The sequence below is a fragment of the Muscardinus avellanarius genome, assembly GCF_963383645.1.
Source record: "Muscardinus avellanarius genome assembly, chromosome: 12".
Classification (NCBI taxonomy): Eukaryota; Metazoa; Chordata; class Mammalia; order Rodentia; family Gliridae; genus Muscardinus; species Muscardinus avellanarius.
Genome location: NC_137798.1, coordinates 71,027,714 through 71,099,802, shown reverse-complemented (window position 1 = coordinate 71,099,802; position 72,089 = coordinate 71,027,714).

Below are 72,089 nucleotides of genomic sequence, written 5' to 3'. Positions count from 1 at the left end.
TTCTGGGTTTTATGTCATTTAATTCTCAAAACACCCCCCCAAGGTAAGTATTGTCCTCATTTTTCAGGTGAGAGAATTGAATTACAGTGAGGTTAAGTAACTTTATGAAGATCATATACTTAGTAAATGACAGAGCTAGGATTCACAGGTCCAAGTGACTCAAACTCAAGCTCTGGACCCAAAATAATGGCTACCCTACCTCACAGGACATAATGATTCTTAATGGTTTGTTTTATCACATAGAAAACCCAGAGAGATGCTTTGGGGCCTTTCTTCCCACCTGAAATTAGAAATACAAGAACACGGTGCCTCATGTGACTGCCTTTGGACACAGAGGAGTTAAAGGCAGAGTTCCACTTAGGATTTGCCTGAGGCAGTCAGAGCCTTTGGTAATCGCTGCACAGCTGCTCCTGGGGTAGTGGTAGCCCCTCTCCTTTCAGAATGTTCTTTCTTCCTTGGAAATATTTAGCATGGCTCTATTTGAATTGCTAAAGTTACAGCATCTGGTATTTTGTGTGCACTTTCTCGGAAATTAAAAAAAAAGTCATTATTGTTCTCCCTGAAGCAGAATCAATCTCTCTCTCTCTCTCTCTCTCTCTCTCTCTCTCTCTCTCTCTCTCTCTCTCTCCCTCTCTCTCTCTCCCTCCCTCCCTCCCTCCCTCCCTCCCCCCCTTTTTAATTTTAAAGCATTTCTTTGGTACAGCCTCCTCTCTTCAGACTGTGTGTGCGTTGATGGAATTTGGGTTTCAAGAGTGTCTACTCTGGTTCCAGCAGGATTTTGAAGAGTTTTAAATTTATCTGCCAGTCCCTTCAAGCAACAGGCTACCCTGTCAATAATTAAAGGAAAAACCCCACAGCTACCAACAACCTGCCCTTCCTTCCCTTTTTCTCACTCTGGTTTCAGCATTTTTGGTTAACATTTCTGCTGGAGAAATTAGAAAACAAAATCTCTGTGGGTGACCAGGCAAAACTTATTAATCATACAACCCCAGCAGACAACGTCGCCCTAATACAAATATTTGTGCTTCTGTCACTGGCACTCATCTGATCGCTGCCAAATAGTGACAGATTTTAAAGACAATCACATTAAGTATTAATCAGGCTTGAAAGATGCAGCCACACAGAGGCATACTAACGAGTAGGCATTTCCAGCCTGCTTTCTGCACTAAAAGCATCCTATGCCCATATATTATTGAAACCATTCTTTTCCTTCATAAACCATCACTTTCATTATGCCTAAAGGTCTAAAATGGCATTGGCTGGCTGAGTGACCTTGAGCCAGTAATACAGCCCCTACTTGAGAATGCCCTGGGCTCCAGGCTCCCATTGTGTTCAGAGTCCTTACTCCAGGATCTCTCTCGCTGCTGGGTGAGAGCAAGGGCTGCCCTTCCAGAAGGAGAATTCGTGAGAACTCTTGGGGCAGAAGAGGGAAGCAGAGCTTGGAGAAGGCTGCATGAAGGCAGGGAGATCAGCCTGGGCTTGGGAAGGAAGACGAAGAAAGCTGCAGGAGAATAGCCCAAGTAAGACTGGGAACTTGGGGTGCCCAGATCTGCCTTGCTTGGACTGCAGAATAGCAAGTGATAATGTTCAGTCAGGTGAAGCTGACAAAGATAAGGAATGAAGAAAGCCATTTTTGCTGTTTTAATGAAAATTTCTATTGGCTTCTGAAAGACAGAAAGCACCTTCAAGGGTAAAAGTGTTAATCCATGCACTCTCCAGAGGGCAATCCCACAATGACAGGTCTAATGGTGCTCAGAGAAAGAGGAGAGGAGGAATCGGAGGTCCAGCCCCCCACAGTTCCTCCTTGAACTGTCCAGTCCTCACTCCTGGCAGAGGGGCCCTGGAGGCTCCAGAGCTGATCAGAGTTCTGGGTATCAATGACAATGCAAAAATGGACGGCCTTTCCCAGCTGAGGGAAAGTTACATGGGGGTCAGTGACATGAATTTATTGGTTTGTTCTGAGATGTCCAGACTTAGGGAACTGACTTACCATGACCAAACCCATGTGAGATTATTATATAAGTGGAATAATCCAAGTTTTTAAAGTATAATGAGAAAATATAATTTTTGAGGTGGGGTAGTGTGTGTGTATGTGTGTGTGTGTGTGTGTGTGTATTAGGGGAGAGAGGGAGAAGAAGAAGAAGGAGGAGGAAGAGGAGGAAGAGATGAAAAGAGAAAGAATTAAATTGACTCTCTGGTGCTTTCTTTCATTATAAGAAAATCTACATGTTATAGCTTAAAAGGCTGTTTGTTAAGTACAAGTTTCCCAAAAGGACACATTATCTTGTGGACAGTGCAACAAACATGCCAGCAAATTCTTGCTACTTGGTCTCTAATTTTTAGACTTGTTGAAGGCTACTTCCTCGCATTCTATTTTCATAACCCTTTCTGCATGTTTAATTAGATTCCCAGTCATCTGGTGATGACTTGAATCTCCCCCAGAGATGATGTCTTAGTGGACAGGGAAGGAGTTAGAGGCCTGCAGGTGAAATACGGGAGAGTTCAGGAGATGATGACCTCTTGGCAACTCTTTGTCAAGCAACTGACATATTTAAGCTCTCGATATTCTTTTCTTCCCTTGTAAATGGGAAAAAATCATAAAATCATGAGAGTAGAGGAGCTGGAATAGTCCTCAGACATGATCTAACCCAGCTCCTTGAGGTGTGGTCTTGTCCTTAGGTAAGGCATCTTTTCTCTGCCGTGGGGGAAAAAGTGAAAGAGAGATGGACTGAGAGATGGATGGAAGGGCAGTTTTTTCATGGGGGGGGGTTCAAAGTAAGAATGCTGAGATAGATAGATAGAGAGGAGAGATTCTTTTACGTTTTAATGCTTCTGCTTCTTCACCCTCGACTCACTCCTGCTTCTTAACTCCTGCCCCTGTGCAAGATCTAACCTGACAGTCTCCATCCCTGCTCTCCTCCTCGGCTGAGAGCCAGCCCTCACAGCCACCCCTCTTTCTTGTAAAGCACCTCCTCTGTCTCCAGTGTCAGCATGCTTTCCTGGGAGGCCTTTCTTCAGGTTCCCATGGCACAACCACGAGAACGCAGGGGCCACCTCGCTCCTCTTTGCCCCGCAGATGGCAGAGAGCCCAGCCTAGGGTGATAACTCAATAAATATTTGTTCTTTAGAATTAAAATGTGAACTACAATTGCAACTTTGGGGCTCTGCTTAAAGTCTTCTCTCTTTATTCTCCCCCAGGAAGAATGAATATTTTGGGTATCATCATGTTCCTGGAGGAAGAAACGACTAAAGCACTTTAGAGTCGTTTATCCAAGTAGTAGGAGGGGAATTTTCACCAGCCCACTAACTCCTCCCATTCAGTGCCCCAATGGGAGATAAAGCGGAAATGTCCAGGGGAATTGGGACATCCTGATTTCATAGATTGATGAAATAAAAAGCTAGACCTTAGCTCCTCTCTGCTTTAGAGTTTGAGCCCTTCCTGTCTCTTAAAGGTTAAATGCTACACACAAAGCTCTGTCAATCTAATTATGTGTTTTCTGGGACTGCCCAGTGATCCTTTCGCAGGTGTTGTGGAAGCTGGTTCTGCCTCGCGGGTGTGTAAGAGATATTTTCACTGGGATTATGAAACCTGTCTGGGAGTCAGCTCCTGTGACTTGTCTGTTAGCATGGCTGGCACCAGTTTCCCTTTCCATCTTCTGCCAAAGATTTCCAAAGGTTTGAGAAGAATTGAGTTCATTTCCCCTGAATTGCTTCCTTGTCATTATTTTAATGTCAGCCTCATCTTGGTTTTTCACTCACAGTCTGACTAACAATGAGGAAGAAAATATCGATCACTTCCCAGGAAGCTGCTTTGAGTCTCTCGTGAGGGCATCAGACACTCTTGGTTTTTGAACAGGGTCAATAGATCAGAAAACTCCCCAGGCTTCTAGATATTTCGTTGCATAGAATCTTCTGTCTTGTGGTCTGACACAGTTGATGTCCCTTTAGCTTACTGGCAGATCCAGATCCAGCATCTACTATGTGCCAGGCACGAAGCTACTCTTGACTCCTTTGACATCATGTGACTGTCTCCCAGCTCTGCGCATAGTCCTCCACGGGTCCTCCACGGGCTCTGGAGGACCGCCCAGCCACCAGAGCCCTCTATTCAGACACAGGGACTTGTCAGTGCCTGGGGGCTTATGGCCCTGGGACAACCTTAGCCAATGACTGGCAGGTATGGAATATGAAGGGCCAGTCCCCCTGCCAGGGTTGGGATAAACACAGGCATACTTTATACCCAAGAATTTCCCTATAGGATCAGACAGGGGTAACTCTCCAAGGGGCCTTACCTGAAATTGAACCTTCACTTGGCTTCGTTTTCTTCCCTCTTCTCTACTTCTTACTAATTTCTTTTGGCAGCATGTCTATTTTTCTGGTCCTTTGGATCGAACCCAGGACCTTGTGCATGTTAAGCTTGAGAACACTTTTAAGTTTGTAATTTTTTATTTTGGTAGTACAGGGGATTGAACCCAGGGACATTATACTTCTTAGCTACAGCCACATCCCTAACCTTTTTTATTTTTTATTTTGAAACAGTCTTGATAGGTGCTGAAAGTCTCTCAAAGTTGCTGAATATGGCCTCAAACCTTCAAGCCTCCTGTCTCAACCTCCCATGTACTAAGATTACAGGCATGAACCACCATCTCTGACTTTTGGAGCCCTTATTAATAAATCCCTGTCTGGGAATCCTCATCTTGGGATTTGCTTCTGGGGAACATGACCCAAGGCAATATTATCACAGCCTTATATACGTATCACACATTATTTGTAATATTCTTCTTTACAGATGAAGGCAGTGAGAGCCTAGCATTCAAATTATTGCCTACAGACGACTCCACTACTCAGGTGCAGACTTGGAGATTGAAATCCAGAACCTCTGGCTTCAGATCCTGAACCTCATTACTTTATTATTTTCTACTGTGGAATTCCCTTCAATCTCATATGAAGGATGGTTGTTTAGACAATATTTAGAAAATATCTACTCTGTATCATCACATATTACAGGCAAGATACTAAGCAAAACATCTATGAATTAATTTATAAATATGTAATTATATATCACAATAAAAGCTGTAAAGTATTGCTATGCCAGGTTTATATTGGGTACACAAGGAGATGTGTGTCTATGTGTGTATGTTGAGGGGGAGTTATTTAGAAGAATTTTGGTTTGGGAAAAGACAGTTTTGAGCCGGGTGTGGTGGCACACTCTTGTAATCCCAGCATTCAGGAGGCTGAGACTGGAGGATCACGGTTCATGGACGGCCTCAGCTACTTAGTGAGGCCCTCTGCAACTTAGCAAGACCTTGTTTCAAAATAAAGAATAAAAGCCAGGCTTTTAAAGAAAAAAAGAATAAAAAATAGGGCAGGTGGTAGCATGGAGGTCAAATGCCCCTGGGTTCCACCCCCAAACACGCAAAAAAAAAAAAAAAAAAAAAGACAGTTTTGCATGAAAAGACAAACTCCCTCCTGTCTGCTTCAAATGCAAGGGCATGCAGCTGAATGAAATTAAGTTTAATTTTTTATTTTCTGTTGAGATGAGTTTAATTTTGTAAGCTTCCTGTGGTTTGTAGTTCCATTGTTTTAGCTTGTTCTCACTAGCTGTCAACTACATGTAAGAAGTCTATCCACATGCAGCTTGCTGCTCCCTTGCACAAGCCCCAAGACCTTGGCAAGCCTCCTTGGTGCCAATCAGCAGCCCCTAGTAATGTGAAAAGCGGTGGCAGCTATGGTGTGCCATCACAGAGTCTCTCATTAAAATCCATGCTTGGTGGAGCAGCTGGTCCCAGATCACTGGTTCTGGCTCATAGTGGGGAGCTCGAATGATAGAGACAATGAATGCATGCAGCTCGTTAATGACACTGTCAGGTGGAGTTCCCTTCTAGATATTTCTAGAGAAAGTTGGGCCATTTATCACATACACACAGACATTTATTCACTCATCCCTAAGCTCTCATATTCTTTCTTTGTAATTTTTTATTTTGCAGTACTGAGAATGGAACTCAGGAGCATTCTACCTCCAAGCAATACCCCAACCCTATTTTTTTATTCTTTATTTTGAAACAGGGTCTCACTGAGTTACAAAGGGCCTCACTAATTAGCTGCAGCTGTCCGTGAACCACGATCCTCCTGTCTCACCCTCCCAAATGCTGAGATTACAAATGTATGCCACCACGTCCAGCTTAGAAATGTTATTAATGAACAAAACATTTCAAAGTATTTTTTCCCCAGTTGGTAACTAGAAAAGAAAGAGGTGCTAGAATCTGAGTTGTCATGGAATAAACCCAATTTAGGTGATAAGGGAGAGTCTTAGAAGCATAAGATCATTCTCTGCCTTTAAGAGAATCCCTGTAATTTAATTATTATCAGTGATAACAACAACAGTGATGACAATTGTAATACTCATTCATGAGTTGGCTGCTTGCTGTTTGCAGTTAATAAAGTATTTTCAACTTTATTGACTCATTTCCCCCCATGATCCTTTCCTTGGAGTGGGAACTCAGCAGTTTTGTTCTATATTGATTCATCATCAATAAAGAGAAAACTGGCTCTGCTGCTACTGATCCAATCAAAGTTTTCCAGGGTTGTCACCTGAGAATGACTTAGACCCCAAATTACATTTTAAAAAATCAATCTATCTGTCTATCTTCAGGCATGTGAAGTTGAATTTGGAAAGGCCCAAACAGCATCTTCTCCCATGGTCTACTTTAATGAACACATAGTAGAATTATATTTCTAGCTATCGATATGTCTACTCATGCCCAGAACCTCACAAAACAGGGTTGAGAGCCAGGTGTGGTGGTGCACTCCTCTGATCCTAGTACTTGGATTCCAGGCCAGCCTAGGCAACTTAGAGAGACCCTGTTTCAAAACAAATAAACAAACAAAAATAGGACTGGGGGGGGGTGTAGCTTGGAGGTAAGATACCCCTGGGTTCAATCCCCAGTACTGAAAAACAAAAAAATGGGTTTTGCTTAATAGACACTGGGTAGTGTAAAAATATTTTTAAGGAAAATGTTGTGGTCTAACTGAATTCTAACAATTCTAATTAAATGATTTTGATTTATTGAGTCCTTACTATGTGCTGGGATCTTTGTAAAGCACGAGGGAGCCAAAGAGGTATAGAGTGATATCTAGGCCTTCAAGTAGTTTATATTTAAGTTGGGAAGACCCCCCCCTAGTCTAATTGGTTGATGATTGGTATGGAGAAAATTTTAGTAAACAAAGATAGTGCCGTGGTTTAGTACAGTCAGAGATGACCTAGAGAGGAGATATGATGATTTAAAGACCTTAAACAAGGGGCTTTGTTTGTTTATTTATTTTCATATTTATTTATTTAGTGGCACTGGGTATTGAACCCAGGGGCATTCTACCTCTGAGTTATACCCCCAGCCCTATTTTATTTTTTATTGTGAAAGTGTCTTGCCCGGCTACTGAGGCTGGCCTTGAACCTACAATTCTCCCCTCTCAGCCTCTCCAGTACTGGCCATAGTTAGATATGCAGAGGGAGTATGGGAAGAATGCTACAGGCAGGGTAGCAAGAAAAAACTAGTACCGAGACCTGTGAATGTGTGAATGATATTTAGAAGATAGTGAAGAGAGGAATGTGGCTGGAATGAAGAGTTAGAAGCCAGGACAGGAACATAAGCCTAGAAACCCAGGAAAAACCAAATGCCAAATTAGGATCAGTGGTAATGTCTACCATATGTTGTATAGTAATTAACTATGGCTGATTTAACTGTAATAGAGGTCAATGCCAATATTAAATGTCTAATTTTGACCTGGTCCTGAAGTAGGTATTTAATGAATCACTGAATCACTCTTTAAATAAGTAAGTATTCATTGCCTGCCTTACAGAGATCTAACAGGGTGGTTGTTATTACTTCCATTTTAAAGATGAGAAAACTGAGGCTCAATAGGACTAAATAAACTATGCAAAGTTATACAAGGAATTAATGGAAAAGCCATGATTCAGCAGCATGTCTGTCTCATAAAGCTGGCACATCGTCCACCTGCCCCTGCAGGCCTCTGAGTCTCTGCGGAGGCGGGCATATGTAAGTGTGGGAAGGGGGAGACGTCCCAGCAGAGGGAATCTGGAATTAGGGCCACTGCTGCAATGGGCCGAGCAGTGAGGTGAAGTGGTGACACGTGTTTTCAGGAGGAAAATAAGAAAAGTGTTTGTGGGAAAAGTCAAGGTGAGTGGAAAGGAAAAGATGGGTTCCAAAGATATAACGAGGGAATAAGAATATCCGGACTTTCAGTGGAGATGGAGAAAAAGGAGGAGTCAGATACTTTTAGAGATTCATATCTGGGACTTGATTGTATATGAGATGTGACTACAATAATGGAGACTCTATGATTTTCTAAACATACTAGAATATGTGCACTTAAGGAACAGGGTCCTTCAAAGTGGTTACCTTATGAGACTGTGGCTTTGTTCCAACAATGCTGCCATTGCTCAAAAGTATCTGGACCTCTTCCTGCAGGACTGCCCTCAGCCACACAGGAAAAGGGCTCTCAGACTTAGCTATGATGTCACTTTTCAGCCTGATGGTTCATTTGCTTAAAAAACCAAAACTGAACCAGACATGGTGGTGCATACTTGTAATCCCTGTATGTGGGAGCTGAGATGGGAAGATAACAGATCTGAGACCAGCCTCAGAAACTTAGCAAGACCCTCATCAACCTAGTGAGATGCTGTTTCAAAATAAAAACTGAATCAAGGGCTGGAGGTGTAGCTCAGAGGTGGAATGTACCTAGATCCAGTTCCTAGTACCACAAGACAAAAACAAAAGAACTGTTAAGAGATGAGGCTGGGTCACTCTTGTGGGTGTGCTTAGGCCATTTTCATTCCCAGGGGACACTTTGGACAGTGCAACCCCCAGAAAGTCCTGCGTTTGAACTGAATTGACAGTTCTTTGGCCAAGTTGTATAACCCCACTGTGCTGCAGGTCCTTGGACTATAACTTGTATATTGCAATTCCTTCCCCAGAGTGTCATAGTTTTAATTGGGATACTTTCAGCAGCAAATAACAGCAAAGTCAACTCAAATTGACTTAAACAATGTGGAAATTTATTTGCTTATATAGAGAGAAGTCCAGAGGTAAAGTGGGCCCCATGGAGAATACGGCTGGGGCCCAAGCTTTAGCAATTCTCTTGGCTCTGTCCTTTTCTGACTTCCAGCTTTGCTATCAAGCTGGTTCTCTTTGCATTTTTTAGGCCATTAACAGCAAGTAGAGCAATATACTTTCTTCCTCTTGTCTGTGAGAAAGAAACCTCTCTTTCTATGGATTTGAATATACACACTTCCATCTGTTGAAACCATCGTAGGACACATGCCCATCATTGGCCAGTGCTCAGCTATGAAATGCATGGGTTGGCTTAGTGTGGCATAGCTGACCATTGGGAAGGATTAGATAATATAATTTATGGTAATTAATCTGGTTCATAGCTAGTGCTCAGTAAAAGTTATTTTTCCTAATAGTAAAGAGAGTGTTCTTTGGGTCAGTTACACATACATTCCTGACTATATATGGAGGGTCATCTCTTCTTAATATCCATCTTCACTCCTTCTTTTGGTCCAGGGCTACACTCTCACTTCTCATCAGAGCAGACTACAGGGCAGTGCACACACTGGGGTGGCAGCCCTCAGTGTATTTAGCACTTTAAACAACAATAACAACAATAAAAGCAGAAACAACAACAACAACAACAGCAGCAGCAGCAACAACAACAACCATTTCTAATTTTAAATTGAGGCAGAAATTATGACATATGACCAGGAAAGAAGAACAGAATGGGGGCTGGGAAAGGGGAATCAGTAGATGAGGCACCAAATGTTTGTCGACTTTGCTTCTGCTCCATTCCTCTGGCTGTGCTCCTGGTGCTGTCTGTCTTCACTTGGACTCAAGGGGCGGGGTGCTGGTGTGATGATGGTGGCTCTCGCCAGCAATTAGAGGGAGATTTTAAATAGCTCATCCATCCAGGTGTACTTGGGGCCCCATTTCATCTTTATATATTTTGGCAACTATCTGGAAAAGACCAGAACTGAGGCTTTCACACCTATTTAGCACCTGGTTAAGCATCACTTGGCACCTGCCAAATGGGTCTCTACTATTTAGGGGGAATTTGCACTGATTACTGTACTAATTAAGCAGAAGTCATTGCTACTCACAATCATTAGGCTAAATCGGTTTCTGGGGAAAAGTCTTGATAAGCAGCTGCCCAATTGAAGTGGATTTGAAGGCGCCCCACGCACATAGCCTGTGCATCAGCATCACCCTCACGCTGTCAGCCAGCACAACCCAGACACTTAGGACCAGCTTCTTAACGTGACTGAATCCCGTCTCACAGACAGGTGACAAGGGCAGGGGGGTCTTAAAAGGCGAAATGCTCAACCTTAATTGAGGTAAAGGACACTAAGTGCCAAGCATAAGGGGCATGGCCAGCAGTGAGTAGATATATTGTACATGCTATGGTCTGTAATTATCTTTCATTTCTTTATTTGCTGCAGTTCATTTCCCTGTCCCAGTGACCTTCAGCATTACCTTTTAGGTTACAGAGGGCATTTTATAGACATATTTTGTGAATGGGGTGTGGGAGACTCAAATTTATACTAAGGGTTCATATGAGCTTAGAATTTGCTTGACTGTGTGTGGAGATGGGGAGGGTATATAGCAATAGCTTTGATATCTACAATGTTGGGAATGCTTGTGAGCATCTGTGGGCTTTTCCATGGGCAACAGATTCTCATAAGAAGCTAAGAACCTCTCAAGTAACATCAGATACTATGCCTGAAGACAAGCATTTTTTAAATCAGGCACAAACTGCCTCCTCCTATCTTTTTTTTAAAATAACATAGCTACTGAGTTTTATAGAATATTATGTTGGAAGTTAGAGAAATGCTAAAGTGGATAGGTATTGTGAAAAATATAATATGGAGTAGAATCTGATCTATATATGTTTGGGTACAAAATGTACTACTTTGAGATAAGCTTTGAGACACTGTATTGGCCACTTCTGAGATGCTAATGTGCATCATGAGGTCAGTAAATTTTCCTAATGTTGTGCACGCCAGGTACATTTCTGTCTTCGCTAGACTTTCCTGGAACCCTGAGGGAAGTAATTTCTTTTGGGGGAGGAGTTGGGTAGCTCTATATTATTAAAAAATTGTGATGATGTTTGGGGGCAATTGCATCTCACTTTCTGGAAGGTTGGAGAAAAGGAATTCAATTTGAAGCCAATAGAAAATTTCAAACATGGGTGCAATCCCATATAGCAAATGCCACTGTAATGAAAATCTCTATGTCCCAGTGATTCCCCGTGGCCTATTTGTATCAGGACGTATTCAATGAGGGGAAACTTTGCCCTAAATAAAAAATGTGAATAATCCCTTGAAGATTTTTCTAATGGGAAACTATTTCCCCAAGTCTTGAGGAGGCAGGGCAGAGAGTGATGAAGAGACACTGCCCTGGAGAATAGCTTTTGCAGGATACTGTCAGGGTGATTTTTGAGAGTTTAGTGGGGAGGAAAAGCCTGAGAGACAGGACCATGAGAACATGAGCCCTTCTGGAAACACTTAAAAACCTTGGGGTTTAATGGAGGTAGAGAAACTCTATCCACCTTATTTTTCAAGTTGAAAGGAAGGATAATTCAAGAAAGCTGAAGAATTTGGGATGCACAGTTAGTGGGCATCTGGGTGACATCTAAATACTATTATGCTATGGGCTCCCTTATACTTAGTGCAAAATGCCCAGGGCCTGCTAGATGTGCATTAAAGCAACCATTTTGGATATAAAGTGAGAATGTGCACAAAGGTGTCCCGTAAATAGTAAAGTGCTACCTGAAAGAAACATAGCTAATTATGTTCATGATTATCAGGTTGATTTTCAGGGAGGCAATGGAATGGAATGCAGATGGGGGATGATGCTGAACGCAGGGAAGGGATGGAGAGGGAGGGAAGATGCAAAACTGTCTCCCAATTGTAGACTCGGCTGTCTCTTGATCTTAGAAGAGAAGAAATAATTTCAGTTTTTGAGTAATGCTTTATTTCCAGTCTTGATAGTATCTGAACTCCAGTATCCAGTCCAAGAAATGACATACCCCTGAAGTCTTGTTTTTCTTCTGGTATGAAAGACATACATGGAAGATCCAAGAACTCATTTTCTTCTGCTTCTGACAACTTCATGGAGCACTGAGTCACAGTACTGAGCCGGCTCAATGGTGAAGCTGCCATGGGGATTTGAGGCTCCATCCCTAACAAGGCATTCAACACCAGCAAACTCCCATGGCTCTAGAGTCCCAGGCTTTCCCCGTCAACATGTGGAGAGCTCCAAGCATGGCCTCCCTCAGTGGGAGCCTTGTTACAGAGCCTGTGGCCCACCTCTGTTGGCCTGAGCTACAGGATGGTGCAAGGGCCACAAGTTACATGTGCTCAACTGATTCTGTGCTTGTGAGTTTCTTTGAATAAATCCTATTTTACATCTATACTATATAATCCCTTTGATCCTTGAAATTGAAGATCTTTTGAAGTAGTTTTAGGTTTTTCAGACAGCAGGAATGGTAGAGGGACAATCCTCCTGCCACAATGGGCTAATAATAAAAAAGAATTTTTTTCCTCGGAGCAGATAGACACAGCCTGCTGGTGGAAAGAGTGGGAAGAAAAAAGGAAGTTGATGAGTCTTCTATTTCTCCTTCCTTCCTTCCTCTCTTTCTTTTTCTCTTTCTTTCCCTTCCTTTCTCCCTCCCTCCCTTCCTTCCTTCTTTCCTGGTTTTGTGGTATTGGGAATTGAACCCAGGGACATTCTACCTCCAAATTATACCCCACCTGTATTTATTCATTTATTTGTGTGTTTGTTTTGTGGTACTGGTGATGGAACCCAGGAGCTTTCTACCTCTGGGCTACACTCCCAAACCTATTTTTTATATTTTATTTGGAAACAGGGTCTCACTAAGTTGCAGAGATCCTCACTAAGTAGCTGAGGCTGACTTCAAACCTGCGCAATCCTCCTGTCTTAGCCTCCCAAGTACTAGAATTACAAGCGTGCACCATCACATCCAGCCCTATTTTATTTTTTGTTCTTTGAAACAGGATCTTGCTAGGTTTCTGAGAGTCTTGCTATGTTTCTGCGGCTGCCCTTGCACTTGGGGTCCTCCTGTTTCAGGCTCCCAGGTACTGGGATTGCAGGTGTGCACCACCACCCCTGACTAGATGAATCTTTATGCTGGAAGGAAGCCCCTTCCCAGCCTTCCCCTTGGCAAGGATGCTGCTGATGGAATCTGATACTTACCCTTCCCCTTTCCAGAAGCTCCAGAGTTGCTGCACTGCTTAGAGCTGGCTGCGTATTGACATATAGAGATGGGATTGCTGAGGGAAAAAAATATTCTCTCTGGCTCCTAAATGAGGACATGATAAGAGAGGTCCCTGGAGGGGAAGGCAGGCGTGGGTTGTTGACCAGCACAGGAAGACACCATAGAGCTGTGTGGACAGAGGCTGGAGCACCTGCAGTGTCTGTCCACCCTCTAGTTTAATTGTCTATTTCTTTCAGGAAGTGCCCCCAGAGAGCCTGCCTGAGGCCCCTGGGCAGATGGCCTCCCTGCCTCTCACTGGGGAAGCTCCTTAATTTGGTCAGGTGCTGCTGCTGTATTGTCCCCGGAGGACTATCTAAAGTAACTACAGAGGGAATTGATTTATTTTACTGCTGAAATGCAGCCTTCCCTCAGATGGAAGGTGGCAGCTTTTGATCCAGTGCTATTGATTTCCTGTGGCTGGTCTGCTCAAGTTGTAGAAAAACTCCATACAATTGGCTACCTGAGGAGGTGGAGAGGAGGCCCAGCCAGGCAACTTTGGCGAGATGGGCCAGGTGTGGATGATCCAGCAGGTCATCAGCAGCTCAGGTGAGGGGCTCTTTCTCCCTTCTCCTGGGCTTGGCCCCTGCCTGCACAGCATTGTGGTTCAGATCTAGGCTTGGGAATCAGACAGCCCTCATTTCTAATTCTCTTCCTCATTTACTAGCTATATGTACTTATTGGGTACTTAACCTCTTCACATTCATTTCTGTATTAATTTTTATTTTCTACTGACCACCTGGGAAATATCTACATCTTTATTTACCTGTGAGGCATGTGTGGCTCTATTTATGTCCTGAATATGTGAATGAGCCGAGTGTACGGGTGGGAGGGGCGCTGCTTGGCTTTCCCCACTAGCTGTTTACTTTGGGCCCGTGGTGTTTCCTGGTGTTATGTGAAAAACATGGCTTTGTCCTCCCTCAAAAGAGGTCTGGAGGCAGCCAGAAGCTCTGCCTGGAACATCAGGGTAGCTGTCACCTGAGAGAGGCCCCACAATAAATCACAGAGTGCCAGCAAGGGAGCGCAGGTCTAGCCAGAATGTTAGGGAACTCTTGGTTTTTATCAGTCAGTGACCCTCCAGGGAATGAGGTGGGATTTCCTTTTACTTTACCTCTAAACTAGCTTACCTTCTTAAAACGGAAGTGAAGGACAGCTTTGGGCACCTGTAGGTAGCTCTGTAGAGCAATCTTCATCCATGCCTGCCTTTCTAGGGCAGGATTTGCTAAACTGTTTTCTTGTTAGCACTGGTCTCTTGCTGTGTCCCCTTCTAGGCAGCCTGGTGCCATCGCTGTGCTCTGCTGAGGTGCCAGGTACATTCCAAAGTCAGAGCTACAGCTGCATGCCTCAGAATATTTTGGACATTGATGGACTGTGTTTGTGACGGGGACACATAAGATTGTATTGCTTAGCAATGTGGTAGTGAAGTCAGTGTAAGTACGCTCTATGCTGGTGGTGTGATAATAAAATTGGCTAATGATGCCTTTCTCAGAATGTGTACCCATCGTTAAGTGATGCATGACTATATTTCTAGTCAAAAATGAAAGTTAAATCCGGGCAGTCCTCTCTTCTTCGTCCTGAAACCTCATGGAAATGACTGCCAAGGGATAAAAGCCACAAGGAGAGAAGACACATAGGAAATTGGGAAAATGGTCAAAATATTTTTGTAGGAGAAAAAGTGGATGAAGGAATAGCCACTGACTCTTCAGAGGGTATTAAGCTACGATCTTGGTTTCCACAGAGAAGAGCAGCCATGAGAAGCAAGCTGATGGCCCCTGAGGCCCAGAAGGTGGGTTTGGCACCTGGGCTCAGGCCAGGCTTGTTTTGATGTCTAAGTTTAGTTAGAGCCGCAGGTCCTTCCCTGACCCCTGCAGAGTCGATAACTGTACTCCTCCCCTCTATTTAGAAACTGAACCTGAAGAGGCTAAAATCAAGACATGAAGACGTCATATACCAGAGATGGTGGAGGTAATATGGCATAAGGGGTAATACGGAGATTCTGGGCACAGTGGCCTCCACATTCACTCCTTGGTCCTGCCCTCCAAAAGCCACAGCTAGGGTCTAACCCATAGAGATGAGGTGGCTTCTTCTCTAGGGAGACTGAATAGAAAATGTTTGCAGTTCCTGATGTCTAAAGTTATCTTTATACCACAGAAGTTGATAAGCCATGCCCAGACATTTGGAATTTTTTATTTAATAATTAAAAATTATCAGGGAGTTAACATGTCTGAACTAAACTCAAACACAAACTCCATGTCTCTTGTGGTGACCAGAGGCCAAAATCCTGGCTCAGTTTCTTAGCCTTAGCTGAGCTGCTTGGAATCTGCCCTGCCATGCAAAGCTCAGGGGGCAGCCAGGGGCAGGTGGGAGTCTATTCACAGCATGGGGCTTTCCCTCTTTTTCTGGATAAAGTACTTCATAATTTTGCTGTTGCCCAGAATTCTGAATATTCAAGCAGGTGAGCCTGTAGGTGTCTGTTAGAATGTTAACCCTCTGCCTGGTGCAGTGTGGGACTAGTTTTTAGGCTAGAAGTCTTCTGAGGGAGGGTGGGTCTGATAAGAGCTTACTGGGGATCATTTTCAGTAGCCTTTAGTTTAGGTAACTTATTCTCCCATCACTTTTCTCCAACTTATAAATATGTGTGAATAGTGAAAGATAAGCAAAAATTTGAGGAAAGCATCCAATATAGGAGATAGGGAAACAAAAAACGGGGAAAAAATTGGGAGATGCTCAGAAGAAACGGATAATGCTAGAGCAGAATAAAATACAAATATCAACCCTCCACAATAATGTCTGCCAAAAGACAAAAGGATATGCTTCAGCACAATAAGGGGTAAACCCAAGAAAGAAGATGTGAAGGCCTGTGTGTAGGGCAGGGGTAGGAGATCCTGCAGATGCCGAGTGAGCTTGAGGCCCAGAGAGCAATGCTTCAGGCCAGAGCACGGACTGGAGAAAATCCATGGAACTGATGCTTCTCTGAGTGCTGGGCCAAGTAGAGGAGAGTGCGGACTACCGAGTGTTGGGAGTGTTGGGAGCCTTTGATACTGATTATATAGGTACACACACACACACACACACACACACACACACACACACACACACAGTGCAATTATTTCAGGAAAAAAAATTTTGTATGAGAAAGAAAGTGTAATTACAGCACTGACTCAACAGTGAGTAATATTTACATAATCTTCCAGGTGGCTTTGCAGTCATCCCCCTCCTGCTGGGGGATCTGAGAACACCTTGTCCCTCTGGTCCCTCCAGCCCTGAGGAAGGCAGAAAAACAGTGACTGATCTCTGTTTGGTCTAACTAATACCCTACATTAAAATTCTCTGTATTGAATTATCTGACATGAATTTGTAGAGTCTGACTGGTACAGAAGTAAATTAATAATCTCTAAAATTGATAAGCCAAGAAATAGCAATGTAGCATTGTGTTAGAAATCTGGAAGTAAATGCCATGGGGTGGGGAGCGGATAGTGAACTATGTTGAAAATAGGCCTTTGAGGAGAACTTGAGGGTGGAGGGTGGGAGGACAGAGGGATATATTAGGCAAATTCTGTTTTTGTTATATTTTTGTAGTATTATTTTAATTTAAACTATATGCATTAATTACTTTGAAAAAATATACAGCCTGATGTGGTGGTGGTGCACACCTGTAATCCCAGTACTAGGGAGGCTGAGTTAGGAGATCACAGATTTGAGGCCAGCCTCAGCAATTCAGCAAATTCCTCAACAACTTAGCTAGACCCTATTTCAAAATGAAATATAAAAATAAAATGGACCTGGGGATATAGGAGGTAGAATGTGCCTGGTTCAATCCCCAATACTCCATGTAAGGGGGAAAAAAAAACACCAAAAAAAATTCACTGACATATTTGTCCAACTAAAAACCGGGCTAGTCACTAGATCTTGTACTCCCACAGATGAGGTCAGTTAAGTGTGGTATCAGCCTGTGAGCCAGCTGTAAGGGTGCTAGGAGGAGACTGAGGATGTTCATCTGAGAATCTGAGATGGGTGGCTTTGGCTCTCCCAAAAGACATATACCATATTTCTGTTTCCTAATGCATCTGGCAACAAGCATAGGGCCCAGAATGTTCTCAGGTCTCAAGGGTAGATGAGATAAACTGGGGAATAAACACTTTACTTTCTTTCTTGAGGTGGAAAAATTTCTGTGGTGACTCTTGGTTGGGCCATTTGGCCATCAGTCAAGGCAAACCCCACCACAAGCAAACCTCAGCCCCAAGGGGAAGGCCTGGAATGGCTGCCTCCGTCCTATGTCCTGCCTGTCCTGGAATCTCCATGGCAGGAATGGTCTCGTGGCTAAATTTCCAAGGAGGATGTTTTCCCCCTTGACCTTCTTCCGCTGTTACTAAGTGATGGGCTTCACACACCAGCGTTGTGTTAATGATGGTAGAGAGGTTAACAGAGAAATAGAACAATGTCTATTCTTGGTGAACAGGCCTCGAGAGAGGAAGAGCAGCTAGGGTGGTGACTGCTTGTGCTGGAGCTCAGAGTGAGCCAGCGACCCTCCCTGTGACAAAAGAAGCACCCTTCTCCCCTGGAGGGCTCCGAAACACTGGGGAAGGAGACGCACATGCAGCTGTTTGTTCTTTCATTGCTTCAACACATGTTTATGGTGTGAATTCTATCTGCCAGGCACTGTCTGGACCCAGATACTGAAGGAAACCAAAATACACCTCCCCAAAGCACGAAGGATAGTTGAGCTGAAGACAATTAAGATGCAGGGCAGTTCTTTGATTTTCCTATATTTTACCTAAAACCAAGACAGAGACTATATAAAGATGTAGTTTTTCCTATCTCCCCCCCAACTAAAGACAGGATTTAAATTCTTTTTTTATAACTGGTATCAGCACAGAGATGGCACTAGAGAGGAAGATGGCATCTGGGTGTAGACTTTACTTTTTCCCACTGTTTCCTGCCTCTGGAAGCCTGGAACTGTTTTTCCTTTATCACCTCTCTAGAATTGATCGTTCTTTGTTAGCTTCAAGATAGGAGCCAGATTCCCAAACCCCTGCCTCCAGTTGCTTTACTCTCCACTGTGTGATGAGAAACGCTTACATTAATAAAGGTGCCTGTTTTTCTCTTGTTAATCTCTTTTACTACAGAAGTCTGTCTCAATTATAAACTTAGAGCATTAAGAAAAACCCATATTTTCTCCTCTTCACACAAGAGTAAATTAGACAAAGTCCTCGCACTAATTTTATTTTTCTCAAATTGATTACAGGACATTTGTCTTCCCAGCTCCTCTTTAAAAGATCCCCTTTCATTTAGTTAATCCCACACGCTAAATTCAGGCCACCAGCTTTCAAAAAAGTAAGGTTATAGAAGCCATAAATATGTTTGGTGGCCTCATCAATAATTACCATGTGGGGTGCTACATGCCAGGGATTCTGTCAAGCTCCTTAGTTATCTAACTTAAATGTAGGGAAAAAATAAATTTTTTTCTTTAACTCTCAGAAGTTCTTAGTTGGAGTAGATACTTATAACAAAAGACATATTGACAAGAAAAATAATTTTTAATTTTTAAGTTTTATACTTTTATTGGTGCATTATAGTCTCACATCATAATGTAGTTATGGTAACATATATGCTCACAGCTCTTGGTGGTTTTTGCCCCAGCTCCCTCCCTATTTCCTCCTTTCTCATACAAGATATTGCAATTGATAGTGGTAACTTCACATATGTATGTCAACGGAAGTGATTACTTCGTTGATTCTTCCTCTTCCTCCTCCTTCCCCTAGACCACCTCCCTGGTTTCACTAGGGTTTCTCCTACATTATCAGAAGTCCCTCCTACTGGGTTATTCCCTAGCTTACACATATGAGAGAAAACATTTGACCTTTCACTTTCTGTGACTGGCTAATCTTACTTAATATGATGTTCTTCAGGTCCATCCATTTTTATCCAAATGATGTTATTTTGTTCTTTTTAATTGCCGAGTAGAATTCCATTGTATATAATTTTGTAATCCAGTCATCCCTTGATGGATATCTAGGTTGGTTCCATAATTTGGTATTGTGAATTATGTTACAATAAACATGTATATGCATATATTACTATAACATTCTGATTCCAGTCCATTTGAAAAGATACTTGTGAGTGGTATAGCTGGATCATATGATGGATCTATTCCCAATTTTCTGAGGAATCTCCACACTGATCTCCATAGTGGCTGGTCTATGCAATCCCACCAACAACAATTTGCAATCTCACCAACAGTATAGAAGACTTTCTATCTCTCTACATCTTTGACAGCATTTTTTTTGTTATTGATTTCTTAATGATTGCTATTCTGGTTGGAGTTAGATGGAATCTCTGTGTAGTTTTGATTTGCATCTCCCTGATTGCTAATCATGTTGAACGTTTTTTCATGTATTTATTGGCCATTTGTACTTCGTCTTTTGGAAGTGTCTATTCAGTTCAATTGCCCATTTCTTGATTGGGTTTTTTTCTTAGTGTTAGGTCTTTTAAGTACATTGTATATTCTAGATATTAGTCTTCTATCAGAGGAATATTATTTTATTATTTATTTATTTATTTATTTTTAAAATTTTTATTGGTGCATTGTATTAGTACATCTTAATGGGATACAAGACTTGTGTAGACATACATGCACTTATCACTCAATTAACCCCTACTCAATCACTGCCCCATTTCCTCCCCATCCGTCCTTCCCATGCTTGGCTTAGTGATTGACTTTGATATGTTTAAGTACATCATGTGCTTTAGAGAGTTTCCTTCTTCCCCTCTCCCATCCCCTCAGTTAGGTTGCCTTATTTGCTCCTCTATAGGATCTCCTTCTTCATCTACAGTTCCTCCTGTTCCTCATTTCTCTTTAGCTTTCGGATGTTCGGGAAAGCATCTAATTTCTTCCCTTTTTTTGTGGAACATATTGAAAATGGCATACATTCAGACTATGCTCCAGACTTCCCAAACCAAGTCATGAGAGCCAGAAGGGCTTGGAGTAACATATTCCAAACTCTGAAAGAAAACAAAAATTTCCTACCCAGCAAATCTTTCCATCAAATTAAATGGCGAAATAAGAAGCTTCCATGACAAACAGAAACGGAAGGAATTTATGTCTTCAAAACCAGCGCTAGCGAAAATACTCAAAGAGATTAACTACAAAGAAGAAATAGGTAATACACACCAGAACCAGAGAAACAAGATTTTCCATCCAGCGGACATCAAAATTGGTTATCTTTGGAGGTTCATTATTTATTTTAGTCTTTTACCTATTTCTAAATTGTATTGTTTGCTTTTATTGTTGCTAATTTTTAGGATTTCTATTTGGAATATTAATATACCTTCAGATGTAGCATTTGGAAATATTTTATCACGTTCTATAAGTAACTTTTAACTCTGTTTACATTGTTCTTGGATGTACAATATTTTTTTATTTTTCAGAAAGTTTATTTGTTTATTCTTTTGTTGCCTGTGCCTTTGAAATCATTTCCAAGAAATCACTGCCAATTTCAATATTGTAAAGTGTTATGACCCAGGTTTTCTTCTAAAAGTTTGTAGTCTTAAGATTTATATTTAGGTCTTTTATCTATTTTGAGTTAATATTTGTATATGTGTTAGGTAAGGGTCCAATTTTATTCTTTTCCATGTAATTATTATTTTTCAACTATATTTAGTGAAAAGATTATTATTTCCTTCACCAAATGTTCTTGGAAACCTTGTAAAAAATAACTTGGCCATATATTTCCATATATCAGAAGAATTTATTTCTAGGCTTTTTATTTTACTCCACTGGTTTATATATCTGCCTTTATAGCAGTACTACACTGTTTCAATTAATGTAGCTTTATAAGGGTTGAAATCAGAAAATGTACATCTTCTAGCTTTGTTCTTTTTCAAGATTGTTTTGGGTATTTAGAGTTCATATTTCATGTTAGGATAGATTTTTTCTGAAAAATAAATTAATAAATATATGATAGTTTCACCTTAAAAAAAAGAAAAAAATATCCTCCAGTAAGAAAGAAGAAATATTGAAATGTTATCTCAGTGATCAAAAGCTTGATGTCAGACAAATGAATCTGTTATGTGAGATTATTGTTGTTAATTTTGGATAAATTGCTATGATATTAGATGTCAACCACTAAGTCAAGCATGGGAAGGAGAGATGGGGAGGGAATGGGGCGGGGATTGGGTAGGGGTTAAATGGAATTGTGTGCATGTATGTCTACAGAAGTTTTTTTTTATCCCATTACAATGTATGAATTCAGTGTACCAATAAATAAAAAAATAAAAAAAAAGAAGAGGGCATTGGCTCAACACTCTGACATATAGGCACAGGCAGTAACTTTCTCAACAAGACCTCCAAAGCACAGGAAATTAAAGCAAGAATTAACAAAGGGGATGGCACCAAACTAAAAAGTTTCTTCTCATCAAAGGAAACCATCAAAACCTAAAGAGAAAGCCTACAGAATGGGAGAAGATCTTTACCAGCCAACACTCAGATAGAGGGCTGATATCCAGAATATACAGAGAGCTCAAAAGACTCTACACTAGCAAAACAAATAACCCAATCAAGGAATAGAAATTTTAAATATGTATATTTCATATATACATGAGAGAAACCAGCAAATAAGTAGTACTCAGAAAGGTGGCTTTTAGTTCTAGTGCATGCAGCATCTTCAGCAAAGAACAGTACATTTTTAGAGAAGTGATAAGATAAAAGAAAAGGACTTTGATCCTCTTGGGGCAGCAACTTTGGGAAAGGCAAATAAATGGGAAATAAAAGCTAGTTAGCAACATATACATGTTAGTGTTGATTCTTCTGGAGCCAATTCCAGGCTGATAGGGTGTAAAGTGGCCTGCACTGGTAACCTTTGTCTCTGATAGAAAGAGGTCAGGATACCTCTTGTCATTATAAATCTATGTCCTGCTTCTAGGCAAATAGGGGAGGGCAGAGAACTTTCCTGTCTTTGCTTCTTCCTAATTGTCTTCACCTTAACAATTCTTCATATTTTGGGATGACATTTTGGTTTCCCACAAAAACTATCTCCTGTGCTGGACCATTTTACCATCACTCAGTTATAAGCACCTTAAAAGCTTAACTTAAATTCTAATTAAAGTACTTCTGACCCAGAGAGTAAAGGGTTATTTTAGAATCCACATATTTGGGAGTAAGAACTTTTTTTTAAAGCATCCTTTCTCTCAGGGAAGTTTTTGATTGTATTTTAGATTCAGTATGCCTAGGCTTAAATAGTATCTTGTTAAAATATTCAGTTTCAAGATACAGCCTTTCAAACCTCATCTCTTGTTTACCCAACTGTCTAGAAAGTACTTTCTGAGCTGCGCCAACCTTTAACATGCTAATACACAAGAGAGTACATCTTTAAACACAGACAATGGACTTCCATTCCCCATAGGGCCTCCTGAAGGTTAGATGGGGATGAGATGGAATATGACAGAGTCTAATAGCCTTATAAAAAATGTCCCCATGCTGATTAGGATATAACTTAGGCCATCTCCTGGGACCATTGCAGAGAAATCCCTGGGAGAAAGAAAAATGCTAATTTCTTATTCCAATTACCAGTATGCTCTTTAATTCAAATGAAATGTCCCCAGTGTGCTGGATGCTTTATGAGATCCATCAAAAGACATGTCCTAGCCCTCCAGGGACTACCATCAAGAAAAGATATGACACATGCTGGGACTCTAGAGGGCCAGACAAATAATACAAAGAAAAGGAGAAAGACATTTGAACTTTTTTTCCCCCATAGCAGAGACCAAAGGGACTGAACCCTGATTAGCCTTTCTCCCCCTTTAGAGACTCTCTTGCTAAGGTGGAGAAATAGAGGATATGGAATAGAAGTAATGCTTTTGTTCTTTTAGGGTGCACAAACTTACCCTGAAACCAAACCTTCAATATTCAGTGCCTACAAGATAAGTAAAAGCCACATAAGCTCAAGATTTTATTATAGCCATTTTTCTCTTCTAACAAAGTACTTCAGAAATTTATAAGGAAACCAACTACTTTTGAGTAACTGATCCTGCTCACTCTCTACTATGGGGGATGATGAACAGGAAGATAGAGAATTGTGGTAAATCAGACAATACTGTTTGACTGAGGTCTGCTAGAATGAACTGTTTCACTTGCTACACCTTTTGGTGGTGGTGGCTTCATCTTTTGCCTGGGTACCAGTAATAGAGTTCAGGATGTACTCCAAAATATGATGCCTTGCCATATTGACTATTTTAAACTAGAGGGATTTGAGTCATGGCAGGTATAAGAAGGGCTCTGCAGACTTGCCCTGAATTAGATCATAAGACTCAGGTAAGCAGAGCCCTCCCTATACCTGGAGGAAGGATCCACATCTCCAAAGATGGGGAATGCCAAGAGGAATTCAAATGTACAAGCCTTGTGAAACTCCCAGCTCGCTGCCCTTCCTTTACCGTGTCACATTTTTCTGTATCTTCTACTCTTCATCAAACTTAATATAAAAACTAAAATTTCTCATTTCTTTAGTTCTTCATTTTCTTATTTAGGCTCTTGTGTCATGTAACATTTATATTAAGTAACTCTGTATGCTCTCCTTTGTTAATCTGACTTTTTCAGCTGAGAACCTGGGAAAAATATATATAGGCAGAATATATGTATATATATATGTATACACACACATATATACATATAATATATACACACACATATATATGTGATGTATGTGTATACATATACATACACACATATATACATACACACACAATATATATATATATATATATATATATATATATATTTTTTTTTTTTTTCTTTCTTTCTTTCAAGTCTGGGATACTTTATTCATCCCAGAAACTACAGTTGATGTATAGGACAGCTAATATAAAGACAGCAGAAGGTAAGAATTATTATTCTTCATTTCCTGGATCTCTACAGTGCCCTACATTGAGAGAGGAAAGTAAAAAAATTTCCCTGGTTTTTCATTTTCAAATTCAGATTAGTAGAAGACAAATACTTATAAGAATTCTTTGGATTGTGATTTTTTTTTTTTTTTTTTTGTACAGGGGGTTGAACCTAAAGGTGTTATACTTCTAGGATATACCACTAATCCTTTTTATTTTTATTTTTTATTTTGAATAAAGTTTTCACTAAGTTGCTGAGGCTGGCCTCCAACTTGTGATCTTCTTGTCTTAGCCTCCCAAGTACTGGGGTTAAAGACGTGTACCACCACTTCTCGTGGGATGTGACTTTTATATTGGTTTGTCTATTGGTTTATATTGTTTACTTTAGTTGTCTATTGGTTATTAAAGGAAAAGATACATATTTTTTCTCCTTTGCATCAGTTTACTCAAAGACAATCATACTAGATATATATGCATCAATTAAGACTTAGTTTTAGGAAGACTACAAATAATGTAGGGCCCCTATTAAACAATCTTCTTTTGCTTTATAGGTTCACATCATAATGTAGTTCACAGTGATGGTGACATAAATTCACAGGACACTTGGTGGGCTTTCCCGTGGCTCCCTCTCCAATCCCTGTCCCATTTGGGATACTGAGATTGACATTGGTATTCTCACATACGTACATAATGTCAACAAAAGTGAGAGATATTTTTAAAAGGGTAAAATTATGACTTTTATACCAATATAGAATGAACATATGCCAGAGATTTTATTTAACTCATTAATTAAAGAGGGAACCAGTAAAATATCACAATTAATTCAAAGGACAATCCAAAGAGCATCTTCACAGATAAGTAATTAGGAATACTAAAATGAATTTGCTTAGTAGAGCAAAACTATGGAGATCAGTGGCACCTCTGCCAAGAAGAATTCATTTGCATGTTTATGGACAAGCGTCATTTGCATTGCTGGCAGTTACATGTAATTTAAGACTTGTAAAATAGCTCAACAACTCGGAAATGTGCAGAGACCCCATAGAATCAGATAACCTGAAAAAATGTACTAGGTTATACCTACTTTTCCACTGAAGACAACTGCTCATTTTAAAGTCTTTAAATTTTTTTTTTTTTTTTTGGTGGTGCTGGGGTTCCTGGAAGCCCTTCTACCTCCGGGCTACACTCCCAGACCTATTTTTACATTTTTATTTGGAAACAGGGTCTCCTAAGCCAGTGGCGCGCGGCTGGCTTCGAACCTGCGCGATCCTCCTGTCTCTGCCTCCCAAGCGCGGGGATTACAAGCGTGCGCCACCACGCCCGGCCTAAAGTCTTTAAATTTTTTTTCCATAATGCTATAGTGGTTTAAACCAGTAGCTTAATTTTGCTCATGCTCTAAGAAGTCTGGAGAAAGGCAGAATGATATTGAGACTTATAATAAGATATATGTATTTAGTCTTCATTCCAGTTCCCTTTTACACAGTTTTTAGAAGCCTTGGGATGTCCAGAGTGATGTGTCTTTTTGCATACCAACAAGATAAATGAAGGCTGGCCAGTCATGGATAGCCTTAGGTTGGGCTGGTTGCCAAGGGAACTAAACATGTGATTAGAGGCCTAGAACTTTCAGCAGAATCTCCCACCTCTGACCTGTGACCTCTGAGAAGGGGAGTGAGGCTTAATGTTGAGGTAATCACTAAAGGCCAGTGATTTAACTAGCCATGGCTACTTAATAAGGACTCCCTAAAATCTCACAAACACAAGGTTTAGAGATCTTCCAAATAGCTGAAACTTGCAGGTTCCTGGAGGGTGGGAACAGATATTTATGACATCTTTTGTAAATACAAGTAAAATGTACATCTTTACAATAGGCTGTTCATCTGTATCATTTGCGATATCTTTATAAAATACTGCAAGATGTATTTACAAAAGATATAAGTATTTCTCCAAGTGCTTTGAGCAGCTCTAGTAAATCATTTGAATCTAAGATGGTAGAGGGGGAGGTACCATGAGAACCCTGATTTATAGTTGTTTGGTCAGAAGTTTTGTGGGAGTAAGCCCTTAACGTGATGCTATCTTCAGATAGATAGTATAAGAGTCGGATTGAGCTATAGGACATCCAGCTGGTGTCTGCTGGAGAATCTAGTATCAGAAGTGCTCAGTGAAAATATGAGAATAGACTAGGAAAAGCACTTTTCTATATCTCTGAAGCAGTATAAGGGTGGGGTGGTGGCCATAGGCTTATAGCAACAGACCTCCTCTCTTTCATTCTGGTACTTTTCATCTTTTGTTCCGTCCCTATGGCTGTAAAATAGCTGCTATGCCTCTGGGCAGCTTTTTCTGAATTCCAGGCAGGCAGAGGGGAAAGTACCCTCCTCCTTTTCCTTTTGAGGTTTTTTCTTTATATTTAGGGAGGGAAAACCTCCTTTAGGATCATGGCTACCCCCTAGCTGGAAAGGTGAATATTCTGACTGTTGGTCCTTCATAGCAAAAGAAAACAAAGAGAAAGGAGACATTTACTAGTTTTGGGGGCAGTCAGTCTATATATATACCAAAGTAAACCAAATTCCTTATTTTAAGATGGGGATACTAAAGAGTTTTTCACTTTGTACAATAGGCGAACTTTTATTTAAGAGCTTAAAGACATTTAGATTAGGTTTATGGCAAGCAATTACACATGTAATGATTAGGCTAAAAATTCTGAAATTAAATATAAAAACCCAACCTACTGCTAGGAGTATTATGAACCAAAGCTACAAGTTCAGAAAATTCCTCTGGCATGCAGAGTTGTTTGGAAGAAAAGAATAAGAAGTTGAGTTGGTGTTTAGAAGGATTTTTCCCTTTATTTTTATATTTTTTAGGAGTGAAAATTGAATCTGAAAATATGACAGCTAGAGCTTTTGTGAATTTGTAGCAATGAAATTTTTGAAGTATTATGTTTGATCCAGAAAGGTTATTTATTCTCTTGTGCTTTTTTTTCCTTAGATTTTCCATTCTTTTTGATAGAGAAACAGACTTGGACATGTGAGTTATATGTTCCTAGATAGTGCTTAGCAAAGTCTTACCTGGCATTTCAAGTAGGTTCTCTCACACACACAGCCATAGACTTTGGGAACAGAAGGACTCAATCCCATTTAAATGTGTTGAAGCAACTTTCTACTCTCAAATTTCTGTTCTGTATCCTTTGTCTCTGTCCCAAATGAATGGGCCAGAGGTACAGTTAGCTCCTCCTTGAGAAATGATTTCAGTAAATGTACCAGTATTGGGAATGGCCTAGGAAGATTTGAGAAAGCTCTGATGATTAATAAATATGTTTCAAAAATCATTGTGTTAAAAGGGCAGATCTGGGGAAGGACTTGGTTTCTGCCAAGAAGCAGGCAATTATTCTAATGTAAATTAACCTAGCTAAAGGTAATTAGCAATTATGAGAGGGGAACTAGGACCTCCTCATTCTAAAGACAGGTTTACATAATTGGATAATCTAGCTAGGATGGGAGGAGGGGGTGGACCTTTGTGAAAGGAGACACCTGTGCGGAAGCTAAGAGTTGGGGGGGAAGTTAAGGGAGGAACTTTACAGGAACTTTTACTACATCAAAATTACATGAAACAAGATGGAGGATGTCATGTGTATAGAAAATCTGTTCCATGTTTTGTATTTTGGTGAATTCATTCAAACTCCCCTCCCCCCATGCCACTCAGGCTTTAATTGTCTTCTGTATTTCTTTCTTTTTAATAAACGCCTTTAAATCTCCAGCAAGAATCCGGGCTATTGCATATTTATCCTTAGCTCAGGACAAGAATCCGCGGTTTTTTTTGGGGGAATTATTCCCAGGGGTCTAACAAAGGTCCCTGGGGACAGTTCTCCTAGATGGTAACAGTCATAGTCCAAACTGTAACAGTAAAGTTAGCCTACTGTCCCACAGCAATCTCAAATGACATTGACATTTGGAGAAATGTTACAGGACCCAAGTCTATTGGCTCAGTCCTCAAAATCCAATAGTTGGGAGCCAAGAGTTAATGGGAAGAAGAGCAAGTTTATTCAAGAACTGGCTCTGAGAAGACAAAGGGGGCTATCGTCTTTAAAGTGCCAATGTGGGCCACTCAGATACACAGCAGGGCTTTTATAAAAAAGGGAAAGAAGTTGCCGTGGGACAATGGGCAAGAAAGTTTTGTCATCCAGGCTTGTACCTTCTTTTATTTTTTTCCCCCTCTGTCTGGAATATCACAATCAACCTGGGGCAGTTACATTTCTGCAAGTTTAACATCACAGCAATTTATATACTTTTTAAAATTGGTATACAAAATTAAAGAATAAGGAGGGATGTTCCACATTGTGTTATTCTCTCAAGGTCACTAAATGCTCTTGTTCTGTAAATATGAAGAAAGATGACTTAGCAGTTAACATGTTAATCATTTAGGTGTGGCTTTTCTTTAGAATTTACAATGCCAGGCAAAGGGAGGGAAAACGCTCTACTAAAGGCAACTGCTAAGGGAGCAATCACCTTTGCAGGGAGATTATAGCTATGATGTAGTGGATGCTATTATTTAGGAATCTAGAAACAATCGCACGTTTTGTATCATACCGTACCTCCTCACTCAGAGAAGGGCTCAGGATTATTCAACCATGAAAGGCTAGATGTGCCACTCCTTTATTTCTGGAAGGCTAGACTGGTTGTCACCTTGACTAGTGTGACTTATAATATTGTTGATCTTTCTATGGAATAGATGTCATCTCTCACAGATACCTTGTCATTGATTCTCTTCCTGCTATGTGAGCCTCATCAGCTCCCAACTCTAGTTTTGGATTTTCTCATTTCGCCATTTCTATGTAGCCATATTCTCTCCTTTCTCCTATATGGGAGGAAGAAAATATTTTTCTTCTATTATTCTGGGTTCTTGATTGGGTCTCTGTAACAAAAGGCAGATTAATAAGAGGAAGCAAATAGAAGTTTACTAAGATGTATATCTCATACATCTGGGAGAAACTCAGAAATGAGTAACCCAAAGGGGTGAACAAAACTTTGGTTTAAATTTCAACAAAAGAAAGGAGCTTTAGGGCTTTGAGTTGAGGAGGCAAGTTATGAGGCAGTAGCCAAGAAAAGTATGGTAAACAAGGGGTAGGATTTAAGGAGATTTAAGGGTAAGATAAGGCAGATTTAAGATGCCTTTCCATTAATAAGAATCTCCTGGTACTGAAAGGAGGGACGCCCTTATGAATAAAGATTTTCTTTATAAATGTAAATTTCCTTTACAAAGGGAAATCATGGTCTGTCACCAGAGCTTTTCCTGTATCTACTCAAAATGATATTTTTCAAAACAATTAGTTTGAAATATCCTTATGCCAAATATCCATATTTTGGGGTGGCATATTCTCATCTCCTACATTCCTGTTCCTTTTCTTACTTTATTGTTGAATTCTCTGTGTTTTTCTCAAAGTCCCTTTCTATTTCCTAGCTTCCTTCTCCCCTCTTTCTCACTTCATATCATCTCAGAATGAAGTCAGGGGAGCAGGCTCCTCAGGAAACAGACTCTCTATTTCTGGGAATTCTTGCTTCCCAGAAGCAAAGCCAGAAGCTTTCTTTACTTCAAAACATCTATAGTCACAGCTAGTGGCAGAGACCTGCAGGGATACAAACAGCTGCAGTTCAAAGGCTGTCTGCTGATTAGCACCCTGAAGAGAGCTGGGAAAATATACCTCTGGGCTTTTAGCCTTCCATGTGGTGGGCCAAAATTCAAATGACCATTTACATTTTGATGAATAATTTGGAGCTATGGACCCCTTAGCTCTCTGGGAAATGTCAGTGCCAATGAAAAAGGATAAAGAGGAAGAGATGACTGCGAAGTCACTGGGTTCCTCCACCCCCGTGGCTTCCATGAACACAGACATGGCCAAGGGTTGTTCCAAGGCTCCATGAGCAAAAGGGAAGTCAACGGGTCTTTATTGGGGAAAAGAAATCCTGTCCAAAAGGTCCTGAAACAAAAATGAAGAGATTCAGTTGTCTTGGTTTCAACTCTGATTAGATATGTAGATCTTACTTTCTATCACCTTTATGGCTTTACTTTTTAAGAGTTATTAAGTTTGCAATTTTAGAGACTATCCCAACTGCAAACACACGACTTTTTAATAGGCTAGCAGTTTTTAGTCTCAGTGAATTATACCAACAGAACTTCACTGCAGAGCAAGTATGTTCTTTGAAGACTGGCGCTCATAAGGTATGTTTAGCAGAATGGGCATTGAAAATTCAGTGCAGACATTGCATCGAGGAGTAGCAGTGCTTTGGAGCTGGCCTCAAACAGAGAGTTTATTATTAAGTCAGACTAGACCATCCTATACTGTTTCTCATGAGTCCTTAGAGTGAGAGATTCAAAAGCTTACACAGAAAAGAAACTTCAAAGCATAGAAGAGCCCAGACAGCATAAGGGCTTTTATATCCCATCTTTTATCCACTGCCCCCCTTCCAATTAGCAGACACATGGCTGAAACACAGATCTTAGGTCATCAAGAGTAAATACCTCTATATTACAGACAGTTGAGGGAAAGGTTATAAAAAACGGTCAGTGAACCAAAAGACCCTGACATGATTTTGGACTTCTTGACACAGAGAATAGATTTTTTAATAATAACTTTAAATTTCAAAGAAAGTGAAGAATCACTTCTCTTTTACCCAAACAGTGCTTCTTTTCCTTAAAAACTAGCAAAAATAATATAATCACCACTCAATATTTATTAAGTCTAGCCATCTAGATGTGGGTGTTCAGTGTTAAATTTCTCCCTTTACCTTGGCCCTCTCAGTTGGCATTGCTATAAATGAAGAAGCCAAGGCTCAGAAATGTTGTTTACCTGAGTTCTCAAAGTGAACAAGTCAATGTTAGGATTTGTGTCTGTATCTCTAGTGAACTCTGTGGCAGTGGAATGTTTGAAATGCTGTGTCTGATCCTGGAGGGTTATTCTTTTCTGCCCTGTCTGTGTAGGCTGTGTTCTCTGGTGTCTCTAATACTTGTCAGGAGGCTGAAGCCTCACTCAGCACAGTAACTATAGGAGAGCAAAATATGTCACCCCCAAATGTGCCATGTTAGCCTAAGGCTTGTTTTGAGTTCAATGCAATTGAGAAGGAAACTATCTTATCTTTCCCATTTGCCTAGAAACAAGATAAAAATAAAGGCAAAAGCCTTTTTCCTTGCTCTGCTAGGGACAAATGTTGACCACTGTAGACTTTTGACCCTCAGTAGCCTGAAGTGGAATCAGAGAAATCTATGTAACAAACCCACAATTATTTATATCTTCACAGTTTTCTGTCATTTACTTTTATTTTGTCTTGTTACTCCCCTAAAAGTTTACTTTTCTTTATTAAAAGTTTTATATAACTGTATTTCTAAGCCACCTTTTTGGGGAGTACCCATTATTTGGGCATTGCCAAGTATACATGTTAATAAATTTGCTTCTATCTTGTTGCTCTGCTTTTTGTTACAGAAATCCATCTGAGCTAAGAACTATGAAAGGTAGAAATAAAATGACTTTTCCTTTCTAATACTACTATAACCTCTAGTGCAGCATTATCTGAATTTTTTTTTCTACCCTTGGGTTATGTAGAAATTTACCAAGGTTCCATGAGGGTTACTTTTCAAGTAGAGCTCTCTTATAGGTGCCATTGTGAAGATAGCAGCTTTCTCCAACTCCTATTTCAAGTTCATGAATAGTTAATTTTTTTCCATTGAATTCAAGTACTTTTTTCTTCTTCAAATTACATCCTCATCTTTGTTTCTAATGCAATTAGAATATGTTCCAGAAAGCTAAATCTGCAATGTTTCTGGCTAAAGTAGAAAATTCATTATATTTGTTTAATTGTAACCCAAATAGGAAATAACATGAGGATAAGACTTTTTTTTTTTTAAATTATCATCCAACCTCCATCTCTAATCCCATTACCCTAGTTTTTCACTCTGGTTATATGGAGCTCCCTCAGGAGGGGTTGGAGAGGGCAGACGGAAGGAAAAGTGTGATTTTGTGAGTGTGACTTGGGCATCCCTGGGTCCTTGGTTATGGCTCCACCCAAACATTGTCTTTAATTTGTAAAAGTGGTGAGTTTTAAGCAGTGTCCCTGTAGTTTTCTCCATTTTGCATAAAAATTTTGTAGCAACAAAGGAAGAGGAAACACGTTCTTCTCACATTTATCCTTAGATTAAGATTTAAATTTGAATATGTAAGTAAATGTTGTATTTATTGACCAGACTCTCAAAATTGAGTATCAAACACAAAAATCTATAAGCAATAATCAAATTATTGTGTGATATAAGGAAGCTGATGTGCTTTGGGGCAGGGAATCAGTAAGAATGAATGAGAACTGTAGACGGCATATGCCCCTTCGTAGGAGTTGGCCCCACTCAGCTTCTGCTGATTATTGCCCCGGGAACTGAAAGTTCAACACAGTCATATCTTTCCGTTTTTAAAAGGGATACAGAAATCCATAAAATTACATGAAAACATCTCAATATTTGAACGTTGGCAATTAATTTCTAAAAGAGTTAAACATAATGTAAAATAAAACAGATTTGGCATTGTAGACTGCCATTTTCAGTCTCTACTTTAGACCTTTATTGGGTGAGGGATGAGCCATGACTTGAGAGCAAATAGTAAGAACGTATTAGACCTTTTGCAACTTCAGAGGATTAGGCAATGTTAGCGAGTCTGACTTTTACAGCCAGTTGTGTGAGGACAGAAATGAAGGGGATCTTGAGCAGATGTTCTAATGGTAAACAGAACTATTTCATACATGTTAACATCTGGCCTTCTTCCATTTTCAAAGTTGTAATTTTATACACCCAAGAAATAAGTGCTTATGAGAGTTACATACAAGGACAAGTTATACCCAGTTACGTGGATTAAGGCTTATCATTGCTGGAACAATTGCTTCTTTTTAAAGACATGTTAAGAAGAAATATAAATGGCCAACAAATATATGAAGAAGTATTCAACATCACTGGCAGTCAGAGAGATGCAAATTTAAACTACTATTCCACATCACCCCAATTCAAATAGCAATAATAAAAAATACAAACATTCTGGTGAGAATGTGGGGGGATAGGAACTCTTGTACATCGTTGGTGGATTTGAAAATTAGTGCAGCCACTTTGGAGATCTGTATGGAAGTTCCTCAGAAGTCTGTAAATGGAACTACCATATAATTCAGCTATACCACTCCCAGGTATCTTTCCAAAGGGTCGAAACCAGAATATCATAGCAATGCATGCATATCTATGTTTATAACAGCACAACTCACAGTATACAAAGTATAGAACCAGCCTATTTGTCCATCAACCGATGACTGTATTATGAAATTATGGGATAGACACACAATGGTATTCTACTTAGAGATAAAGAACAAAATTATGTCATTTTCAGAAAAATAGAGGGTACTACAAAATAGTATGCCAAGTAAGATAAGCCAGTCACAAAAAAATGAAAGGGTCATGTTTTCCCTCATATGTAGAAACTATGTAGAAATTTGGATACAAAAGGAACTTTAGACAAAAGAGGAGAAACACCAGTGGAGTGGTGGAGGGAGTCTAAAAGGGGGAGACTGGTGGAGGGAAGGATATTTGATGAAGGAAACACTTCAATGGACAATGTACATATGCAAAATTATCGATGCCAATCTCAATATCTGCTATAGGGAAGGAGATAGAGTGGGGTCAGAGGGAAATTCACCAAGTGCTATGTTATGTATATCTCTATCTCTCTGAACTTCATCATGATATATGATTATAATATACCAGTAATTGTGTGTGTGTGTGTGTGTGTGTGTGTGTGTGTGTGTGTGTGTGTGGTGCAGGGGATTGAACTCAGGGGCATTCTACCTCTGAGCTATACCCTCAGCCCCATTTTTTTATTCTTTATTTTGAAACAATATTTCACTAAGTTGCAGAAGCCCTCACTAAATAGCTGAAGCTGGATGTAAACCTGGATCCTCCTGTCTCAGCCTCTCACCACACCCAGCTCACCAGTAAAATTTTTTAAAAATATCTTTGAAAGGAAGGTGGGGACTTGCTGGACATTAGGCTGCTTGACGTTCAAGTTTCTGAGAGGAAACTAACTAGAGAAAGAAACAACTTAAGACAAGATGATGTGACATTTCAACAGAGACATAATGAATATCCAGTATTTGGGCAGAAAAAAAATCTGATGGGGGAAATAGCAGTGTAAGTGAAGTCACAGAAACGAGATATGCATATCAAGTTCAGGCAGCCTCTAGTCAGATTTGACACTTTTTTCAATTACTTAACAAACACTAGTATAGTTTCTAAGGTCTTTAAGATATATTAACTCATTTAATTTTAATATGATTACTATGAGGAAGTTACAATCAATGATTCTAAGTATGTTCATTTTATAGATGAGAAAATCGACTGTTTATTATCTAAACATTTGTTAGGTTCTTGAGATTGTGAGACAGAACAGAATGATCCTTGGAGAGCTGAAAGACAGAACACGTTATGCTTATACCATCCAATGAGGAAAAGCTGCCTTACCAAGCAGCTCAGGGCGTGGCACGAAGGGAAAGAGTAACAGTAAGCTGGAACTGTAGGAGGTGGCTCATGTATGGTAAATATGATAGAATTGGCTAGGTTTCACGGGCTTCTTGTGGGCTAAATATTTTTATATAGTTTATTTGGAAACAGGGTCACACTAAGTTGCTGAGAGCCTCACTAAGTAGCTGAGGCTGGCTTTGAACCTGCGCGATCCTCCTGTCTCAGCCTCCCAAGCGTGGGGATTACAAGCATATGCCACCACACCCAGCTTGGGTTAAATATTTTTAATGATTCTGTGAGCTTCAGGTAGAAGAGGCCACATTCTTAAATGTCTGGCATCAGGCAGTTGGGTATTTATGTTGTAATTCAGGTATGTTGGGATCCAGTAAGGGAAATAATTGGGCTGTGGGTTTAGCAAGCTGTGCAAAGGGGAACTGAGAATTTTTATCCGTAATCTCTAAACTGTGTCAAGACAGCATTTACAAACTATTACTTTGAGGCAAACCTAGTAACATGTAAAGATCACCCAGCAGTAAGTGGTAGAGGCAGGATTCGGTGCCAGGCAGTCTAGTCCTAGAGTCCATAGAAGAAAGGGCTAGAAAAACAATAGCAAGGTCAGGTTAAGAAGGCACTTGAAAGCCAAACAAAGGCACCTGGGCAGTTTTTTTGTAAAATGAAACATCAAAGATTATAAGAAAGGAGGACAAAGACAAACTTAAAGGAGAAGGATATATGGTGTGAGGAAGAGACCTTGGTTGCAAAGAAACCATCATACTTGCCAAATTGTCTCTTATCCTCTATTTCTTTCCTCTTCTTCCTCCTCCTTTTTCTTTTTCTTTCATCTTCTTCCTCTTTATTTTCTCTTTTCCTCTCTCCCCCCCCTCTCTCTTTCTCTCTTTCCTTACTGGGGATTGATCCCAGGTGCATTCTACCTCCAAACTATACCCCTAGACCTATTTTATTTGAAAAAGGATCTCACTAGGTTTCTGAGAGTCTCACTAAGTTACTGAGGTTGTCCTTGAAATTAAATCCTCTTGTCTTAGCCTCCAAAGTACTAGAATTACAAGTATGGCCACAGCATCTGGCTCATACATCTCATTTACTACTACTACTACTACTACTACTACTACTACTATTTTTATTATTATTATTATTAATTATTATTATTATTATCATCACTGGTCCTTTGTGAAAAAAGACATGGTCACGTAAATGCAATTTTTGTAAACAAAGGAAAAACACCTTTGCAATTTTGTCATTATCTGATATTTAAATTTCTGTTTAGAGCACCCTGAATATGTATCTCTAGCTAAAGACCAACTATTTGTAAGGTTGGACTGTTCCTCTATCTTCCCCTCTTTTCTTTTCCCTTTTGAACTCAAACTGGGGTTCAGTGAATGGATGACTATAAATGCCTCCAATTATTTATTTCAGTCTATGATAAACTCTTGTATTTGTGCCGATCACATGAATCATTGAATGCTTAAAAATTATCTGTTGGTTGAGTCTTTGTCCTAAAAAGTTAGCTAAGAGTTGTGAGGGAGAGACACTGAGGAACTGAGAGAATTCCCAGAGCTGCTCTGCTTAGGGAAGAGAGTTTGTCCTTTCTGCTATCTTGTCCTGATATTCCTGAGCACTTGGAAGCTGAGCGCTCATTTGCTCCTTCTGAAGGGTGGATTGCTGGAGCAGTTGTAGGGAGTAGATTGCTGGAGACTCACCTGCTTGGTGCTCAGGTTTCTAAGGAAACTCACCAACCCAAAGTGGGCTGACTCAAGATCCCTCAGAGCACTTGTGGGGCTTGTCATCATTACTCCCCAGGACACAAATTACACAAAAAGCTTATTTCTGCCCATTGCCAACCAGGAGGGTGGCAGCTTAGGCAAGCAAAGTTTGAGCCCTCTGAAAGACACATTAAGGTCCTTGTTTCCTCTCCAACCTGATGGATGAACAGGGCTGGCCCTGCTGAATCCTGCGTAGCATTATAAATTCTCCCTGGGCTATAGGCTCTTTCTATAGTAATGTCAGTTTTCAAGATTTGCTTCAGGATTTTCAGTTCATGAAGATTTTTGCTTATTTTGTGTTGTTTGAACCTCAGACAACTTTCTAGGCTGACTCATGCATGCTATGTTAGGTCTTCATTTAAAATAAAGGTAAGGATCTTTGGTGCTGATCCTGAAGGAAGGTCTAGGGAAGAGGTCAAAGAGACCAGCCAAGGGATTTGATAGTGCAAGAGTAGGTGAGGAAGGAATCAGGTTAGCAGAAAGAGAACAATTGATCAGTAGGTAAATATGTATGAATCAGATCCTTCAAAGACCTGGATATGCATAATTATATGGTAGGGTTCAGTAAAAGAAGATTCAAGCAATATGGTGAAATAGATGTTTAGGGAAACCCCTCCTAATGTAGCAATGTATCTAAAAATGCTAAAGATTAAAACCTTTGTTTTTAATGCACAGGTGAATTATGGAAAACCAAAATAAGATAACTGAGGCAAAAGTCATAGAAAAGTTTTAAATTAGAGAGGACCATGTTCTGGGGCTGGTATTTACACTGGAAATATCTGCTGATCTCTGTGGACTATTTTAAAAGGCCACTTTAAAAGGCCACAAACAGGGATATGATAGGGATCCAAATAGATGAAAGGTCAAAGAATATTCCCTCTCAGTAAAGCTGAAGCTCCCGGAAAGGCCACATGTACCAGTTGAGGGAAAACTAGTGAAAAAGCCCTGCTTTGTGGATGGGTCAGGGCAATGACAAAATTCTAAGAATTCCAGAATCATAGGTTTATACAAATGCTCCTAATTTATGATGTTGAACTTGTGGGGTTTTTTTTTTTTTGAATTTAGGATGATGTAGAAGTGTACACATTCAGTAGAAACTGCTTTGACTTTTGAATTTTGATCTTTATCCTTGACTAGCAGTGTGCTGTAGGATCCTCTCTCATGGTGCTGAGCAGCAAAGGTGATCACAGCTCACAACTAATACTCGACAGCCTGCTGCATTGCTCAGTATGATGATCAGTTGGTTAGGCATAATAAATACATTTGAATTTATGATATTTTGGGCTTACAATGAATTTATGGGGATAAAATATCATCATTAGTTGAGGAACATTGTCTATCTATCTATCTATCTATCTATCTATCTATCTATCTATCTATGGTGCTGAGGATTGAACCCAGGGCCATTCTATCTCCGAGCTATACCTCAGCCCAATTTTTTATTCTTTATTTGAAAACAGGGTTCCACTAAGTTGCAGACGGCCTCATTAAGAAGCTGAGGCTGGCTGTGAACCCAGATCCTCTTATCACAGCCTCCCAAAGGAGCATCTATATTTGAAAAGATTTGGGGCTAAAATTTGTTTTAGTATGTGGCCTAAAAAAACATTTAAATAGGAAAGTTAAAGTGGTCCTGGATTGGTTGTGTCTCCAGATACATGGCAGGAGCAAATGCAAATTATTTCTGGAGAGTCTCACTTTAAACTCAGACTTCAACAATATCCCCAGATAAAAGTCTCAGGAATATGAGCTTTTGGGTACAAGTCACTGTACACAGGGAGAGATGAGCTATAAATGAAAGTTACCAGAAAATGGTAACCATACTATTAGACCAGCAAAGACTATTCTGTTGAAGCTATGGAATTATGTTCAATGTTTATAGAAGTTAAACAGAGGTTACTTACAGTTATGAAAAGCTACTATATTTTCAGATTTGAAAAAGAACTGAATAGAAAAATTTCTAGAAATAAAAAATATGATGAAAATTAGAAGATTATGGATTGGCTAAGTATCCTATTTACACAATTGAGAAGAGATATGGTAAGCTGGAAGAAAATTAAAAATTTCTTAGAGTCCATCATAGGAAGATATGAAAATAGAATATAGAAAAGAGAACGTAAGGGATATGAGTAGAAACAGAAGATCCAATACATGTCTGATTATAGTCCCAGAAGTTGAAGGAATGGAGGAAAAATAATGTTAGAAAGTAAAATATCTGAGGATATTTCAGAATTAATAAAAGATGCTGCTATGGTTTGGGTCTGGAACGTCCTCCCAAAGGCTCCCATGTTGCAGCAAGGCCCTAGTGCAGGAAGGTTCAGGGGCCTAGGGGAGTGGCCTTGGGAAATAGCATGGGCCTCCTCTTGTCCAGCTTCTGGCCATTATGATGTGAGGGCATCTGTGGTATCCCTTCCCATGTGCTGCTGCCACAGTTTTTGCCTCAGAGCTGACTGACTCTCTAAAACTCTGAGTCAAATTAACTTTTTCTTCTCTAAGTTTTTCTTGTCAAGTATTTTGGTCATGGCTGTGGAAGAGTTGTCTGAAACAGAAATCAATCCAAGATTCAGTATATTTAAAGAATCTGAAGAATAAGAATAAAATGAATATCTACACTTATACATGTAACTGTTTCTTCACCTACATGCATTTGCTGTTTGCACAACACAATGGTCAAGGAAAACTTTTTAAGAGCAGTAAAAGAGAGATTACCTATGAAGAATGTATGACTGATTTTGAATAGCAACAAAAAAATTAGAAGGCAATGAATATTCATTCACAAATCAAACTCTTAAATTAAAAGATAAAAATGCCACCCTGAATTTTGAAAATTACCCAATGACTGCTTGTATGAGGCATGCCTGAACCACAAGAAGTTAAGTATAAAAGCATGAAAAAATAAATGTAGGGTAATAATACCTAAAAGAAAATTGGCATAGCTATGTGTTATCAAACAAACTTCAAGGCAGAAGGCTTTACTAGAGATGAAGAGGGTGTCTAAATATTAAAGCTTCAATTCACCAGGAAAATATAACAATTAAAATTTTGGATGCACCTAATTACATAGTTTTTAATTGAAGAAATATTAAGGTCCAATAGATAAAGCTGTAATCAAAGTGGGAGATTTTAGCACACACTTTTTGATAATTGGTAGATCAAGCTGACAAAAAAATCAATAATAACATATTTTAACAATACATATTTGAATCAATAAAACATATTTGAATAATACAATCAGCACACCTATTTTAGTGGGGCACATAGAGAACTTAAACCAACAGTGGTAAATGGTAATATATATTTGTACTGAGTTTTCATGGAACATTTATAAAACTTTATTCTGAGTAATCAAGCAAGTCTCTGAAAAATTTATTTTTTTTTTTTTTTTTTTTTTTAATTTATTTTTTTTATTTTATTGGTGCACTGTATTCATACATCATAGTGGGATACAAACTTTTGTAGACATACATGCACACATCGCCCAGTCAGCCCCCACCCGATCCCCACCCCATTCCCTCCCCATCCCTCCTTCCCATGCTTGGCTTAGTGGTTGACATCTAGTATTATAGCAATTTATCCAAAATTAAAAATGATAATCTCACATAACAGTTTCATTTGTCTGATGCCAAGCTTTTGATGATTTAAAGATAACATTTCAATATTACTTTTTGCTTTCTTTCTTACCAGAGCATATTTTTTTCTGTTTTTTTGGTGAAACTATCATATATTTATATATTCATTTTTCAGAAAAAAATCTATCCTAATATGGAATATGAATTCTAGATACCCAAAACGATCTTGAAAAAGAACAAAGCTAGCAGATATATATTTTCTGATTTCAAACCATATAAAGCTACAATAATTGAAACAGTGTAGTACTGTTCTAAAGGCAGATATATAAACCATTGGAGTTAAATACAAGCCTAGAGCTAAATTCTTCCCTATATTGTCAAGTTATTTTTGACAAGGTTTCCACGAACATTTGGTGGTGGAAATAATAATCTTTTAACTAAATATTGTTGAAAAATAATAATTACATGGAAAAGAATAAAATTGGACCCTTACCTAATCCCATATACAAGTATTAACTCAAAATAGATAAAAGACCTAAATATAAATCTTAAGACTATAAACTTTTAGAAGAAAATCTGGGTCATAAAACCTCACAACATTGAAATTGGCAGTGATTTCTTGGATATGATTTCAATGGCACAGGAAACAGAAGAATATACAAACTCCCTAAAAAATAAAAAAAAATATTGTATATCCAAAGACAATGTAAACAGAGTTAAAAGTTACTAATAGAATTGGATTAAATATTTCCAAATGCTATATCTGAAGGTATATTAATATTCTAACTAGAAATCCTAAAAATTAACAACAATAAAGGCAAACAATACAATTTAGAGATAGGTAAAAGACTAACATAAATAATGAATCTCCACAGATAACCAATCTTAGTTGTCTGTTGGATGGAAAATCTTGTTTCTCTGGTTCTGGTGAGTGTTACCTATTTCTTCTTTGTAGTTAATCTCTTTGAGTATTTTCTCTAGCGCTGGTTTTGAAGACATAAATTCCTTCAGTTTCTGTTTTTCATGGAAGCTTCTTATTTCTCCATCTAATTTGATAGAAAGTTTTGCTGGATAGGAAATTTTGGGCTGGAAGTTGTTTTCTTTCAGAGTTTGGAATATGTTACTCCAAGCCCTTCTGGCTCTCATGACTTGGTTTGGGAAGTCTGGAGTGATTCTAATTGGTTTCCCTCTGAATGTCACTTGGCCCTTTGTTTTTGTTGCCTTTAAGATTCTCTGCTTGGCTTCCACATTGGTCATTTTGACAATTATGTGGCGTGGGGATCCTCTTCTCTGATCCTGTCTAAAGGGAGTTCTATAAGTTTCCTGGACCTGTGTATCAACCTCTTGCTTTACGTTTGGAAAATTTTCTGCTATTACTTCCTTGAAGAGATTGTTGATCCCTTTGGTATCACTTTCTTTTCCCTCCTCTATTCCAATTATTCTTAGGTTAGCTCTCTTAAGATGGGCCCATATTTCTTCAATGTCAGATTCCTGCTGTCGGATATTTTTTCCGAGATTAGAAACCATGCGTTCATTTTTGGATTGCTCATCTTCTAAGAGCGAGATTCTGTTCTCCATGTGGTCTAATCGGTTGTTTGTGCTTTGAATTGAGGCCTTTACTTCATTAATTGCATCCTTTATCTCTTTTTGGCTCTCTCTGAGTTCTTTTCGAAGCACCTCTATTATTTCTACAGTTATTTTCCTGATTTGATCTTCTAGAAATCTCTGATTTTCTGTTTTATCAGGTTCTGATGTTGTGGGGTTGTGGGCGGCATTCATTGCTCCAGTATTATTCCTCTTTCCCATGATTTCGGATGTTTGTGCCTTCTCTGGGTTCTTCCCTTGGGTCACTATAACTTCACTTAAGGTGTTCTGGATCTCGAGTCAGTAGTATCTCAGACCTCACTACTCCTTTACTGGGTTTTATCACAGAGTCTCTGACCCAGGGAGTCAATAGAGGCTGCTTTAAACTATGGGGGGTGCCAGGTTGCACGTTCTCCTATGGTGTGGTATCTCTGCCACCACCACTCCCTCACTGGGTACAGTGAGTACCTCAGTGAGGTACAGTACTGGGATTTCTCCTCTGTGGCCCACAATTTGACTCACTGTTCTTGAGTACGCAGATGTAGCTGTGCTGGATTCGGCGAATTCACTGCTGCTTCCGCCGCCGGTGGCAATATGGCGCCGCGGCCACGCCCTCGGCCATGAGGCTGGCGTATTTTTTCTTCTCTGGTTTTTATTTCCACTCTGAATCCCTGCAGCGTGGGCTGAGCTCAGCCACTGGGAGCTTTAAATCCTCTCTGCACCGAAAGATCCCGCCTGGCTGTTCCGCAGCGGCTCACCTCGGCTTGCTGTAGCCGTCCGATGAGTTCGCCGCTGCCGCCGGCAGTATGGCGCTGCTGCCGCGTCCTCGGGCGCGTGTGTCTCCTCTGTGGCCCTGAGCTCTGTTCTCAGTCAGCTTTCTCTCTGGAGCCTGGTGGTTTTTTTGTTTTTCTGTTGATGGTGTTTTCTGGCTATGAAAGGCGCTGGTTTTGTGGTAATGGAAATTGGTTGTTAGCAGGGCTCTTAAGCCCCGCTTTTCTCGGTCGCCATCTTCCCGGAAGTCCTGAAAAATTTAAATTTGACATTATTAAGACCATATTCTATGTCTACAGTACTAACAAATTAAAAGTAGAAATGGAAAAGATAACTTAAAAATTAATGTTTATAAATTTTATCACTTCTAAATAATTCATGTGTCAGAAATAATCGTATTAAAATATGCATTAAAGCAAAAAGCAATTGAGCACTAGCCAGATTTTTATTAAATATTTGTATACATCAATATATCTATACATGCATATATGAGACACAGGAAATTGACTTGCCAAGAATACTTGGGGAATAATTTTTATTCGGGATGAGAGAAAATAAAATTAGTTGACCCATAATTAATGACTTGGGAACTTCAATAGGAATTAATGTTATGCCTGTCTTAGCATATTTGGCCATTCTCTTTATATTCAGATCTTAAAAAGAGAGTTTATGCTCAGATTATTATAATACTATTAGTATCAATTATTATTCATTGGCTTGTTTTGGAATTATTGTAAAATTTAGAAAAGATTGATTGTGACAGATTGTGATTGTTGTAAACTGTTAGCAATGCACAGATTGTAAGAATTTCTTACAGGATTCTTTTGTATTTAGAAATTATACAATAATAAAACTTGTGAAATTTGGTGGTACTTAGAGGGTAAATGTGTACTTTTAAGTGTGTGGTTTTAGAAAGAGACTATTATGCTCATATTAAAGAAAGCCTGAAAATCTAAATTATAAAGTTAAACAATAGAATAAACTTCCAAAAACATAGGAGAAAGAAAATAATAACAAATCAGATATTAATTAAGTAGGGGTAAAGTTATAGTAGAGGGATCAACAAAACAAAGTTTTGCTCTGAAAAGCTTTAAAGTGTTCACAAATCTCTGGCAGTATTGCTTAAGGGAATAAAAAAAAGCAGAAGATACAGATAAACAACATCAAGAATGAAATGGGAAACAATTACTGTTGCAGACAAATTTAAGATCATTACAAAAGGCTAGCATTAATGACAGTGGCAAAGAAAGCAAAAGTCTGAGAAATGTTCAAATTTGCAGAAAGTATACATTATCATGTGCTTTAAAATAGAGGTAAAGTAGGCAAAGTTCTATGATCTGTTATTGTCTATCTTGCCTATTGTTCTGCCTCTATCACCTTTCCTATGCTAGGGTCACTGCTTTGCTTTGGATGCTTTTCCCAAAGCCCATGTATTGTAAACTTAATCTCCAATTCAACAGTATTGAGAGGTGGACCTTTGGAGGTGACTAGGCCATGAGGGTAAAACAGTAATGCTGATACCATGGGAGAGGGTTCCTGATGCATGTTCAGCTCTCTGTCTCTTGCATTTCCATCTTCTGCCATGGGATGACACAGTATGATGACCCTCACAAGATGTGGGCCCCTTGATCTTGGACTTTCCAACTTCCAGAACTGTAAGAAATGTATTTCTGTTCTTTATAAATTACCCAGTCTCAGGTATTCTTTTATAGCAACACAAAATGGATACAGCAACTTAATATTTTAGTATATTTATGTTTATTTAAAAACATAGTTCATTTTTACTTTGATTTTTAGGCATCAGTAACACAGATGCTAGATGAAAAATAATAAAAGATGAAGCACAGTGACAGACAGCATCTGCTTTGTTATTCTTTAACACTTGAAGAAAAGATGCATGAGTTTTAAAGCAACTAATCTTATCTGAATTTCCCTGGCAATGAAATAAACAATATGTTCTTCTTACAACTATGCTTTTGTGTAGGAAAAAAAAAAGGAAAGCTTTTTCTAGCAAGTCTCCTAGGCCTGCATCCTAGCTATATGAGTTTGATCATTATTAGCAATGACTAGAATATTATTGTTATTTTATGATGTTATTAAAATTAGTAGTTGCTGGAAAGTAGCTTAAGAAACCAGTTTTCTGCACCCTGAAAGGTGTGGAAACAAAAAAGGGAAAATAGTGTGAAACATTGTAGAGATTTCTCCTGACAACATATTTAATCTGAAAACACATGCTACAACTCTGGAGTCTAAATTGAGTAGAGATGACCCATAAGGACCTTGTCATTATCTTTTAATCTTTCCTTTGATGAAATAGTTTTTCAAAAAACCTTTTTTTGAAGAAGGACACATGGGTGATATTTTAACTTAAATTTTTTTTGGTGGTACTGGGGTTCCTGGAAGCCCTTCTACCTCCGGGCTACACTCCCAGACCTATTTTTTATATTTTATTTGGAAACAGGGTCTCTTAAGCCAGAGCAGCTGTCTTCGAACCTGCGCGATCCTCCTGTCTCCGCCTCCTAAGCATGAGGATTACAAGCGTGCACCACCACGCCTGGCTTAACTTAATTTTTTTAGTGTTTGCATGTCTAGAAATATCTTTTTGTTGCCCTTTCACATAGAAAATTCTCTAGGGCCCTATCCCCTCATTTTCAACACTAAGCTAATATTAAGTATTAATAAATATAGATAGAGAAAATTCTGAAAGAATATATACTAAATTTGCAACAGTTATTGTCTCTGTCAAGTAAAGAGGGTATTTTGAGTGTGTGCATGTGTGGTATTAGGTGTGGGCAGTGGCCAAAGACCCCGTCAATATTACCTGTAATATTTTAATTTTTTTAATGTTTTAAGCAAGGAGGGAGTGAAGTATTACCAGTAAAATTAAAGCTTAAAAAAATCTCATGGGTCATAACATTTGTCCTTCAAGTTGTTATAGATACTGTTTTATTGCCTCTGGCACTTAATTCAGTAAGTTTCTTTGACTATTTCTATTTTTTATATTAGGTAATTATTTATTTTTATTTTATTTTATTGCTGCATTGTAGTCATACATCTTAATGGAGTACAATGGTAGAGGCATACACACACACATCACTTATTTAGACCTTCCCCAATTACTACTCCATTCCCTCTCCCTCCCTCCTCATGTTTGGCTTAGTGACTGACTTTGTGAATGAACATCATGTACATTAGGGAATTTTCCTCTGCTCTCCTTCCATCCCCCTCAGGTCTCTTTATCTGTTCATCTATGGTTTCTGCTTCCTGTTCTAGAGTTCCCCCTATGACTCCTTTTCTCCCTAGCTTCCACATATTAGGGAGAACTCCTATTTTTTGCTTTTTGTGACTGACTAATCTCATTTAGCATAATGTTCTTCAATTCCATTCATTTCCTCACAAATGACATAATTTTGTTATTCTTTATGGCTGAGAAAAATTCCATTGTGCACATATCCCATATTTTTGTTATCCAATTATCTGTTGATGGATATCTTTGCTGGTTCTATAGTTTGGCAATTGCTATGAACATAGATACGCATGCATTAGTTTGGTAGTTTGGTTTGCATTCTTTTAGGTAGATACTTAGAATGTTATTGCTGGATTATATGGTAGGTTCATTCCAATTTTTCTGAGGCTCCTCCATACTGTTTTCCAAAGTGGTTGCACTAATTTGCAATCCCACCAACAATGTATTAGAATTCCCACTTCTCCACATCCTTGCCAGCATTTGTTGATGTTTGTGTTTTGAATGATTGCCATTCTAATTGGAGTTAGTGAAATTTCAGGGTAATTTTTATTTGCATCTCTCTGATTGCTAATGATGAATACTTTTCATACATTTATTGATCATTTGAATTTATTCTTTTGTGAACTTTCTATTTAGTTCACTTGCCCACTTTTTGATTGGGTCATTTGTTTTCTTAGCAGTGAGTTTCTTGAGTTCTCTGTATATTCTAGATATTAGTCCTCTATTGAAGGAGCAGTTGGCAAAAAATTTCTCCTATTCTCTTGGCTCTCTGTTGAGGTACTTTCTAGTTTTCTTTACTGCACAGAAGCTCTTCAGTTTAATGCAATCCCACTATTAATTCTCCTTTTAATTTCTTGTGCCTTTTGAGTATTGTTGAGAAAGTTTTTACCTGTGACTTTGTGTTGAAGTGCTGGACTTATGCCGTCTTCAAGGAGCTGCAAGGTCTCTCGTCTGATTTCCAAGTCTTTGATTCATTTTGAATTGACTTTTGTGCAGGGTGAGGAAATGGATTTTATCATCATTTTCTGCATATGGTTAACCAGTATTGCCAACACCATTTTTTGAGAGGTTATCTTTTTTCCAGTGTATGGCCCCTTTGTCAAAAATCAATTGGCTGTTAGTGTGCAGATTTGTTCCTGAGTCTTCTCTTTTTCTCCATTTGTCTATGTGCCTATTTTTTATGCCCAAACCATGCTGTTTTTATTACTACAGCTTTGTAGTATAGTTTGAAGTTAGGTATTGTGGTGTCTCTCCTGCATGGTTCTTGTTGCTGAGAACTACTTTGGCAATTCTGGGTTTTTTGTTGTTCCAAGTGAATTTAAGGGCTGATTTTTCTATGTTTGTGAAGAATGACCTTGGTGATTTAATGGGTATTGCACTGAATATATAGAACATTTTGGGAAGAATGGCCATTTTGGTGATATTTATTCTGTCTATCCAAAAGCATGAAAGATCTTTCTATCTCCTAAGGTCTTCTTCAATTTCTTTTTTCAATATATTATACTTTTCCTTGTATAGATCTTTTACCTTGTTGGTTAGGTTTATTCCTAAATATTTTATTTTTGTGAAATATTGTGAGTGGAAGTGTTTTCTGTATTTCTTTTTCAGTGGACTTATGGTTGGGGTACGGGAAAGCTTCTGATTTGTTAAGATTGATGGTTTATCAAAATACTTGGCTGAATGTGTTGAGCAGTTCTGTAAGCATTTGGTTGAGTTTGTTGGGTCTTCTGAGTATAGTATTATGTCATCTGAAAATAGGTATAGTTTTAGTTCTTCTTTTCTATTTATTTGTACTTTTTTGGTTTCCTTTTCTTGCCTTATTGATCTGGATAGAGTCTAAAGTACTATGTTGAAAAGAAGTGGTGATATTGGACATCCTTATCTTATTCCCTGTTTATAGGGGGAACTCTCACAGTTTCTCTCCATTTTATGTGATGTTGGTTGTGGGCCTATTGTATATTGCCTTTATGATGTTGCGGTATGTTTCTTCTATGTAGATTCTCTGAAATGTTTTTAGCATAAATGAATGTTGGATTTTTCAGCATCTATTGAAGTGCTCATGTGATTTTTATCTTTATTTCTGTTTATGTGATTAATAACATGGATTGATTTTTTTATGTTGAACCAGCTTTTCATCCCTGGGATGAACCCTACTCGATCATGATGTATGATTTTCTTAATGTGGATCTGAATGTTTGTTGCTAGTATTTTGTTTAGCAGTTTTATATCTAAGTTCATCAATGATATAGGCCTATAGTTTTCTTTTCTTGAGCTGTCTTGATTTAGTGTTGGTACTAGTGTGATGTTGGCTTCATAGAATTTATTTGGGAAAATCTCATTTTCTTTATATCTCATGGAATAAACTGAGTTGTATCAGGATTTTCTCTTCTATAGAGATTTTATAAAATTCACTTGGAAACCATTTGGTCCTGGGCTTTTGTTTAATGGTAGGCTCTTTATTGCTGCATCAATGTGTTTGATTGATATTAATTGGTTTAAATTTTCTTTATCTTTTTTACTCAGTTTAGGAAGATTGTATGTATCTAGAAATTTGTCAATTTCTTCCATATTTTCCATTTTGTTGAAGTATAGTTTTTCAAGTAGTTTCTGTTTCTGATAATCTTTTGTATTTCCATGCTGCCAGTGGTAATATCTCTTTTTTATCTATTGTTTAATTAATTTATATTGATTCTCTCTTTTTATGGTTAGGTTATGTAGTGGTTTAGTTTAGTATTTCAGGAAATCAGCTTTTAGTTGTGTTGATTTTCTGCATTTTTTTATTCTCTACTTCATTGATTTCTGCTCTGATTTTAATAATTTTCTGTCTTCTACTGGCTTTGGGATTAGGCTGTTCCTGTTTTTCAAGGGCTTTGAGATGTGTCATTAGGTTATTTATTTGGTGATTTTCTGTTCTTCCTATGTGGGCACTCAGTGGTATAAATTTTTCTCTTCATTCTGCCTTCAAGGTGCCCTAGGGGTTTGATAGGTAGTGTCTCTTATTTTCGTTTCTTTCTACAAATTTCTTAATCTCACCCCTTCTTCTCTATGACCCATTCCTCATTCAGCCGTGTGGTGTTCAGTCTCTACATGTTTATGTGGTTACTCTGAGTCTTATTATAGAATCAGTGAAACTTGATTTCTAGTTACATTCCACTATGGTCTGAAAAGGTGTAAGGGAGTATGTCTCATGTTTTGAATTTGCTAGTGCTTACTTTGTGGCCAGGATGTGATCTATTTTGGAGAAAGTTCTGTGAGCAGCTTAGAAAAATGTGAATTCTGCTGTATTTGGGTGGAATATTCTGTATATGCCTAATAGGTCCATTTGGTTTATGGTGTTCATTGGGTCTGAGACATTTTTATGACCTTTTGTCTATAAAAAGACTAGTCTAGCAGTATGAGAGGGGTGCTGAAGTCTCACAGTATTATTGTATTGAAATTATGTGTGATTAAATGTCACAAAGAGTTTGTTTTATGAAAGTGGCTGCACTTATGTTTGGGCATAAATATTGAGTATTGTTATTTCCTCTTGTATTGTTCTTTTTACCAGTAAAAAAAAAATGACCTGCTTTGTCTCAAGCTTAGGCTTAAAGTCTAATTCATCTGATATCATAGCTGCTACTCCTGCTTGTCTTTGAGTTCTGTTGGCAAGGATTACCTTGATCCTGCCCTTCACCCTTAGTTTGTGAGTATCTTGTAAGGTGTGTTTCTTGCAGGAAGCATATAGATTGATTCTGGTTTTTAATCCATTTTATTACCTTTTGTCTTTTTATTGGGGAGTTGAGACCATTTTTATTCAGTGTGATTATTGAGAAGTGATTTTTAATTCCTAACATTTTGGGTTTTAACTTCTGTTTGAGGTAGTGTCTGTTATTCTTTGCTTAGTTGTTTGATGTAAATTCTTGTTTATCTGGTTCTGGTATTTATTACTTATTTATTCTTTGTAATTAATCTCTGAGTATTTTCTATAGTGCTGGTTTGGAAGACATAAATTCTTTTAGCTTCTGTTATGGAATATTTTTATTTCCCCATAAAATTTGAAAGATATTTTTGTTGAGTAGGAAATTTTTGGCTGGCAATTGTTTTTATTCAGAATTTGAAATAGATTGCTCCAGGCCCTTCTGGCTTTCATGACTTAGTTTGGGAAGTCTGGAGTGATCTAATTGGTTTCCCTCTGAATGTCATTTGATATTTTGCTTTTATTGCCTTTAAGATTCTCTCCTTGGCCTATAGGTCAGTTTAACATGGTGAACCTTTTCTCTGATCTTGTCTAAATTGGGTCCTATATGTTTCCTCAGCCTGTGTGCCAACCTTTTTTTCTATGTTTGGAAAATTTTCTTATGTTGCTTCTTTGAAAAGATTGTTGATCCCTTTTTTTCAGCTTCTGTTCTCTCCTCTATGCCTATTATTCTTAGGTTAGCTCTTTTAAAATTGGCCTATATCTCTCCAATGTCCAATTCATCCTGTCAAAGTATTTTTTTAAAATTATATACTATGCATTTCTTTTTGAAATGGTCTTCTTCTTCTTCTTCTTCTTCTTCTTCTTCTTCTTCTTCTTCTCCTTCTTCTTCTTCTTCTTCCTCTTTTTTTTTTCGGTTGTACTGGGAATGAAACTCTCTACCTCCAGTCTACACTCCCAGACCTATTTTTTTAAATATATTTTTATTTGGAAACATGGTCTCTTAAGCCAGGTAGTCTGGCTTCAAACCTGCGTGATCTTCCTGTCTCCACCTCCCAAGTGCGGGGATTACCAGCGTGTGCCACCACGTCTGGCAGAATAGACATCTTCTAAAATTGAGATTGTATTTTCTATGTGGTCTAGTCTACTGTCCATAGTTTGTATTTATACCTTCATTTCAATTATTGCATCTTTCATTTCCTCCAGAGCTTCTTTCTGATTCCTGTTCAGAGTTTCAGTTTCTTTGTTCATTTTTTCCTTTATTTCTTTCAGGCTCTCTCTAAATTCTTTTCAGAAATCCTTTATTATTTTTACTATTACTATTACTATTAGTGTTCTGATTTGTCCTTATGGCAATCTCTGAAATTCTGTTTTGGTGGGTTTTGTTATTGTGGGGTTGTGGGAGTTAATTGTGTCCTTGTTATTCTTCCTTCTCATGATTTCAGGTTTCTTAAGTTTATATCTTTGTTGCTTTTGGTAGCTTTCTCTCACTTTGTAGGTATCACCTAATATATACAAAGGCAAGTTGCACTATATTCAATGGTGAAGTTTGAGTGAGGAGGAAGGTGCTGAAATAGTAAATGCAAGGGTAAAGTAGTTGATAGGATCAGGTAGAATGAGAGTTTGAGTACAGTAAGGACATTTTGATTAAGTTAAAAATGTTAATTTAACACATCTAGTAGACTCCTTATTTTGAATATTAAAATTGAGGTATATTAATTTATATTAATTTCTTTCTTTCTCCACCATCTAAATAAACATGGGACAAATACTTTAAAAATATTTGCTCAAAGGGTCACCAAAATGCTAAGTTTCCTGTGGGAGAGATAGGTAGATGAAGAGTAGTCTTGTGAAAGGGTAACTGCTCCTGTGGCTGGTTGGTTCAGACTTGGGTCCTGGAATCAGGATACAGGGAGGAGGCGTGACAAGATACTATTTTTCTCGGGTGGTTTTAATTGCCAGGAAATAAATGAAGCATGAAATGGATTTGTTTCTGCAGTTCAGCTTTTATAGTTAGTAAAAATTCCTCCTGTATTTTGACAACTTTTTTTTTCTGTCAGTGGAAGTTCTAATATATGTATTTTAGTGAAAATTTGAGAGAGACTCCATAGGGACTCCTAGCTAGATGATTTAAATTGGAAGCCCCTCTCTCTCTTGCATAAAATGAATACATTTCCACTTGTGGGATTTGGGCTGCCAGTTACAGAAGGTGCTGGCCTCAGGCAGTTTAAGATGTCAGTGGTCTAATGTGAAGAGGCACAAAACAGACACTTTGAGGGATTAAGGAAAATGGAATCAAGTTGAGCAGGGCACTAAACCACACCTGATAGTGTAGACTGGACTGGGCCAAGAGGGCTGAAACTCATCCAAAACTCTGGCATTAAAACTTGGCTCACATGAAGGGAAACTTGGTTACTTGGTTCCCCAGAGGATATGACTTTTGTTAATCTGTACAAAGATACCTAATTGTCTAACAGAGACTCTGAGGTTGAGGTTGGGCAGTGTGTGTGTGTGTGTGTGTGTGTGTGTGTGTGTGTGTGTGTGTAGGTATACACAGTAATAAATGAATGTGGAGTAGATGAAGGAAAGTTCTCCAAGTTCACAGTTACTTATTCACTCATGTCTTGGGAAGTTTGTACTTGCTTAAGCTGCCATTGTTGAGTTTCTGTTACATATAGTTAAGTGCTATTCCTAATTCCACTTTTTCTGTTCATTTCTGCCTCCAAGCTTTCCTTAACTTTCCCTTTATCTCTTCTCTGCTCTGCTTATGCCAGTCATGACTGGTACATAGAATATGATTCATAAATTTTAGCTAGTACTAGTTTAACAAGGTCAAAAGATATGCAACAAGTTTCTTTTTTTTTTTTTAAAGAAGTATGCTTATCTTTGATGATGACTACAGGAAAGTTAGTGAAGAGGATTTTTATCTTCTGTTCTTGCTATTTTTATTCAACAAACGTAACCTTAAGTTGTCAACACTTCTTAAATGCAGAAAAATGTGCTATGATTTGTTATATCAATACAGGAATAGTTTAGCCAGAGGATATAAGTTCTTTTTTCAGATGAGGCAACTGTATGGAAAAAATTAAGCATGGAAAAGGTCTTGGAGTTGTAGCAGAAAGGTACCCTGCCCTTGGGCACCCTCTAAGCCCCATTTTATTCCTCTGACCAACAGCAGGCAGAACAAACTATTCCTGTTACAGAGAAGTACTTTCTTAGAACCAATGTGTCCATACCAGGTAGTGTAGAGGGAGCTCACTTTGACCACTCTGTGTTATTTACCATGCTACAATGAATAGACTCATATTTAAATATCTGAGTGCAAAGCAAGATTGAATTTGAACACTCATAGAACTAGAGAGACTGTAGAACAAGGTTCTTCTATTTCTGGGGTTAATTATGCCAAATTATTAGCCCAGTTACAGGTCTAGGTCTGTGGTGAGATTCCATGTGTGGCTAGAAAATCCTGAATTTAGTGGAAAGGGAAACTCTGTGACTTCCTAGAGCCATGCTTAGACTAGACTGAAGACAGGTGGGAACCAGAAATCAGATAAGCTTCCTAGATTCAGCATTACTCCACTGCTATGTCCAAGAAGGATATCCCTCTGTCTGCTTTTGATGTCTCCTCAACCAGGAAGCCCCTCTTCAAGTTCTGTTAGGAAAAAACTATTCAGGCTTGTCCAAACCAGAAACCAGTCTTTTGTGAGTCAGTTTATTTCACTCTTCCTTTGTATTGCTACCTGGACCACTGATCCCATTTTGAAATGCATTGCTTTTTGTTATAGATGGGCTGTGCAAGAGAAGAGGGAGAATCACTTAAATTACTAAGCCTGGGAATCCAGAGAGGGCAACTTGTGTTGTTTGTGGGAGGCAGGCTGCTTTACTAAACCAAGCACACACACTAGAGTTGCAGTTTGTTGCTGCCCAGATCCTTCACTAGGACTTGGCGTCCAAGAGCCCTGTATTCCTCAGGCAGAAAGTCTCTGCATTCCTGTGAATTCATGATTTACTCTCTGGTTTGAAAACAATCATTCAAAGTACAAACAACAACAAATGCTGGCACAGATGTGGAGAAGTGGGAACTCTAATACATTGTTGGTGGGATTGCAGATTAGTGCAACCACTTTGGAAAACACTCTGGAGGGTCCTCAGAAGAATGGAAACAAACTTACCGTATGATCTAGCAATACCACTCCTGGGTATCTACCCAAAATAAAGGAAACCAAACTACCAAACTAATGTATGTGTATCTATGTTCATAGGTGCTCAATTCACCATAGCCAAACTATGGAACCAGCCAAGATGTCCATCAACAGATAAATTGGTTACAAAACTATGGGATACATACAATATGGAATTTTACTCAGCCATAAAGAAAAACACAATAATGCCATTTACAGGAAAATGGAAGGAACTGGGGGACATTATGCTAAGTGAGATTAGTCAGTCACACACACAAAAGGAAATCAGATGCTCTCCTTAATATGCGAAAGCTGGGGAGAAAATGGGTTAAAGGAGGAACTCTAGATGAAGAAGGAGATTCTATAGATGAGCAGATAAGGTGACCTAACTGAAGGGATGTGAGAGGGGAAGAGGGAAATTCTCTAATGCACATGATGTACTTTAACAAACATAATCAATGCCAATCACTAAGGAAAACACGAGAAGGAGGGAGGAGGAGGGAATGGAGTGGGAACTGGGTAAGGGCTAATTGGGTGATGTGTGCATGTATGTCTCCACCATCTTGCACCCCATTAAGATGTGTGAATACAATGCACCAATAAAAATTTTTAAAAAAATAAAACATTTTCCCAATGAAAAATAAAACATTCATGATTGAGAGTGAGTCGATAGGAAACATGGCATTGGCAGGCTCCTTCTGTCCTGTGGATCAGCTTCTCTGAGAGCAACAGCACAAGATCAATGGACAGTGGAAGGAATGGGGTGAGGAGCTGTCTATTACCACCTCTGTGCCAGGTGCCATCTTTATTAGTGCCAAGATATTCTGTCTCTTAAGAGGCTGGGGAATCCATGCTAAACAGACTTTGACATTATATACATATGTGAGAAAACCAATGTCCAACCAGTACCCTGAATGGAGAAGGGGGAAGAATGGGAAAGAGCTGGGGGAAAGTCTGTCAAGTGCTGTCTGTGTGCATGTATGTCACTATCACTGTGATTTACATTATGATGTGAGACTATAATGCACCCATAAAAATGTACACAAAAAATAAAATAAAACCCAAGACATGGGCTCTGGACATTAACAAATGCTGACACGAGTCAACAGTTATTTCTTATATCAATTAGATCCCTATTCCTCTTTGGACGCCAGCTACCCCAGCTCTCGTGATATTGTCATTAGCTGGAGGCTGACAGGGCCCCTGGAACAGAGCTTATTAAGAATAAATGAACCTTGGGTTCAGACCCCTTAGGGGTTTGATTTTCTGAAGCTAGGCACAAATAAACACTCAGCTGTACAGGCTTTGCATTATTATATTTTCTGGGTTATGTTGGTCTCCGGGGAATCTGTTTTATGCATTTCTAAGTTATTGTTTTGTTTTTAACAGAGGAAATCAGATTTTAAACAATCCTCAATTATCAGAGGAGACCCTTTTAAAATAGAAAGATGACTATTTTATGATGTTCTTTTCTCAGCCAAAGTATTGGCTTCCTGAGCCTTGATCCTGGCTGCTGACTTATCTGTGTGGCCACAACTTTTTGTTCCAGTTAGCATTTGTTGAGTCCAACACAGCTATAGACTGGGAAATGGTTTCTAACTTTCCTACTGCCTCATCAGCAAAATTGACGGCTAAATTCCAATTGCTGAGGCTTTATTACTTTTGAAGATGGAAGAGGCAGAGAAGAGCACAGCTGGGGCCCTCATCCCAGGTGGAGTTTGCAGAATGGCAGATAGAAGAATCAGCTTTTGACAATTTCATCTAGAGGTGATTGTGGGGAAATGAAATTGGAAACCCTTGATGTTGATTTCTGTGAATAACTACTTTAGCAAGTGCGTTTGAGGGTTCAGGACTTCCTCACTTAAGTGAGATCTAAAAGGCCAACAGAAGAAGTGCTGCAAGAAGCTGCTGTGATGAGGCAGTGGGTGGGTTGTTGAGGTCGGACAGTTGATCCACCAGTGTTTCGGCAGATCTTCCACTTTCTTGAAAATGCCCCTACTGAGTGGCGTTACAGCTCAGCCTGAGAAATGAGTGGCACGGACACAGTGGAGTTGTGGTGAGCGTTCTTTGGTGTGATTCTGTGGGCAGGGGGAGGCCTGTGAAAGGCTTTCTAGGCTGGAGTCTTTGGTGAACCTTTAGGTAATTATATTGTGGTCACACATCCACATGTTTCTGTTTCCTCAAATGAATGTTTGCTTCAGAAAAGAGCCCTGTTAAGCAGAAGAGCACTTGCCCAAAGAGTGCGTGCCCAGCCAGCCTTTTCTTTCCACGTGTGCCCTTGCTCAAGATGGTAATTTACCCAAAGAGTGTAATTATGCAATTGAAAAGCGTTTAAATTGGATTGTCAGAGAAATGTCATGGAGCGTCTCAAAATAGGCCAGGTGTAAGTGTAATGTAATGAGACTCACATTTAAATTTTATATAGATGTATAAAACAAAAGCAATGATCCTGAACTCTGCCTTCCCTTTTCCCCCACCCAACTTACAATAATTGAAAGCAGAACCCTGGATGTCGCGCGCAGTGACGACTCTTATACGATCTTCCTCAAGCAGTTTTATTACCCCAGGTTCTTGTACAGTTCCCGCAAATCTTCTTCCCGTAAATCTTCTCTTCTCTCTCCCTTTCCCCAGAAATCTTCCCCTTATATAGAGCCCAACAGCCAATCAGCAGACTGTTCACGTGCACAACTCATGGCAACAGCCAGTCCATTGGCTGTTGCCCTATGGCATGCGGTGTTCCCGTGTATCTCATGCTCTTGTCGTCACTTCCTGAAAGCTGTTTACCACCTAAGTGCTCTGGGGAAGATTTCCGCTCAGCGCCATCTTAGCTCTCGGACTTACTGGCTGATGGGCGGGGCCCGTCACAGTTCCCCCTTTTTTGTTTTTTCAGACAGGAGAGGACAGAGGACTCAACCCCTGTATGTTTGGAAGGGGCTTCTAGGCCCACCACCTTTTGCCAGGGACGGGACAAGAATCAGTGGCAACCCGTATGCAGTTGAGCATGCCCTCCTCGGGATGCACCCTCCCGGGGTCCCGAGTGCAGTCCTAGCTGGCATCCTGTCATTAAGACTTTCCCATCGCCGCAAGCCATATTTGAGGGGATTGTCCCAACTCCATGGCTGCAAATGCCTGAGCTATGAGCACTTGATCTGTAGCGCGCTGACGGATTAGTTTTCTAAGACAATAGAGACATAAGATACACAGTAAGACCAGACAAAGACCAAGAGCACCCAGTCCAGCCCACTCTTTTAAATGACGAGCTGCTTGTTGGATCCAGGACATCAAGGTGCGGGCCATCACCGGGTCAACTTGAGTAGTATTGGTTTTGATGATCTCCAACCGCAACCGTCTTGTCAAATTGTCAAATTTCGATGACCGGTTATCTGTAGGATATGCAGAAAGCTCGCAAGAAAGATTAGCGGCAATAAACGCATTATCATTAATCATGACAAGGGGAGCTAAATCCGTGCAACTGCCATTTATCCCACAAAGAAGCCACAGATCAAATAGGTTAGAATGAAAGGCCATGGTCAGGCTCTAATAAGTAAAATTATAACCTGCAAAAGTAGAATTTGCTCCTGTGCCAATTTTAAGGGGAAAAGGTAAAAGGATTAAGCGGGGAAGAACTTGAGCAGAATGACTCAAAGGCAATAGAAAAGAAAAAGCAGTCAAAAGCCCCCATTGTGGATCACTTCCTATCCTTGGAATTCCACAGTATCATGGTCCCCAAAAGAATCAGTCGATGGCTCATCATCCTTTTGTTTCACCAGACGAGTCAGCCGCTCTGGAACCCAGACAGGATCGGCGCCGTTCTGTGGAAACACACAAACAGAGCCTCTGGCCCATGTGAGCACTGGGTCAGGTCCCCTCCATTGCCCTGTGAGGGCATCCTTCCAACGCACGAAACCCTGGCTCGTACCCGAGGGGGCAAAATGACGATCGGCAGCAGTCTTGCCATTGACATCTAATTGCAAAAAATTCAAAGTAAAAAGGGCTAAGGATAGGCGCTGCTTCGGTTTCATATTGGTTCCAATTCCCTCTTTTTGTTTTATCAAGCATTCTTTAAGAGTACGATGGGCGCGTTCCACAATACCCTGTCCCTGAGGGTTGTACGGAAGGCCATGCTTTAGAGTTATTCCCATCTGTGAACAAAAGGATGTGAATTTTTGGGAAGTATAAGCCGGGCCATTATCAGTTTTTATTTCTTTAGGCATATTCCATGCTGCCCAGGCCTCAAGGCAATGATTGACGACGTCATGTGCCTTTTCCCCGGCATGAGCAGATGCATGAATAATTCCAGAGACAGTATCTATGGAAACATGGATATATTTCAATTTTCCAAATTCAGATATGTGAGTTACATCCATTTGCCAGAGATGTAGAGGGAGCAAGCCTCGTGGGCAAATGCCCACATGTGAGGGGTGTAAAAAAGGGGCACAGGCATTACAGGTTTTTACAATTTCCCGAGCCTGATGTCGAGGGATTTTAAATCGCTGTTGTAATGTTTTAGAATTTACATGATATTGACGGTGAAATGCCTGTGCCTGTTGCATTTGAGTAAGAGAAAAAATCATATGTATCTTGGTGAGTTTATCTACTAGATCATTTCCATATGTAATAGGGCCAGGTAATCCAGTATGTGCCCTAACGTGCTGGATAAAGAATGGTGTCTTTCTTAAATGTATATAAATCTGGATTTGGCTAGCCATAGAATGAATAGGAGTATGTAAAGAGAGTTGACCCGCGCATTCAAGCGATCTAACCAGATTAACCACATATTGTGAATCTGATAATAAATTGAAAGGAGAAGAAACTCTCTTAAAAATTTCTAAAACAATATTTAATTCAACCAGTTGTGGAGAGGTATGTGAATATTGGATGATAACAGGATCGCTTCCCTCTATTAGGTAGGCCCCCACACCAGTTTTGGATCCATCAGTAAAAATGTTAATTGCATTAGCTACAGGTTTGTTTTTAGTGACCAATGGGAAAATGAGAGGATGTTCCAGAACAAAATGTAACAATGGATCTTTGGGAAGATGATTGTCTATTTCACCACTGAAAGAGCACATAAGTATAGCCCAATCATCAATAGTGGCTACCAGCGTTTGTACTTGCAGAGCAGTGTACGGTACCACCAACTTATCGGGCGTTCTGCCAAAATGTTGGATGCACTGCTGAATGGCTTTAAGGGCAAGGCTTGCTACACTGGTGGGATAATATTCAACTACCTTTTGAGGGGAGACTTTGGGGTGAATCCAAAGAAGGGGTCCTTGTTGCCAAAGAACACTAGTAGGCTGTTTTTCAGTGGCCAGGATACAAGCCCATAATGGCTGTCCAGGGGTCACTCGACGGAGAGACGCTTTCGTAAGTGCTTGTTCTACTAATTGTAACGCATGGCGGGCCTCATCGGTAAGGACGCGAGGAGAATCTAATTGAGGATTGCCTACGAGCAGATTATATAAAGGTTTCAAGGCATGGTTAGGAATTTGTAAAAAGGGTCGAACCCAATTAATGTCTCCCAACAGTTTTTGGAAATCATTGAGGGTTTTTAATTGATCAGTGCGGATGATTAATTTTTGAGGCAGGACTGCATGGGGGAGAACAATGTTGCCAAGAAAGTGTATATTTTCTCCTCTTTGTACCTTTTCTGAGGCGATGAATAATTGATGAGTTTCCAAAATCTTTACAAGGTGACAATAAGCCTCCTCAAGTATGGAGGGATTTTTTGTGGTTAACAAAATGTCATCCATGTAATGAATACACCGAATTTCTGGAAATTTGGTTTTTACGGGCTCAAGAGCACTATTTACATATAATTGACAGAGGGTAGGGCTATTGGCCATTCCTTGTGGGAGGACCACCCATTCATATCTACTGTCAATTTCCTCTTGATTAATAGAGGGAACAGTAAAAGCAAAACGAGGAGTATCCGCAGGATTTAAAGGGATGGAGAAAAAACAATCTTTTATATCTATGCTGATAAGTGGCCACTCCTTCGGAATAGCAGAGAGGAGTGGAAGCCCTCGTTGGACTGGCCCCATAATCTGCATTTGGCTATTTATGGCTCGGAGGTCGTGTAATAACCTCCATTTTCCAGATTTTTTCTTTATCACAAAAATCGGGGTATTCCAAGGAGAGGTGGATGGCCGGATATGGCCTAACTGTAATTGCTCTTGTACTAATTTCCTTGTTACTTCAAGCTTTTCACGGGAGAGAGGCCACTGAGGAACCCATACTGGATCTCCCGTCTTCCAGGTAATGGGAATTGCCTCCTCAGTGGCTACTGCACAAAACCCAGTTCCTCGCGACCACTCTTTTCTTTAGTAGGAATTGGGCTTTTACGTCCCTGGAGGTGTTTTCCCAGCCCGTAGGAAGGGTGGTAGCCCTGGCGAAGGAGAATATTATGGGCTTGGGGGAAATAAGATGTATTTTGTAAGGAATATCCCATGTCCACTAATAAATCTCTTCCCCAGAGGGAAACTGGCAGCTCCAGCACATAGGGTTCAAACTGCCCCTTATGTCCCTCCTGATCTTTCCAATGTAAAGCCCTAGCACTGAGGTCAGGGGTTTTAGCATAACCCAAACCTCTAAGTTCTCCGGTAGCCTTTTGAGTGGGCCATGAAGATGACCAATCTTTACAGGCGATGACACTTTTATCTGCCCCAGTATCTAAAAGTCCTAGGATTTGCTTGCCTTCCACGTCCAAGGTTATCAAGGGACGAGTTCCCATATCAAAGGCAAGAGATATTAACTCATTTCCTGAAGAACCGAACCCACCAATACCGCGTCGTCCCTCTGCTGAAGGAAACATACCATGTAGACTGGGAAGCAAAAGTAACTGTGCCACTCTATCCCCAGGGGAAATGGCAACGATACCCCGGGGCGCTGAAACCATCACTTTGATAATACCGGTATAATCCTCATCTATAACCCCCGGATGGACTACAAGTCCTTTCATGGTAGAGGAAGACCTTCCAAAAAGTAAGCCAACAGAATTAGGTGGCAGAGGACCTTGAAAATCTGTTTCAATAATTTGAACCCCCATTTGTGGCGTTAATACCAGCCTGGAGGTGGCACAGAGGTCCAATCCTGCCGAACCTGGAGTGGCTCGCCGGACTGTTCCGGAGGCTGTAAATTGGGCCACTGAGGTGGCTGTGTCTCCATGGCCCCATACACCTGAGGGTTCCCATATTTTTGTGGGCCCTGGGAACGAGGGCCCGCCCTCCCGTTTTTTGTCTGAGTATTTGATGATTGCTTTCCAGTATAGGGCAAGGGGTTGCCATCGATATCTTTAACCGAACGGCACTCAAAAGTAGGATGCCTTCCTTTTCTACATCGACGACAATACTCAGGAGGAGAAGGATAAGATTGGGACGCCCTACACTTAGGACAATCTCGTTTTAAGTGTCCTGTCGCTCCACAGGAAAAACAATTGCCATTTTTGGTACTATTCTTACTTTGTTGTCCGGAGGCCTGTATAATGGCTGCAGCAAGTCCTGAATTGGTTAAGGGTCCTCCGAGTTCCCTGCACACCTTCATCCACACCTCTAGGCCTTTATGTTTGTAAGGAGTGATGGCCTGTCTGCATTCTTTAGTGCATTGCTCATAGACCAATTGTTTAATGAGCGGCATGGCCGCGTCAGAATCCCCAAAAATTCTTCCCGCAGCCTCTACTAGACGGGCAACGAAGTCTGAAAAGGGTTCAGTCAATCCTTGAGTAATCTTTGTAAGGTTACCAGATACCTCTCCTTTGTTAGGGAGGGCCTTCCAGGCCTGGGTAGCGAGTCTGTTGATTTGTTCATACACCTGTTGTGGATACCCAAGCTGTTGATTAGCAAATCGTCCTTGGCCCATCAGCATGTCTATATCCCAGGCTGAATTTCCTGCTGCTCGATTACGTGCAGCTTGTTCAGTGGCATATTCTATATAATAAGCTTTCCAATCCAAATATTGGCCAGGATTTAAGGTGGCCCTAACCAAATTTTGCCAGTCTCCTGGGGTCATGGCATAGCGATGTAAACTCTCTATTATTGCTATAGTGAAAGCAGCTGACGACCCATATGTGCGAACTGACTCTGCGAGATGCTTAACTGTTTTAAAGTCCAAAGGCTCATGATAACGATTTCCCCCCTCCTGCAGCTGGAAAACTGGGAAAGCTTGATTTGCTAGAAAAATTCCCGCATCTCTCCACATCTGACTACTAAAAGAGACACCTTCTCCTGCTCTGGGCGCAGAAGGGTTATACGGAGGAGGCGAAATTTCCTCTTTAATCAGTTCAAAAGCTTTCACTTGTTTACAAATGGCCTCTAATTCCTCCTCAGATTCATCCTCCCCCTCTGACTCTGAATCCTCCTCACTGGCCACTTTAGAGGAAGTTGAACGTTCCTCTTTTACACCGTCTAAAGCTGCCTGGCCCTCCTGCACAAATCTTCTAAAGCGCCTTTCTTCCAAACAGGCACGAATCAGCCGACAAAGCGGCCGAGTCCCTCCTGTGACAATACCTTGTTCTTCGGCGCGTTCTACGTCTCTTCCCAATTTATCCCAGCTTGCTAAAGAAAGATTCCCTGATACTGTAAACCATGGCGCTACCCTATCTATTTGTTCGAGAAAATCTTGTATTGTCTTGTCCCTAAGCTTTAGGCCTCTACTTTTCAACAAAGCTTTCAATGCTTTATGCAATGGGTGAGATGGACTATTTCCCATCTTGTCGAATCAGGACCAGCCCGATTCTCTAACTTACTTACACTAAAAAATATCCTCCTTAATGGAGCCCCCTTTGATCGGGGAAAATACAGCGCTGTTCCTCGCTTTTCCGCGAGCCTCGCTTATCCGCGAGCCTTATTTACTAAATATCCTCCTTAATGGAGCCCCCTTTGATCGGGGAAAATAACCCTCCGTAAACGGAGCCTCCTCCTCCCTTTTCGGAGTCAAGGAGTACTTACCAGCCGGCTGCCCTGGACTGCCGAGGTTCTGATCAAAGCGAAGGTCCCCGTACGGGCCAACCACTTGTCGCGCGCAGTGACGACTCTTATACGATCTTCCTCAAGCAGTTTTATTACCCCAGGTTCTTGTACAGTTCCCGCAAATCTTCTTCCCGTAAATCTTCTCTTCTCTCTCCCTTTCCCCAGAAATCTTCCCCTTATATAGAGCCCAACAGCCAATCAGCAGACTGTTCACGTGCACAACTCATGGCAACAGCCAGTCCATTGGCTGTTGCCCTATGGCATGCGGTGTTCCCGTGTATCTCATGCTCTTGTCGTCACTTCCTGAAAGCTGTTTACCACCTAAGTGCTCTGGGGAAGATTTCCGCTCAGCGCCATCTTAGCTCTCGGACTTACTGGCTGATGGGCGGGGCCCGTCACACCTGGACACTTACCGCAATAGCACTGTTTTCTCTTTTTTGATTTCTAAACTCTCATTGAGGGTCCCTGGGTTTATTTCAAAATTTATGGCTGATGCATAATAATTATATATATTTCTTGGGTTCAAGGTGATGTTTCAGTACATGTACAAATTGTGTAATGATCAAATTAGGGTAATTAGCATATCTATGTCTTAAACATTTCTCATTTTTTTGTGATGAGAATATTAAAAAACTTCTCTTCTAGCAATTTTGAGTATATATTATTGTAAACTCCAGCCCTCTCAATACATAAAAGAATACCATAACTTTTTCTTTCTAACTGCAACTTTGTGCCCCTTGACCAATCTCTCTCCATCCTCTTTCTTTCTTCTTTCCCCAGACTCTGATAACCACTATTCATTCTACTCAGTACTTCTATGAAACAAGTGTGTGTGTGTGTGTGTGTGTGTGTGTGTGTGTGTGTGTTTTTTTAACAATTTTTTTTATTGAACATAAATAGTATACATTTACACTATATTTGGTGCCCTCTCCCCCCGCCCCCGTTTTCTCCCCCCCCCCACCAATGGTTGGCCAGGTTAACCATGTCTTATTCATAATTTTACACATGTTCAGGTGAAGATGCTCCTTAATCAAGATCGGCCTTTCTCCTCTCCTATCTTTCCATTAAAACTTAGCTAGTATTTCCCCTCTAATATCTGGGGTCCTACTGGTATCCTTTGTGTTTTCTAGTTTGGGCATATTAGAGGAAACATGTGTATCTTCTCCTTCTGTGCTTGGCTGATCTCACTTAACATGATGCTTTCCAGGGCTTTCCATCTTCTTGCAAATGATAAAATTTTGTTCTTCTTTATGGCTGAATAGAATTCCATTGTGTGTATTTCCCACAGTTTTGCTATCCATTCATCTGTTGATGGTGATCTGGGTTGGATCCATATTTTGGCTATTACAAATTGTGCTGCTATGAACATAGGTATGCATATGTTGCTGTATTTCTCTGAATTCAACCCTTTTGGAAAGATACCCAGGAGTGGTATAGCTGGATCATATGGTGGATCTATTCCCACCTTTCTTAGGAATCTCCACACAGATCTCCATAGTGGCTGAACTAGTTTGCACTCCCACCAACAGTGTAAAAGAGTTCCTCTTTCCCCACATCCTCGCCAGCATTTGTTGTTGTTTGATTTCTTTATGCTTGCTACTCTCACTGGGGTTAGATGGAATCTCAGTGTAGTTTTGATTTGCATCTCCCTGATGGCCAGTGATGAAGAACATCTTTTCATGTATCTATTAGCCCTTTGTATCTCTTCTTTTGTGAAGTGTCTATTTAGTTCATTTGCCCATTTCTTGATTGGGTTGTTTGTTTTGTTGGTGTAGAGCCTTTTGAGCTCTTTGTATACTCTGGATATTAGCCCCCTATCAGAATGGTGGCTGGTAAAGATCCTTTCCCATTCTGTAGGCTTCCTCTTTAGGTTATTGATAGTTTCCTTTGATGAGAAGAAACTTTTTAGTTTAATGTTATCCCACTTGTTTATTCTTGCTTTAATTTCCTGAGCTTTGGAGGTTTTGTTGAGAAAGTTACTGCCTGTGCCAATATGTTGTAGTGTTGAACCTATGTTCTCCTCTACTAACTTCACCGTCTCAGGTCTAATTTCTAAGTCTTTGATCCATCTTGAGTTGATTCCTGTGTTAGGTGAGATATAGGGGTTTAGATTCATCTTTTTACAAATGGCTAGCCAGTTCTCCCAGCACCACTTGTTGAAAAGGCTGTCTTTTCTCCAGCGTATGTGTTTGGCCCCTTTGTCAAAGATTAATTGACTAAAGATGTGTGGGTTTGTTTCTGTATCTTCTATTCTAATCCACTGGTCAGTATATCTGTTTTTGTGCCAGTACCATGCTGTTTTTACTACTATTGCTCTATAGTATAGTTTGAAGTCTGGGATTGTAATGCCTCCTGCGTGTTTCTTGTTATTGAGAATTGCTTTGGCTATTCTAGGTCTTTTCTTTCTCCATAGTGTGTGTGTGTTTTATTGGGGATTAAGCCCAGAGGCATTCTACCTCTGAGCTACACCCCCAGCCCTATTTTATTTTGTCTTAAAACAGAATCTAAGTTGCAAAGGGCCTCACTAAGTTGTTGAGGCTGGCTGTGAACCTGTGATCCTCCTATCTCACCTCCAAAGTATTGGAATTACAAGAGTATGCCACCATGCCTGGATTGAAACAACTTTTTAAAATATCATATATGAATAAGATCATCTGGAATTTGTTTTTTTCTGTGTCTGGATTATCTCACTTAACAATGTTGTCTGGGCTCATTCCTGCAAATGATAGAATTTTATTCTTTTAATGGCAGGAGAGTATTCCATTGTGCATATTTAACACTCTTTATCCATCCATATGTTGATGGACACAGGTTGATTTCATATCTTGACAATTGTGAATAGTGTTCTAATAAACATAGGAGTGCAGATATATCTTGACATACCAATGGCATTTCCTTTGGATACTCAGTAGCAGGATTGCTAGATCATAAGGTGGTTCTAGTTTAAGCTTTTTGTGGAAGCTCTATAATGTTTTCCAGAATGACTGTTCTAATTTACATCCCCACCAATAGTGTAGAAGGGTTTCTTTTTCTTCATATTTTTAACTACTTATTTTCTCTCTCTCTCTTGATAGTAGCTATTTTAACTAAAGGTGTTATCTCATTTGTAATTTTATATTTCCCTGATGCTTAGTGATGTTGAGCATTTTTCATATATCTGTTGTCCATTTGTTTATCTCCTTTTGAGAAATATTAAGTCAGGTTTTTTGCCAATTTTTAATTTGGGGTTGTTGCTTTTGTTAATTTTCCTATATATTCTGGATATTAACCTGTTATCTGGCATATAGTTTGTGAATATAGTCTTCCATTGTATTGCCTCTTTGCTCTGTTGAGTGATTCCTTTCTTGAGCAGAAAACGATTGATTTGATTTCATCCCATTTGTCTATATTTGCTTTTTATGTTTTACATTAAAAAAATCTTTGCCTAAACTTATGTCATAGGGCTTTACCCCTAGGTTTTTACCTAGTGGTTTGGGCCTTACATGTAAATTTTTAATCCATTATGAGATAATTTTTATAATTGGTGAGAGACCATTTTAATTTAATTCTTCTGCATATGGATACTCAGTTTTCCCAGCACTATTTGTTGAAGAGGCTGTTGTTTCAGGTTTATTTGTAGAAAGTCTCCAAGGAAGAAAGAGCTCATCTATGTGGGGCTTGTTGATGGTGAGGGCAGTTTTCTTCATGGATCTTCTAACTGTGTATGTAGTTGCTTTCAGGATCTTCTTAGCTCCTGAACTGGAACATCGAAATAATTTCTATTATTTTGTAGTCTTTTGTTCTCATATTTTTCTAGAAAATCGTGCATTAAGTTACCAACCTACCATTTTATCCAGAAATCTTGCCCTTATTTAAGAAAATAACATTTTTTCTACTATCCTGATTTATGAACAAGGAGCTAGTGTGGGCCTAAAATTTTTCTAAGTTTTTAGTAGAATGTTAAAAACTTGAAGTTAAAGGGACTTTTGCAGCATAGGTATTTCTGCCATGTGAGTTATACATACATTTCAAAAGACTATTTTTTTTCAAATTAGTCACTTTAGGACTCATAAACTTATTCCAATGATGATAACATTGCTCAATTGCCGACACATCTTTTCTTCTGAAATTATCCCCCAATCTGATTAGAAAATCATATGAGAATCTGGGTCTTTATGACTGTGCTTCATAAAGTAACACATAGTCTTACCTTTTCTTAAAGTAAACCCAGTATTTCACAGCTAGGTGACCTACATTCAACTTTTATCTTTCAAAATGGGCTCCAAACAACTTCTGTCTCTCAAAATCAAATCCATCTTCAAAGGATGAATATTTCCCAGCTACCATTAATGAAATTTTAGAGAAAATGCCACAGGCTAGTAAAACAATTCCTAAAATGAAGATCCATGAATTTTTTACATGGCAGCAGCATTTGGCTTGTGTAGGAACTCCCAAGGAGGCTTCATTGGAACAAATAATACTTATTTATATGAGAAACTTCCAATATATTGGTTAAAAAGTGAGTCTTGTCTGGTTTGGGAAACAAAATAAGTTGGTTTAAAAGGATTGTCTCAGTAATCTGAAATATGCAATAGATGGGTCCCAATCCTGCTGGTGAACAAAGGCAAAGTGCTTAGTGTCTCTAGCTTTCTGATTCTCCACATTAAAAATGAAAGATTTAGATTAGGCAATCTCTAAGGACTGTTTTAGTTTCAATACACTATGATTCACTATGAAATATTTTGGGAGCAAGTACTATAAGCAACAGATATAGTTTTAGACAAAGTCATATCAAAATCCCTGTTCTCACAACCTATCCAGGCATATGGACAATATGTAATTTTTTATCATAATATGCTATACTCTCATAGACAACATAATATAATATTTGTTGCTATGTAAACTGGTTACTTGCTCACCAAATATTTTTCTTTCTGGGGTTTACAACCTAGTCTCTTTTCTCCAGACTTCTTTGTTATTAATTAGGTGTGGCCAAGCCACTTCAAGGCCTGGTTTATGAAACTTTCTCATGTGTAAGCTGTCTCTCTTTCTCTGTATTTTGGCTAATAAAGAAAACTCCAGATACAGAGAAGCATGGAGTCTCAAAAGGGAAGGGCCCTGGGTACCTGAATGACTTGTATCTTTCCAGCCTGCATTGGACTATGATGTGAGGGAGAAATCATATTTATTGCATTAATTCACTCTGATTTGGGGATTTGTTGTTACAATAAGTACGTCACACTACCTAATATATTTACTGTATAAATGAGGAGGTCTCAGTCCTTGGTTTGCAGCAGTGAAGGCAGATAGCCAATATAAGGATACCTCAAGTAGGCAAAAGGCTAAAGGAGCCCTGGGAGGGTGCAGGGTGCATGTATAAATGGAAGAAGACATTGTGAAAAGGCGAGGAAGACCAGTGAGAAATTGACAATTGTGTAACTATTATTGGAGTTGATGGACTAACCCCAGGATATCCATTTAAAAATAAAATTACTATCCAGCACTTTTAGAAAAGTGGCCAAATGATTCTATTTTATTTCTCCGACATTTGAAGGATATTATACATTCTTTTGAAAACTATTCAGTCCAGAATGAAGCCTAGATAACTGGTAAGAACATTGTCTAAAATGATGATGTTAAGACATGATTCTGAACCGTCTTGTAGGTTCAGGATCTGATATGGAGCTGCCAACAGGTTTAAAATGACATTTGTTAGAAGCTAGGGCCATGTTAACAATGGTAGAGATAAAATCTGAAGTGGATGCTCAAATTCACTTTTAAGACAATGTATTTGGCTACTCTTAGCCAGCTGTAAGGAAGGTGATATTAAATACTGATCAGTATTATATTGTAATAGAGTAATATCCTCTTGAAGGTGTCCACATGCTGATCTCCAAACCTTATATATTACCTCAAATGGCAGCAGAAATTTTGCAGATGTGATTAAATTAAGAATGAATAAGTATCTAATGGTATATGGCATATTAATTCAACAGAATACTATTAGGCAATGAAAATTATTTATCTACAATTATGCACAGTGAATCTAACAAACATACTGTTGAACAAAAGAAGCCTGGCACAAAAAAGCAAATAATAACTGACTCTATTTATACAAAGCTCAAAAATTAGCAAAACTAGTTCATGATGATAGAAGTTAAGATAACAGTTTACCTTTTGGGATGGGGGATTATGAATGGTAGGGTCACATGAAAGAGGGGCTATTTCTGTACAAATGTTCTATTTCCTGAGTCTATGATGGTTCCATAGGTGTGTTAATTTGTAAAAATCCATAGAGGGCACATTTGTGTGCTTTTGTGTAAACATTATACTTCAACAAAAATGTTGAGAAAACTCAAAGAGAGTTCTTGTATACTGAATAATCATTGCAAGGTGCTTAAGTGTATTGTTATAAATGCTTGCCATCATTTATGAGCAAAGCTGCCAAGCTGGCTTACAAGCTAAATTTTATGTTATGAGGCTGCTTATATCAAATGCTGTCCTGGATGATTATTGGTCATGATAATGTTTGGGTTATTACTCACATGAGAAAATTGTGTTTGGGAGGATCCCACTTGGAGACTTGGTATGTTATATAGGGTTGTGCTGTTAAGTTGCCCTTGACTGGGAGCCACTTACTGATGTTACTTAATCTGGTTGAGGCTCTATTTCCTTAACAGTGGGGTGGGAATAATAGTAGTGGCCTCACATAGTTGTGAGAATCAATAAAACAATAGTCGTGAATGTCTCAGCACTTTGCCTGGTACTTAGTAAATGTTCAGTTGATATTTGCTATTACTGTTTTAATGTTCTGGCCTGTTTTGAGGATGTACAAGTCAGCTATGCTTCTGTGGTATGTGGACAGGTAGTGGAGGAGGAATATTATGAAGAGGAACTTGAGCATAAATTACCTCTCCTCCCCTCTCCATGTTAATCCACTGAGCCTGAGCACTTTGATGAGGGGCTATCCTGGGTCAGACTAAGTTCAGTGATGGAAAATGGGGGATGAATTTTGAGTAGAGAGGTCTTGGGGTAGCAACAAGATTAAGAGATGCTATTTCTACTAGAGGTTTTTGATCCAAGTCTGCCTGAGGAGTGGTTCACACCATAGCCAGAGAGCTCAATGGCCCAGCTGAGTAAAAGGCCAAATTAACATGGATTGAGCTCAGGACTGAAGTCCTGTGTTTATCTGCTTGTCTAAAAAAAAAAAAAAAAAAAAAAAATAGTGCCCTTCAAATGATAATTGGGAATTTAGGGAAGATTTTCTAGACCTGGGGTCAGAGTTTCACTAACATGTGTATGTGGGGATGCTTGCTGTTTGTAAAGCACAAGAAAAGATCTAATAAGTGTATTTATAAAGTATAAAAATAGTCCACAAAGCCAGATGGGCTTCTGAGTTACCCAGGGACTGTATCTCATTGCTCCTCTTGCCTTTAGCTTGCCCCTGTCAGTGCCTCTGTCACCTGGGCTCTGAGGCTGGCCTCTCACACTTCCCACACCTAGACATTCTCCAGCTGCCGGCTGCATAAGCCAGAGTTACCACAGGCTGCTTTGCAAGATGTCCACAGGATGTCCACAGGCCTGCGTGAGTTTGTTTCATATAGCTTACAAAAGGTTAATGGAGTCACTGACATGAAATATTTAAGTAACACATGGAATTTCTCCCTTTGCTTATACAGAGCCCAAGACATGGACCTAGGGGAGGAGGCAGTTACTGTAGCCTTGGGTTGGGGTTAAGCTAAGCTGCCCACTGCTAGCTCTAATTCTTTCCTCACAGCTCACATATTAAGAGGAGATAAATGTTAAAGTTCAGTGAGAAACCAACTCAACAAAGCTTGACCATGCAAATTTATACCCAGGTGTATGGAGGGTTCTGATTATATACCGGCACCAAATCATTTGTTTGCATTAGAAAGAAAAAATGTCTTTCTAATATGCTTGGAATCCTATATGAAAGAGTGTAGCCTTTTCTGCCTATTTATGTGAAAGGGAGATCTTTCCATCTTCCAAGGTCTTCTTCAGTTTCTTTCTGTAATGTTTTATAATTTTTATTATAGAGGTCTTTTACATTTGGGTTAGTTTTGTTCCTAGGTATTGTATTGGTTTTGAGGTTATTGTAATGGACTTGTTTTCTGTATTTCTTTGTTTGTGGATTTATTTTTGGCATATAAAAAAGCTACTGATTTCTTTAGGTTGATTTTGTATCCTGCTACTTTGCTGAATTAGTTAATCAGCTCCAGTAGTCTTTTGGTTGAGTTTTTTGGGTCTTCTAGATATAGGATCATGTCATCTGCAAACAAAGACAATTTTTTTTGGTGGTATTGGGGTTCCGGGAAACCCTTCTACCTCCGGGCTACACTCTCAGACCTATTTTTAATATTTTTATTTGGAAACAGGGTCTTTTAAGCCAGCGAGGCTAGCTTCGAACCTGCTCAATCTTCCTGTCTCCACCTCCCAAGTGCGGGGATTACAAGCGTGTGCCACCACACCCTGCAAATAAAGACAATTTTAATTCTTCTTTTCCCATTTGAATTCCTTTAATATCTTCTCTTGCGTTATTGCTCTGGCAAGAGTCTCAAGGACTATATTGAAAAGGAGTGGTGATAGTAGGCATTCTTGTCTTGTTCCTTATTTTAAAGAAAATTCTTGTAGTTTTTCCCCATTCAATATGATGTTGGCTGTGGGTTTATTGTATATTGCCTTAATAATAATGTTGATATTTATTCCTTCTATTCTTTTTTTATTTTTATTTTTTTATTTTTTTATTTTTATTTTTTTATATTTATTTTTAATTGGTGCATTGTATTCATACATCATAGTGGGATACATACTTTTGTAGACATACATGCACACATTGCCCAGTCAGCCCCCACCCGATCCCCACCCCATTCTCTCCCTATCCCCCCCTCCTATGCTTAGCTTAGTAGTTGACATCTAGTATTATAGCAATTTATCCAAAATTAAAAATGATAATCTCACATAACAGTTTCATTTGTCTGATACCAAGCTTTTGATGACTTAAAGATAACATTTCAATATTTCTTTTTGCTTTCTTTCTTACCAGAGAATCTATTTTTTTCTATTTTTTAGGTGAAACTATCATATATTTATATATTTATTTTTCAGAAAAAAAATCTATCCTAATATGGAATATGGACTCTAGGTACCCACATCGATCTTGAAAAAGAACAAAGCTAGAAGATATATATTTTCTGATTTCAAACCATATAAAGCTACAATAATTGAAACAGTGTAGTAGTATTCTAAAGGCAGATATATAAACCATTGGAGTTAAATAAAAGCCTAGAGCTAAATTCTTCCCTATATTGTCGTTATTTTTGACAAGGTTTCCACGAACATTTGGTGGTAGAAATAATAATCTTTTAACTAAATATTGTTGAAAAATAATAATTACATGGAAAAGAATAAAATTGGACCCTTACCTAATCCCATATACAAATATTAACTCAAAATAGATAAAAGACCTAAATATAAATCTTAAGACTATAAACTTTTAGGAGAATATCTGGGTCATAAAACCTCACAACATTGAAATTGGCAGTGATTTCTTGGTTATGATTTCAATGGCACAGGCAAC